The sequence below is a fragment of the Bubalus kerabau genome, chromosome 5, assembly GCF_029407905.1.
Source record: "Bubalus kerabau isolate K-KA32 ecotype Philippines breed swamp buffalo chromosome 5, PCC_UOA_SB_1v2, whole genome shotgun sequence".
NCBI classification, from domain to species: Eukaryota; Metazoa; Chordata; class Mammalia; order Artiodactyla; family Bovidae; genus Bubalus; species Bubalus kerabau.
The window spans coordinates 11,716,890-11,788,978 of NC_073628.1; the positions used below are offsets into that span (position 1 = coordinate 11,716,890).

Here is a 72,089-nt window from a genome sequence, read left to right on the forward strand (position 1 = left end):
TGGCACACAGTTGTGTGAGGCCTTGCCCACTGACACTTTCCATCACTTGGGTTCTGTATGATGAGGTTCTGTGCGGTGAAATCAGGTAGTTATAAATCAGAAGTTACCAACTGGAAGGCTGTAGATTCCTCTGCAGAAACCTGAGTTGGGCTGATGAATGAGCTCTCCTGAAGGAATTCTGGGAACAGGACATGCCAGGACTCTTAGATAAATTAGGAAGTATTTTAAACGCTTTAGATGACCTGCCATTTTGCTGTTCAGCTTGGGATGATGCCCACAGTTAGAGTGGAATCAAAGGGCCCCTGGGGGAGGCTGTCCTTTCCCTATGGCTCATTAGCAGTGAGTACAGCTCTATCCCTTCATGTCCAGAGCAGGAATTCCAGCAGGAAGGAAGTGACCTCCAGTAAGGTTAACCAAAGGACAGTAGGCCTGGTTCCCTGGCAGGCACCATTCTTTTCCCCGTGCTTATTCCTTCCTGGATCCTGAGCAGTCTGCCCACCTTTTGATAACTGGGTTATGAACTCCTCTTCTCTTCCCTTCCAAATGTCCCCACAGCCCCACTAGTGGTTCCCTCCCTATCCAAGCCCTCTCCCTTACTTGAAGATGGCACTAAAGAAGAGAAAATCAGGAAGGGGGCTGCCCAGTTCATTCTTTAAAAAAATGTTCCCATTCCTTCCACCTCCAGGCCCTGACCTGACTCATCAAAGTCTCCAGCTGGATGAACAAGCAAGTTAGCAGGAGGGTGCAGATGGGGGTGAGGGTGGGGTTGTTGGCTGTGGGTGATGGTGATCAGATGACAGAAGAGCTGGATAGAGAGCACATGGGTCTCCAATCACTCAGTCTTTGGGGGGCCTGCCCGAATCTGCTTTTCTTGGGCCCCTCAGGGCACCACTAAGACAGAGACTTCAAAATAGACATTTTGTAAACTTCTTACTACAAAATGATATCAAACATAACAAAAATAATAAAGAATAGTGCCATGAACCCTGTATTTCATCATTCGGCATCAATAACTGCAAAACTACTCTCTTAGTCCCAGAGGTTGTCGTAGACTGGAGACTAGAAGTGCAAAATCAAGGTGGGAACAATTGGGTTCCTGGTGAAGATGCTCTTCTTGACTTGCATCAGTTCTCTTCGGGCTGTGTTCTCATATGTGGTAGGAGAGGGGGACAGAAGAAGAGGGAGAATAAGAGAGAAAAAAATGGAGAGGCCGAGCGATTGAACTGAACTGAACTGAGCTGAATGCCATCACGAAGACCCTACTATCATAACCCCATGTCAACTTAATTACCTTGCAAAGGCCTTACCCCCTAATACCATCACATCAGGATTTAAGGATTCAACATCAGAATTGGGGGATGGACACAATTCAATCCATAGCAGCTATGCAGATCTGTTTTTAAATCAAGACAGATCCTCACTTAGTTATTTTTTACTATTTATTAAATTTCCTGAAATACATTAAGGAAGAGATTACCATTTCACAAAATGTACATAACCACGATGTGTTTTGTTTCAAAACAATTAGCATCTAATATCCAGCCCATGTTCAAATTTCCCTGATTCTCAAAAAACAGATGTCTTTTCACAGTTTATTTAGAGAATGTGTTCATATGTTGCACTTGATTGTTCTCTCTCTCTTTTTTTTTTTTAACTTTACAATATTGTATCGGTTTTGCTATACATCAACATGAATCCGCCATGGGTGTACACGTGTTCCCCATCCTGAACCCCCCTCCCACCTCCCTCCCCATACCATCCCTCTGGGCCATCCCAGTGCACCAGTCCCAAGCATCCTGTATCCTGCATCGAACCTGGACTGGTGGTTCGTTTTTTATATGATATTATACATGTTTCAATGCCATTCTCCCAAATCATCTCTTTTAAAACTAAATTAACTGTCTCTCTCCCAATTTTTATGCCATTTATTTGTTCAAAAAGTGGGAGGAAGTAGGCTGGCTTGTCGAATATCCCAAGTATTGGATTTAGAACAGGGGTCCACAACGCTGGTACCAGGACCAGCACCAGTCCTTGGTCTATTAGGAACCAGGCAGCACAGCAGGAGGTGAGCAGCAGGCCAGTGAGTGAGGCTTCATCTGCATTTACAGCTGCTCCACATCCCTCTGCCATCACCCCCAGATGGAACAGTCTAGTTCCAGGAAAACAAGCTCAGGGCTCCCACTGATTCTGCATTATGGACAGTTGTATAATCATTTCATTGTATATCACAATGTAATAATAATAGGAATAAAGTGCACAATAAATGTAATGCCCTTGAATCATCCCGAAACCATCCCCCAACCCTGGTCTATGGAAAATTGTCTTCAAGAAAAGCAGCCCCTGGTGCTGAAAAGGCTAGAGACCGCTGGTTTAGAGGATTGCCTCTCTCTTCCTTTCTATGTGTTACTTCCCTGAAAACTGGTAGTTAGATCTACACTTGAGTTCAAACTTTTTTATTGGAAAAATTCATATACAGATACGTATTTCTAACGGCACCACTTCAAGAGGCTCATAATTTCTAGTTGCTTCACTCTGATAGATGCTCATATGCACTAGGTCCTGATGTTGCCAACCTCACACATGCATTATGTACTCCCTCTCTAGCTTTCATTCACTGTTTTAGCATCCACTGATACCCTTTGCCTAGATCCGTTTTTTCACAAAGATGTTGCAAAACAGTGGTTTCCTGTTTCCACCACTCTTTTGGATTTAAATCCTGAAAATTTTCAATTAAAAAGAAAATTCCTTTGACTGTTTGTAATTACATGAAATATGCCTCATAGAAAGAAAAAGCATATATATTGATGATTATTTTCCTTTCTCAGGGCTCAGAATGGTGAGTTGGTGCTCTAGCAATTGTCAGAGTGACAAATTAGATGTTGTCTATTAGCATGTAGAACATCTGACTTTTTATGCATTTAATTTGTTCCAATTGATTGGATGTTATGCTAAACTAGCCCCAATTTTGGCCTCTTTATGTGGATTTCTAAACTTTCTGTCTAGTCCCCTCTGGTCTTTGACGTCCCTCAACTTTCTGGTTCTTCAAGATTCCTAAGATTATTTTGTGCATTTCTTTACCCAATTCTGAAATCAGTCATCTCTTTAAGAATCCATGGATCCTCTGGTGGGAAATGCATTTAGTAATCACAAGTTGGACCGCAGGATAGCTACTGTTATCGAGCTATCTTTGCTTCTAGGCTTTTCAGTGGTCGGAGCTAGGAAGTCAGATATTCTTTAAAAAATAAAAAAATGAAAAATTTGATTGGTACAGACTTATTCTTTCAATAGAAGTTTTAAGATAGCAGGGTTTACTTAAGCTTTTTTTATTTTATGTGTGAACCTCTTTTCTCTAACCACTGTAAGCTTTACTTTAGAAGAATTTTAGCATTTATTACTCACTTGCTTTAACCTGTAACATACATACGATACTGTCACAGTAACAGAAGCTATATTAGTAACAATAAGTTGTTGAATATTTTTTGTTTTTGTTTTGAATGAGGGGGTTATATTTGTTTGTCTTTGTCTTTAGAAGACACTCTAGTCTGAATGTTGAGTCATAAAGCTGAAATTTAAAGCCACTTAAGTAATGCTTTGTTATGTGCAGCTAGTAATCAGCTTGATACAATTAGGTATATTAGTCTTTGTTCTCAATTTGACAGATGTGATTATCTATTTTTTGATTCTGTAACACATTTGCATTGCATATCAAGGTATAAAACAAGAAAGATCTCACTTTCCTGCCCCTCACCCATAAATTATATTTTAGTTGTTTTTGTCTGATTCTACTGTTTCTAAATGAAAATAGACATATATGTGTATACAGAAGCAGCAAACTATAAGAATTTTTTGGATCTTCTTTTAAAAAATAAATACACAGTACACCCTGAACATCTCATCCACTCCACTCCTTATTCCATCCACATTTTACCCAGTTGTTGGGATGCTCTGTACCTTATTCCACACACCCCTGTGCATGGTCACTTCTGGTATCTTGCTGATATTTTGCTTTTAAAAACAATGTGCAGTAGACAGCTTGTGCAGGTGGTTTTTTTATATTCTCGGCAGTGTGTATAGTTGGGATTGATCCCTAGAAGTAGAATGGCTGAGTTAAATGGTGTATGTATGTGTGTCATTTGTTAGATATTCCCTCTGTTGGTATTGAACCACTGAAATTGAATTTAAACAATGTGTAAAAATGAAGGTTAAGACACAACGTCCCATCTATCCACACCTGGCGAGCATGCCAGGTTCCCATTGTTGTATCCAAGGGATAGACCGGGATAGACCTCATTTGGAAATAGGCCTTAGGAGACCTGCAAGCAACACTATTGTCTTTACTTTGGCTGAAGTAAGAATTTAACAGGTAGCCCTGTTCATCTCAGGCTTCCCTGATAGCTCATTTGGTAAAGAATCTGCCTGCAATGCAGGAGACCCCTGTTTGATTCCTGGGTCAGGAAGATCCTCTGGAGAAGGGATAGGCTACCCACTCCAGTATTCTTGGGCTTCCCTTGTGACTCAGCTGGTAAAGAATCTGCCTGCAGTGTGGGAGACCTGTGTTCGATGCCTGGTTTGGGAAGATCCCCTGGCAAAGGGGAAGGCTACCCACTCCAGTATTCTGGCCTGGAGAATTCCATGGACTGTATAGTCCATGGGGTTGCAAAGAGTCGGACACGACGGAACGACTTTTGCTGTTCATCTCAGGCTGGGCAGGAGCTCTGAGTGGTTTTCTTTGTCTTCTTTAACTGATAAGACATTCCAAAATTATTTCTTTATATGTTTGATTGGGCAGAGAAAATTTTTCATGGTATGGGCCCTACTGGGAAATTATATCAGAGATATATCCATTTATCTTCAGCAAATGGACAGTATTAAATTCATTGGCTTATATGTGCCTGGTGACTTTCTTTATAAATAGAAAGAAAACTAATATGTTTAATATGGATTCAATCACTTTACATCAACCAACTTGAATTAAATCCCTCTCTGTCCCCACTACACTCTCACCTCTAGGCCAGAAATAAAAACCTACATAGACTGAAGGCTGAATCCAGCACTCTGTTGTGGAGATTTTATTCTCACTATTTTTTTCTGAAAAAAGAAAAAAATGTTGCTAACATTAAAATCAGGAGATTGTACACAAGTATCCAGACTTCTGACTTCTCTTGAAAACTTGGCCTACTGGCCCGCTTTCCAGCATGATTGGAGCGGAGGAGAGGCTGCCCTCAGTGGTAAGGCTTGTGCTGCCCAGTGTTTAGCATAGCCACCTAGTCCTTGTATTCATTTTCTTGCCTCCTGGGCCATGAATTTGTGAGAACTGCACCAGACTGCTAGCTTGCTGAAGATATGGACCACTTGTGTCTTGATCCTCTTTGACTCTTTCCAGCATCTAACCCAGATACCAGCACACAGGGTTTTCTGTATAAGCTTGTTTGATTATATAAAGTATCTTGTGGATGCATGACGTTTATTCCAATATTGAAACCGTGCAATTGAAATACTGCTCTAGTCTAGCTCTTTGATGCAGACTGGCATCACAGGTGCCCCTGATCTGTGCCACCTCTCCCACTACCTAAAGTGACTCGTATGTCCCTGGGCTGCCCCTAAAGTCTTTTTGATGGCTTTTCCTTCTTGCAATCTCCTCTCCAACTGAGGACATCAATGCACATCTCACGAAGTGCATTGGCTAGGAAGACCACATGAGATCACAAATGTCTAGCCTGGCCCCTAGTGTTCTCTTATCACATTAATAGCAGTGTTTTGTCTCTAGGTTGGCAAATTTTTCCACACTCTCAGATAATCCATGTACGTCAGTTTAGTTTTCTAGCCAAGCCTCAAGGAAGAGATTATAGTAGACTCTTTGTATTCTGAGAATCTTCAAAGTCCACTCCCCAAGGGCACTGATTGAGGTAAAGATTTTATCGAGAGGTTTCTATTTTTATCAAATCTAATAATGGCCTAAAGGGAACAATTAAGGTAGTTCTGAACATATATAACTAGAAGGGCCTGATCACCACTGCAGACTAGAACCGGATCTTCTGCGAGCACTTGGCGCCAGGAAAGAAGCATGAAGTGGCTTGTGCTCCTCGGGCTGGTGCTGGTGGCCCTCTCAGAGTGCATAGTCATGTAAGTACAGGGACTGTAAGTGGCATCAACTTCCTTTCTGTTTTTTTTTTTTTTCTTATTTTCCTCATATTCTTCTACCTGTCAAGGTTAGAAGGGAATATAATCATTCCAAGATGGTCTTAAAGTTCAACTCTCACTTATTGGCAAGTACTTTGCCATGGGAAATGTGGGTTCCCAGGGTCTTGAGGTAGACCTGCAGGGTTGTACAGCTCTGGGGGTGCGGTGTGAAAATGGGACACCTTGCAGTTGTTCAGTGCACATCCTATGCAAATGTATGTGTGGTCCTGCTGAGTAGCATTTTCTACATTTTATTCTAGGTGTCCTCTCTGTTCTGTCTCTACTTCTGTGTGTATGTGTTCACGTCTGCATCTCTATATCTCTCTCATTTATCTCTTCATCTATTTATTTCTCCATCTCTTTGATGTCTCTGTTCATGTAGCTCTCTCTGTGTTTTTTTTTTTTCTTTTCTTTTCTCTTTTCAATTTTGACTCTTTCTTGTTTCTCTAGCCTCTTAATTTCTCTAATTTGTTCTCCTTCTCCTGGATTCTTCCCTCACCCCTCTCTTTTGCTTCAACTCTGGAGAATGATTAGGCTACATCTAGACTGTTTTTACCTCGAACAAGCAGTGTGATCACAGTCACTTCACAAACACCTTGCATTTCAAATTTCTTCCCTGTAAAGAGAGAATCAGAATCCCCCTTCTTCCTCCCTCCCTAACCTTCTATGAGAAAGATATAGTGGGGTGGCAACAGCAACGGTAATGGCTGTCTTTGTTGAGACTCCCTATATATCAGGTACATTATATCCATAATGTTATTTAACAGCCAAAGCATTCTATATGGGGGGTGGGTGGGGGTTATCCCTTCCACCTTTTTACTGATAGGGAAACTGAGACTCCAAATGTTCAACTGGCTGACCCAAGATAACACAACAGAATCTGTATTCAAACCTATGTCTTTGCCCTGTGTTTGCACAGCATTCTGATAATAGATGGCAGTCAAAACAAAAAAAGCTTGGAAAATATACAGTGCTATTACAACGCCAGGTATGACTGTTATACTATAACACTGACGGCTGACTGCTGTTCCTTCTTTGTTTCCTTTTCCTCACGCTTGGTGAAAGAATGCCTCTAACTAAAACGAAGACAATGCGAGAAATCCTGAGGGAAAAAAACTTGCTGAACAATTTCCTGGAGGAACAAGCCAATAGAATGTCTGATGATTCTGCTAGTGACCCCAAATTATCTACTCACCCCCTGAGGAACGCACTGGATGTGAGTGGGTTGGGAGGCTGGTGCTCCACAGCGCCCCCTTGTGCTCTGGCCTAGCAGTGGGGCTCATCTAGAGGTTCCAGGTGGGATATTGGATCTGGGGCTCCTGCAGGAGGCAGAAACAGTGGGGAACAGGGGCCCCATTCCCAGAGGAGAAGACATTCTCATCCTTAACTCTTGGTCTGTGGTAACTGGGCCCAGCAATGACCAGGTGGCAGGTAAACATCTATTTCTGTGCCAAAGATGTGGCATTAGTTTGAGGGAGATTGTTCTTTCTGAACTAAGTGAGCCACTCAGTTACAGGTGAAGTGGTAAGCCATCTCTAATAAAAAATAAAGCCAACTGGAAATCAAGTGTGAATTCCCAGGTAGAGGAATTCAGCTTCCAGAGATCCAAGAATCAAAACAGCAAAAATTTACTGAAACCCTATGGCACTTGATGCCATAAGAATCTAACACTATAATTATTATTGATTTGAAAAAGGTCTCATCTCTTATTCAAGAATGGCCAAGCTACCCTGAGAGATGTGCAAAGAGTAAATACATGTTTAGTGAAAGGGCCAATTGTGTAGTGTTGATCAAACATGGTCTGAGTTTAGAAGGAGTGGCTGGGGTTGATTAAGGAGGACTTCCTGGAAAAGGAGGTGCTCAGGCTGGGTTTGAAGAGGAGACTAGAGAGCTTCTCAGATGAGGTCACCGGACTTCCTTGGGGGTTCAGTGACTATGACTCTGGGCTTCAAATACAGAAGGTACTGCTTCAATGCCTGGTCATAGAGTTAAAATCCTGCATACCACATAGCACAGGAAAATATATCAAATGCAGACACTCTGAGCAAAGGTTGTGAGCTGAATGGTGGTTGGAAAGTGATTTCAAGAGACATGTGACACCCAGAGGAAGGCAGCAGTCTGGGAATCGAGGGGAGCCATATCTGCACTAATCCACTTCTTCCTGGTCCCTCTAGATGGCCTATGTGGGTAACATCACCATTGGAACACCCCCTAAGGAGTTCCGGGTTGTCTTTGACACAGGCTCATCTGACTTGTGGGTGCCCTCCATCAAGTGCATCAGTCCTGCCTGTTGTGAGTACCGCATTCCCCATCTTGACTCATCCCCTGCACCCTATGACCTGACTGACATTCATCTCTCGTGTCTGCAGATACACATATTACCTTCGACCATCACAAATCTTCCACCTTCCGGCTTACGCGCAGGCCCTTCCACATCCTCTACGGATCTGGGATGATGAACGGAGTTCTTGCCTATGACACTGTTCGGGTAACATGGAAACAGAAGCTGAATCAGATCTGCACTAATCAACCCCCTCGTGGTCCCCATTTGCCTATGTTAGGTCAGAACTGGCTATGGAGTGACCACTGCTTACACAACAGATGCAGGACCAGCTGGAAGGGCCTGTCCTTCCCTAACTCCCCTTGTGACTAGCCGCCTTACCTGCAGAATCCTGTCCCTGGGGAGACAGGGCCCCTGCTGATACACAAACTCCTGGAGTGGATAACCCATAGAGTGGCTTGGGGTGTGGACTTGCAGCTCCTTTGCCCGTGAGCAGCTCAAGGTTCATTTGGCTGGGAACAGGGACAGGGAAAAAAAGCACCCACTTTTATATTCTCAGACTGTGCTGGGTACTTTCATGGTTATAACTTGTTTAATCCTGCAACAACCCCAAACAGAAATTACTATGATTAGTTCCATGATACACATGAGGGAACTGAGGTATAGAGAGCAAGGGCCTTGCCAAAGTCACACATCTGAGAAGTGGTAGCTGGGCTGGCTTGTCAGGACTCAAGCAGGTTTTGGGTTATTTGAGAGAGAATAAAACTGATCAGGCGACCCTGGGGGCAGCCCAGGGCTTCAGATATCCAGGCAGCAAAAGCAGGGGCCCACACATATGGGACGGACTTGATAAATGGGTTCTCACTCTAGGGGGCCACTGAGAGTCTAGTAAAATCTATGGCCTCCCTCCCCAAAGTGCCTGAGGATTTTCCCTGTCTCTCTATTTCTCTCTCTCTCTCACACACACCCCTAAATGTGTATTTCCCAGGTAGCATATTCATAAGAACCCTACCAGTGACATTGTAAAATGGGCTCCTGCCTTCCTTGCGAACGCAGAATCCATAATACATTGCAATAAATTCAGTCCATTTCTGTCATAAGATCATAGTGATGCCAAAGAGAGGACTACCCTGCTCTCTACTCATTTTGTCCTCAAGAGGGCACCATTGGGTCCAGTCCTGACTCTTGGTTTCCCCACCTGTATAGAAGGCATGAGGCCAATTTGACTCAGATGGTGTTTGCAGAAATAGCTGGTGTTAGTTAAAATTTAAGTCCGCACACCAATGGAACCCGAATTCCTGTCCCAGCTTGTTTTAACCATCTGAAGTCCACCCAGGGCACAGCCAGGACTCAGTTCTTCTCTGAGGTTCTAATGGCATCTGCACCCCCTAGACCAGTCCCACTTCCAATCCTTTATGTGCGAACACTGTTCTCTCCCACAGATCGGGAAACTTGTCAGCACTGACCAGCCGTTTGGCCTAAGCCTGCAGCAATTCGGGTTTGATAACGCACCCTTTGATGGTGTCCTGGGCTTGTCCTACCCCAGCCTCGCTGTCCCAGGAACCATCCCCATCTTTGACAAGCTGAAGCAACAAGGTGCCATTTCTGAGCCTATCTTTGCCTTCTACTTGAGCACGTAAGTCTGAGCTGGACAAGCCCTCTCTCCAAATTAGCTGTGAGATGCTTTCAGTTGGATGAATATTATAGAACACTTGTTACAGAAGTATCCTGAAAGACTGTGTAGCCCAGGAAAACTATGGCCCCAGGGCTTCACCTGGCTTCACCACTGGCTTTTGTAAATGAAGTTTTACTGGAACACAGCCTAGCTCATGGGCTCAAGGGCAGTGGCTTGGTCTCGGGGGTGAGGGGAGTGGGAGAGCAATGGAAGGTGTCAGGATAAAAGTTGGAAGAAAAAGTAACACAGTTTGCTGACGAATTTGAAATGGAATGAAAGTGAGCAATGGTGGAAATCTTTCCTTCCTCACTAACATTTCACCAGGACCAACTACATAATTTTCAGGAGACAGTGCAAAATGGAAGTGTGGGACACCTTATCCAACAAGTCTTAGGAATTTCCAGACAGAGATAACAGAGGTGCGGGGCCCTGCTGAATGTGGGGCCCCATGGACAGCACAGGTCACAGGCAGGTGAAACCAACCCTGGGTGACCTGAAGCCACACCCCTAGCACTCTCAGGCCTTGATTTTTCTGAAAAAATTACAGGCTGGACAAGGGGGAAGCCCAAGCCCTTCAGCACACTGTCCTTTGAGGGTATTCAGGTTGCAGGAGGTATAGGGCCTCTTCAGAAGCCTAGGTGGGTGGAACCTGGCCAAGTGACTCAGCTTCTAACCTGCTCTGTGCCACTCTAGCCAGTGACTAATCTTGGTCTGGATCTCAATCCCTCAATTTCTGCATCTGTAAAATGGGGACCCTATTAGGGCCTTGTTGGGTGGACAAGCACAGCCCTCAGACTGCCCAGCATAACAGTCCTCCAAGGAATCTCCCTCTTTTATTCTCTTGACAGCCACAAGGAGAATGGCAGTGTGTTGATGTTAGGTGGGGTGGACCACTCCTACCACAAGGGAAAGCTCAACTGGATACCAGTGTCCCGAACCAAAAGCTGGCTAATAACTATGGACCGGTAAGCCTCTTCCTCTGAATGCCACCCCAAGTGATGCTCCCACATCTATACCTAGACACATGCAAGCACACAAACGCATGCACAGACACATGGTCACACACAGAGATATGCTCCACCCATAAAGCCACACATATAAGCACACACAGACACATATAAATGCACATATAGGCACACATATAAACACTCTTAGGCAGACAGATACACACAAGCACACAGAGAGACAGACACACAGAACCACATAAACACATACACAAACAAACACACAAACACATAGATATACAAATCACCCATGGGTTCATAATCATCCCAGGCCTTCTGACCAGGGCTCAGACTAGGGTCCTTCACAGGGTCCAGAGAGGTCTGTGCAGCTGGGGGAGGGCTGCACCCACTGCTCTGTGACGTGGGGAGCATGGTTAGAGGACCCTACAGTGTGGTGAACAGAGGATCAGGGAGAATTTCCTCAGCCTGAACAGAGTTGTGATAAGATGACCAATTGTCCAGGTTAAGGAGAGTTATGACCAACCTAGACAGCATACTAAAAAGCAAAGACATTACTTTGCCAACAAAGGTCTGTCTAGTCAAGGGTATGGTTTTCCCAGTAGTCATGTATGGATGTGAGAGTTGGACTATAAAGAAAGCTGAAGGCCAAAGAATTGATGCTTTTGAACTGTAGTGTTGGAGAAGACTCTTGAGAGTCCCTTGGACTGTAAGGAGATCCAACCAGTCCATCCTCTCCAGTCCACCCAGGAGATCAGTCCTAGGTTTTCATTGGAAAATGAATGGAAAATGAAATGACTAATGTTAAAGCTGAAACGGCAATACTTTGGCCACCTGATGCGAAGAGCTGACTCATTTGAAAAGATCCTGATGCAGGGAAAGATTGAGGGAGGAGAATGGGATGATAGAGTATGAGATGGTTGGATGGCACCACCGACTCAATGGACATGAGTTTGGGTAGGCTCTGGGAGTTGGTGATGGACAGGGAGGCCTGGCGTGCTGCAGTTCATGGGGTTGCAAAGAACTGGACACGACTGAGTGACTGAACTGAACTGAACCCAGGACTGAGGAAGTTCTCAGTACATATAAATGTCAGTTTAAAAACAGAGAAAGTCCTGAACAAATGGGAAAATCTAGTCTCCTTAGGGAGAAGCTACCCAGCTATGTAGAGAGGTTGGCTGCGGTCTTGAGACCTGAAAGCAACTCATAAAAAGAGACACTCCACATAACCATAGCTACTCACCCCTGACCCCCATCCTGAGCAAACAGTGGAGGAGGCGCTGTGATTGATAGAATTAGGAAGGTGGGATCCAGGAGTGGCCTGATAACTAGCATAGTAATTGATGGGAATCTCTGTGATACCCTCAGACAAAAGTTGCCCTGTCCTTTGGAGATTCCGTGGGCTATCAGGTATCATCTGGCCAGGGCCTCAGTGTCTGAGCTTGGTGAATGAGCAGTAATGGGAGACACCCTCTCCCAGGGCAGCTTGTCTCCCACTATGAGAATCTGTTGCCCCAGGGAACATCCATCTTCACTGTGTGTTTGACCCGTTATCGTTGAGACACTGGATATAGCTCTTTGGATGTTCCTCATTTATTATTTTCACATTCATTCATTCACTCATTGTGCATCCACTGTGTGTCAGGAACTTTAGCGAGTCAATGAGAATAAAACTTGCCCTCACACCTAAGAAGGCAGATGTACGTGAAATGACTCACACACATAGTGAATTGTCACTTTGGTAAATGCTAGACATGAGGAAGAGTCTACAGAAAATGACCAAGACAGGAGTTTGATATACACTGGGGGAAAGACTTCACTGAAACCATGACAGTTAATCTGGAATTTGAAAGACAAGGAGAAATTAGCTAGTCAAAGGGGAGTGGGGTCTTCTAGGAAGGAAGACCAGCTTGTGTCATGGTCCTGAGGTAGGAAAGAGCCTATTCAAGTACTGCATTTTATTTATTTTTTTTTACATTTTATTTATTTATTTATTTTACTTTACATTATTGTATTGGTTTTGCCATACATCAACATGAATCTGCCATGGGTGTACACGTGTTCCCCATCCTGAGCCCCCTTCCCACCTCCCTCCCCATACCATCCCTCTGGGTCATCCCAGTACACCAGCCCCGAGCATCCTGTATCATGCATCGAACCTGGACTGGCGATTCGTTTCACATATAATATTATACATGTTTCAATGCCATTTTCCCAAATCATTGCACCCTCACTCTCTCCCCGAGTCCAAAAGACTGTTATATACATCTGCATCTCTTTTGCTGTCTTGCATACAGGGTTATCGTTACTATCTTTCTAAATTCTCTATATATGCGTTAGTATACTGTATTGGTATTTTTCTTTCTGGCTTACTTCACTCTGTATAATAGGCTCCAGTTTCATCCACTTCATTAGAACTGATTCAAATGTATTCTTTTTAATGACTGAGTAATACTCATTGTGTGTATGTACCAAGGCTTTCTTATCCATTAGTCTGCTGGTGGACATCTAGGTTGCTTCCATGTCCTGGCTATTATAAACAGTGCTGCGATGAACACTGGGGTACACGTGTCTTTTTCAATTCTGGTTTCCTCGATGTGTATGCCCAACAGTGGGATTGCTGGGACATATGGCAGTTAAATTTCCAGTTTTTAAAAAAATCTCCACACAGTTCTCCATAGTGGCTGTGCTAATATGCATTCCCACCAACAGTGTAAGAGGGTTCCCTTTTCTGTGCACCGTCTTCAACATTTATGGCTTGTAGACTTTAGGATAGCAGCCATTCTGACTGGCGTGAAATGGTACCTCATTGTAGTTTTGATTTGCATTTCTCTGATAATGAGTGATATTGAGCATCTCTTCATGTGTTTGTTAGCCATCTTTGTCTTCTTTGGAGTCTTCTTTGTCTTCTTTGGAGAAATGTCTATTTAGTTCTTTGGCCCATTTTTTGATTGGGTCATTTATTTTTCTGGAGTTGAGCCGAAGGAGTTGCTTGTATATTTTTGAGATTAGTTGTTTGTCAGTTGCTTCATTTGTTATTATCTTCTCCCATTCTGAAGGCTGTTTTTTCACCTTGCTTATAGTTTCCTTTTTGTGCAGAAGATTTCAATTTTAATTAGGTCCCATTTGTTTTCTTTTTGCTTTTATTTCCAATATTCTGGGAGGTGGGTCATAGAGGATCCTGCTGTGATTTATGTCGGAGAGTGTTTTGCCTATGTTCTCCTCTAGGAGTTTTATAGTTTCTGGTTGTACGTTTAGGTCTTTAATCCATTTTGAGTTTATTTTTGTGTATGGTGTTAGAAAGTGTTCTAGTTTCATTGTTTTACAAGTGGTTGACCAGTTTTCCCAGCACCACTTGTTAAAGAGATTGTCTTTTCTCCATTGTATATTCTTGCCTCCTTTGTCAAAGATAAGGTGTCCGTAGGTGCATGGATTTATCTCTGGGCTTTCTATTTTGTTCCATTGATTTATATTTCTGTCTTTGTGCCAGTACCATACTGTTTTGATGACTGTGGCTTTGTAGAAGAGCCTGAAGTCAGGAAGGTTGATTCCTCCAGTTCCATTCTTCTTTCTCATGATTGCTTTGGCTATTTGAGTTTTTTTGTTGTATTTCCATATGAATTGTGAAAATATTTGTTCTAGCTCTGTGAAAAATACTGTTGGTAGCTTGATAGGGATTGCATTGAATCTATAGATTGCTTTGGGTAGTATACTCATTTTCACTATATTGATTCTTCTGATCCATGAACATGGTATATTTCTCCATCTATTAGTGTCCTCTTTGATTTCTTTCACCAGTGTCTTATAGTTTTCTATATGTAGGTATTTAGTTTCTTTGGGTAGATATATTCCTAAGTATTTTATTCTTTTCATTGCAATGGTGAATGGAATTGTTTCCTTAATTTCTCTTTCTATTTTCTCATTGTTAGTGTATAGGAATGCAAGGGATTTTTGTGTGTTGATTTTATATCCTGCAACTTTACTATAGTCATTGATTAGTTCTAGTAATTTTCTGCTGGAGTCTTTAGGGTTTTCTATGTAGAGGATCACGTCATCTGCAAACAGTGAGAGCTTTACTTCTTCTTTTCCAATTTGGATTCCTTTTATTTCTTTTTCTGCTCTGATTGCTGTGGCCAAAACTTCCAAAACTATGTTGACTAGTAGTGGTGAGAGTGGGCACCCTTGTCTTGTTCCTGACTTTAGGGGAAATGCTTTCAATTTTTCACCATTGAGGATAATGTTTGCTGTAGGTTTGTCATATATAGCTTTTATTATGTTGAGGTATGTTCCTACTATTCCTGCTTTATGGAGGGCTCTTTATTTCTTATCAAAAATGGATGTTGAATTTTGTCAAAGGCTTTCTCTGTATCTGAGATAATCATATGGCTTTTATTTTTCAATTTGCTAATGTGGTATATTACATTGATTGATTTGCAGATATTGAAGAATGCTTGCATCCCTGGGATAAAGCCCACTTGGTCATGGTGTATGATCTTTTTAATGTGTTGTTGGATTCTATTGCTAGAATTTTGTTAAGGATTTTTGCATCTATGTTCATCAGTGATATTGGCCTGTAATTTTCTTTTTTTGTGGCATCTTTGTCAGGTTTTGGTATTAGTGTGATGGTGGCCTCATAGAATGAGTTTGTAGCTTTACCTTCCTCTGTAATTTTCTGGGAGAGTTTGGGTATTATAGGTGTTAGCTCTTCTCTAAATTTTTGGTAGAATTCAGCTGTGAAGCCATCTGGACCTGGGCTTTTGTTCGCTGGAAGATTTCTGATTACAGTTTCAATTTCTGTGCTTGTAATGGGTCTGTTAAAATTTTCTATTTCTTCCTGGTTCAGTTTTGGAAAGTTGTACTTTTCTAAGAATTTGTCCATTTCTTCCAAGTTCTCTATTTTATTGGCATATTATTGCTGATAGTCTCTTATGATCCTTTGCATTTCTGTATTGTCTGTTGTGATCTCTCCATTTTCATTTCTAATTTTATTGATTTGACTTTTCTCCCTTTGTTTCTTGATGAGTTTGGCTAATGGTTTGTTAATTTTATTTATCCGTTCAAAGAGCCAGCTTTTGGCTTTGTTGATTTTTGCTATGGTCTCTTTTGTTTCTTTTGTATTTATTTGTGCCCGAATTTTGAAGATTTCTTTCCTTCTACTAACCCTGGGGTTCTTCATTTCTTCCTTTTTTAGTTGCTTTAAGTGTAGAGTTAGGTTATTTATTTGACCGTTCTCTTGTTTCTTGAGGTATGCCTGTATTGCTATGAACCTTCCCCTTAGCACTGCTTTTACAGTGTCCCATAGGTTTTGGTTGTTGTGTTTTCATTTTCATTTGTTTCTATGCATATTTTGATTTCTTTTTTTGATTTCTTCTGTGATTTGTTGGTTATTCAGCAGCGTGTTTTTCAGCCTCCATATGTTGGACTTTTAAATAGTTTTTCTCCTATAATTGAGATCTAATCTTACTGCATTGTGGTCAGAGAAGATGCTTGGAATGATTTCAATTTTTTTGAATTTACCAAGGCTAGATTTATGGCCCAGGATGTGGTCTATCCTGGAGATGGTCCGTGTGCACTTGAGAAAAAAAAAAATTGTTTTGGGATGAAATGTCCTATAGATATCAATTAGGTCTAACTGGTCTATTGTATCATTTAAAGTTTGTGTTTCCTTGTTAATTTTCTGTTTAGTTGATCTATCCATAGGTGCGAGTGGGGTATTAAAGTCTCCCACTATTATTGTGTTATTGTTAATTTCCCCTTTCATACTTGCTAGCATTTGTCTTACATATTGCGGTGCTCTTATGTTCGGTGCATATATATTTATAATTGTTATATCTTCTTCTTGGATTGATCCTTTGATCATTATGTAGTGTCCTTCTTTGTCTCTTTTCACAGCCTTTGTTTTAACGTCTATTTTATCTGATATGAGTATTGCTACTCCTGCTTTCTTTTGGTCTCTATTTTCATGGAATATCTTTTTCCAGCCCTTCACTTTCAGTCTGTATGTGTCCCTTGTTTTGAGGTGGGTCTCTTGTAGACAACATATATAGAGGTCTTGTTTTTGTATCTATTCAGCCAGTCTTTGTCTTTTGATTGGGGCATTCAACCCAGTTATGTTTAAGGTAATTATTGATAAGTATGATCCCATTGCCATTTACTTTATTGTTTTGGGTTCGAGTTTATACACCCTTTTTGTGTTTCCTGTCTAGAAAAGATCCTTTAGCATTTGTTGGAGAGCTGACTTGGTGGTGCTGAATTCTCTCAGCTTTTTCTTGTCTGTAAAGCTTTTGATTTCTCCTTAATATTTGAGTGAGGTCCTTGCTGGGTACAGTAATCTGGGCTGTAGATTATTTTCTTTCAACACTTTAAGTACGCCCTGCCATTCCCTCCTGGCTTGAAGAGTTTCTATTGAAAGATCAGCTGTTATCCTTATGGGAATCCCCCTGTGTGTTATTTTTTTGTTTTTCCCTTGCTGCTTTTAATATTTGTTCTTTGTGTTTGATCTTTGTTAATTTGATTAATACCTGTCTCAGGGTGTTTCACCTTGGATTTATCCTGTTTGGGACTCTCTGGGTTTCTTGGACTTGGGTAATTATTTCCTTCCCCATTTTAGGGAAGTTTTCAACTATTATCTCCTCAAGTATATTCTCATGGTCTTTCTTTTTGTCTTCTTCTGGGACTCCTGTGATTCAAATGTTGGGGTGTTTAACATTTTCCCAGACATCTCTGAGATTGTCCTCATTTCTTTTAATTCGTTTTTCTTTTTTCCCCTCTGTTTCATTTATATCTACCATTCTATCTTCTACCTCACTTATCTTATCTTCTGCATCAATCATTCTACTGTTGGCTCCCTCCAGAGTGTTTTTGATCTCATTTATTGCATTATTCATTATATATTGATTCTTTTTTATTTCTTCTAGGTCCTTGTTAAACCTTTCTTGCATCTTCTCAATCCTTGTCTCCAGGCTATTTATCTGTAACTCCATTTTGTTTTCAAGATTTTGGATCATTTTCACTATCATTATTTGGAATTCTTTATCAGGTAGATTCCCTATCTCTTCCTCTTTTGTTTGGTTTGGTGGGCATTTATCCTGTTCCTATACCTGCTGGGTATTCCTCTGTCTCTTCATCTTGTTTATATTGCTGTGTTTGGGGTGGCCTTTCTGTATTTTGCGTTTGTGGAGTTCTCTTTATTGTGGAGTTTCCTCACTGTGGGTGGGGTTGTACAGGTGGCTTGTCAACGTTTCTTGGTTAGGGAAGCTTGTGTCGATGTTCTGGTGGGTGGAGCTGGATTTCTTCTCTCTGAAGTGCAATGAAGTGTCCAGTAATGAGTTATGAGATGTCAGTGGGTTTGGAGTGACTTTGGGTAGCCTACATATTGAAGCTCAGGGCTGTGTTCCTCTGTTGCTGGAGAATTTGCGTGGTATGTCTTGCTCTGGAACTTGTTGGCCCTTGGGTGGTTCTTGGTTTTAGTGTAGGTATGGAGGCGTTTGATGAGCTCCTGTCGATTAATGTTCCCTGGAGGCAGTTCTCTGGTGTTCTGAGGATTTGGACTTAAGCCTCCTGCTTCTGGTTTTCAGTCTTATTCTTACAGGAGCCTCAAGACTTCTCCATCTATACAGCACCATTGATAAAACATCTAGGTTAATGATGAAAAGTTTCTCCTCAGTGAAGGACACCCAGAGAGGTTCACAGAGTTACATGGAGAAGAGAAGAGGGAGGAGGGAGTTAGAGGTGACCCAAATGAGATGAGGTGGAATCAAAAGAGGCGAGAGCAAGGTAGCCAGTAATCACTTCCCTATGTGTGCTCCACAGTCTGGACCGCTCAGAGATGTTCATGGGGTTACACAGAGAAGAGAGGGGGGAGGAAGGAGATAGAGGTGGCCAGGAGGAAAAAGGGGGGAATCAAAAGAAGAGAGACAGATCCAGCCAGTAATCAGTTCCCTAAGTGTTTTCCACAGCCTGGAACACACAAAGAGATTCACAGAGTTGGGTAGAGAAGACAAGGAGGAGGGAGGAGATAGAGGTGACCTGGTGGAGAAAAAGGAGAGTCCAAAGGGGGAGAGAGCAGACAAGCAAGTAATCTTGCTCCCAAGTAAAAATGGGTAATGAAGATTGGGTTCTTAAAGGTACAAAATTGACAACAAATACCAAAAAACAAAGATTAAAAATCTAGAGTAGAGGTTGGATTTTCAAAAATACAATATTAAAGAAAAAAATAAAGTCACAAAAATTATAAAATATATATAATGAAGTTTGTTTTAAAAAATAGGGTCTCTCTCTTTTTATTTTTGCAAAGTAATAGGTTATAAAAATGAAAATTAAAGGAGTAATAGAGGACTTAAAAATTAAAAAAATTAAAAAATAAAGAATGATAGTAAATATAGTAAAAACATATCTAGGACTTTCTCTGGTGTTGTTGTGGGCAGTGTGGGGTCAGTTCATTTTCGGATAGTTCCTTGTTCTGGCTTATATTTCTGTAGATCTATAGGTCCCTTCCTATGTAGTCAGTACTAACTACAGGGTTTTAATCTATTACACCTGTCACTTTCAAGGAGGTTCCCTCTGTTTTAGCTTCTTCTGTTTGCTGGTCTCTCCAGTGTCTAATTTCTGCCCTGACACAAGGGGGAGGTGGTGGACACTTTTTTAGGCTCACTTGTTCAGTTGTGCTGTGGGGAGGGAGGGACGCTGCCAACAGATAACACTGGTGTGTGCTCGCAGTGACTCAGCCACACTGGGTTTGCTCCCGCTCATGGTGTGTGTGCTTTCCCTGTCTACACTGCTTAGGCTCTAGGTTGCTCTGCCGGGAACTGTCTGAGGCTGGCCCTGGGTTGTATGCACTTCCCAGGTCTAAGCCGCTCAGGTTCAGGTACTTGGGTATTCCTCAGAGGCACAGACTCGGTTGGGCCTGCATTTTGTGCCCTTCCCAGGTCCAAGCAGCTCAGGTGACCAGGTGTTTGGCAAGCATGGTCACTGTGACTTATCGCCTCCCCCATCCCTGCCTCTCGGTTTTCTGGGTGTACAACCGGTGCACCTTCTTAGGTGGATGTTGACCATCCAGAATCCCAAGAGGTCTTAGTTAACAACAAAGCTGGCTTGCAGTTTGGTAGATAATGCCTCTCTGGGGCTGCGATTGCCCCCTTCCGGCTCTGGCTGCCTGTCACCGGAGGGGGATGGTCTGCAGCCAGAAAGCTCTGCTCAGTCCTTTGTTCTGTGAGTGGGCCTGATGGTGTCTTCAGATCAGATCAGATCAGTCGCTCAGTTGTGTCCGACTCTTTGCAACTCCATGAACCGCAGCACGCCAGGCCTCCCTGTCCATCACCAACTGTGTCTTAGCTTAGGGCTTTTCGCATAGCTCTAGTGAGTCCTTTGTTCTGTGAGTGAGCCTGGCGGTGTCTTAGGTTAGGGCTTTTCGCATGGTAGCTATCCCACAGTCTGGTTTGCTACCCCAAGTTAGTTCCTTCAGATTACCCTTGGGGCATTGAGGCCCGGTCCTTACTCTAAGCAATGCAGCCTGTGCCTCCCTGCCCAGACCCTGGTTGCTAGTCGTGGATGCAGACATCTGTGCTGCTTCTCTGCTGGGGGAGTTACCATTGGGCACGTAACTGTGGGTTTGAATTATTTATTTATTTTTCCTCCCGGTTATGTTGACCTCTGTGGTTCCAAGGCTCGCCACAGACTCGGCAGTGAGAATGTTTCCTGGTGTTTGGAAACTTCTCTCTTTTTTAAGACTCCCTTCCTGGGATGGAGCTCCGTCCCTACCTCTTTTGTGTCTTTTTGTCTTTTATATTTTTTCCTACCTCCTTTCGAAGACAATGGGCTGCTTTTCTGGGTGCCTGATGCCCTCTGCTGGCATTCAGAAGTTGTTTTGTGGAATTTGCTCAGCATTCAAATGTTCTTTTGGTGAATTTGTGAGGGAGAAGGTGATCTCCCTGTCCTATTCCTCACCTTAGGACTGCCTCTCAAGTACTGCATTTAAGGATATCAAAGAAGGTGACATGATGAGAGCAAAGAAAAACAGAGTCAGGGCAAGAGCTGAAGGACTGTTTGGGAGTCAGTCGTGGAGGGGGCAGCTGTGAGGGAGACTTCTGAGTAATCTTGATGCCCACTTTGTCCCACTGTTTCTTAGCATCTCCATGAATGGGAGAGTGATTGGCTGTGAACACGGCTGTGAGGCTCTTGTGGACACCGGGACATCACTGATCCATGGCCCAGCAGGACCAGTCACCAACATCCAAAAGTTCATCCACGCCATGCCCTATGGTTCCGAGGTGAAGGGTCATGACCCAGGTCTCTCCTGGTTCCCCCACACAAGGATCTCCTGGGCCAACCTCTTTCCCTCTTTCCCCAACAGTATATGGTTTCATGTCCTGTCATCAGTATCCTGCCTCCTGTCATCTTCACCATCAATGGCATTGATTACTCAGTGCCTGCTGAAGCCTACATCCAAAAGGTGAGGGGCCAATCCAGAGAGCTGCTTCTCAATTCTGGGACTCCCAGATGGAGCTAGTGGTAAAGAACCTGCCTGCCAATGCAGGAGATGTAAGAGACACGGGTTTGATCCCTGGATCAGGAGATCCCCTAGAGAAGGGCATGGCAATCGACTCCAGTAGTCATGCCTGGAGAATCTCATGGATAGAGGAGACTGGCAGGCTGCAATCTATAGGGCTGCACAGAGTCAGACATGACTAAAGTGACTTAACACGCACACAGGCAAGAACTCTTGGGTTGCTGCTGGGAGGAGGGGTCCCTCTGCAGGCCAAGTCACACCATTGCAGATGCTGCTGAGCCCCTGTGGCTGGGCCAGTGCCTCCTACAAAACCAACCACTTGAGAGTAAAGGGCAGTCTAGGACATCCATCATCCAGAAATAAATGTTGAGACACTACTCTGTGCTGGCATGGTGGGAGTCACAAGGAGAGGGGAACACTAAGGGCCTCAGTCCTCACAGAGCTTCAGTTCAACCAGAGCCCTCAGGTGCATGAACACGGAAAGTCAGCTCTAGCAATCCCTGAAATAGACCATGTGACAAGCGGGGTTGGCAGTGTGCTGTCCCACCATAGTGATTAGCAGTCTCCCATCCCATCTCAGAAATGTCCAGATTGGGGTGATAAATAACACGATTACCTTAATACTTGGCTGAAACTTCCCCTTGCTAAACCTCAGTGCTCTCTCTCTGAGTTGGGGTACTAGTCCCCTCTGTGGGGAGGTTGGATGCTAAGGTGAATAAAGGGTGCACAGTGACTGCAAAGCCCCGGTATAGGGTGGAGGCTTCCTATCAGCTCCTTGTGGGAGTTCAGAGCAGGCTGATGGGCTCAAAGAAGGCTTTGAGGAAGAGAGGGAATTTCAGTAATTCTAAAATGCAGCCTCATGGGGAAAAGAGGAGATGCTTGGGTTGAGGCAAATCTATACTGGATTCCATGCAAATGGTACCTCGGTAGCTGTGCAAAGGTGTGCTGGGAACAGATTAGGAGTGATGAGGGCCACAGACTATGGCAGAACCAGGGTAAGTCATTGACCCAGTCTGAAGTCTTCAGGGATTGTAACTGTGGGTCCAGGAAGGCTGCCTAGAGGGCCTGAGAGCAGTCGTAAAGAATGCATTGTGGGCACTGCTATTAATCTATTTAGAATGGATAACTAACAAGGACATACTGTGTAGCACAGGGAACTCTGCTCAATGCTATGTGGCAGTCTGGATGGGAAGAGAGTTTGGGGGAGAATGGATATGCGTGTATATGACTGAGTCCCTTAACTGTCCACCTAAAACTCACAATATTGTTAATCAGCTATACTTCAATACAAAATTAACAGTTTTTTTTTTTTTTTTTTTTTTTTTTTTTTTTTTTTTTTATTTTTATTTTTATTTTTATTTTTTTTTTTTTTTTAAATTTTATTTTATTTTTAAACTTTACATAACTGTATTAGATTTGCCAAATATCAAAATGAATCCGCCACAGGTATACATGTGTTCCCCATCCTGAACCCTCCTCCCTCCTCCCTCCCCATTCCATCCCTCTGGGTCGTCCCAGTGCACCAGCCCCAAGCATCCAGTATCGTGCATCGAACCTGGACTGGCAACTCATTTCATACATGATATTTACATGTTTCAATGCCATTCTCCCAAATCTTCCCACCCTCTCCCTCTCCCACAGAGTCCATAAGACTGTTCTATACATCAGTGTCTCTTTTGCTGTCTCGTACACAGGGTTATTGTTACCATCTTTCTAAATTCCATATATATGTGTTAGTATACTGTATTGGTGTTTTTCTTTCTGGCTTACTTCACTCTGTATAATAGGCTCCAGTTTCATCCACCTCATTAGAACTGATTCAAATGTATTCTTTTTAATGGCTGAATAATACTCCATTGTGTATATGTACCACAGCTTTCTTATCCATTCATCTGCTGATGGACATCTAGGTTGCTTCCATGTCCTGGCTATTATAAACAGTGCTGCGATGAACATTGGGGTACTCGTGTCTCTTTCCCTTCTGGTTTTCTCAGTGTGTATGCCCAGCAGTGGGATTGCTGGATCATAAGGCATGTCTATTTCCAGTTTTTTAAGGAATCTCCACACTGTTCTCCATAGTGGCTGCACTAGTTTGCATTCCCACCAACAGTGTAAGAGGGTTCCCTTTTCTCCACACCCTCTCCAGCATTTATTACTTGTAGACTTTTGGATTGCAGCCATTCTGACTGGCGTGAAATGGTACCTCATAGTGGTTTTGATTTGCATTTCTCTGATAATGAGTGATGTTGAGCATCTTTTCATGTGTTTGTTAGCCATCTTTATGTCTTCTTTGGAGAAATGTCTATTTAGTTCTTTGGCCCATTTTTTGATTGGGTCATTTATTTTTCTGGAGTTGAGCTGTAGGAGTTGCTTGTATATTCTCGAGATTAGTTGTTTGTCAGTTGCTTCATTTGCTATTATCTTCTCCCATTCTGAAGGCTGTCTTTTCACCTTGCTAATAGTTTCCTTTGATGTGCAGAAGCTTTTAAGGTTAATTAGGTCCCATTTGTTTATTTTTGCTTTTATTTCCAATATTCTGGGAGGTGGGTCATAGAGGATCCTGCTGTGATGTATGTCAGAGAGTGTTTTGCCTATGTTCTCCTCTAGGAGTTTTATAGTTTCTGGTCTTACGTTTAGATCTTTAATCCATTTTGAGTTTATTTTTGTGTATGGTGTTAGAAAGTGTTCTAGTTTCATTCTTTTACAAGTGGTTGACCAGAGTTCCCAGCACCACTTGTTAAAGAGATTGTCTTTAATCCATTGTATATTCTTGCCTCCTTTGTCGAAGATAAGGTGTCCATATGTGCGTGGATTTATCTCTGGGCTTTCTATTTTGTTCCATTGATCTATATTTCTGTCTTTGTGCCAGTACCATACTGTCTTGATAACTGTGGCTTTGTAGTAGAGCCTGAAGTCAGGTAGGTTGATTCCTCCAGTTCCATTCTTCTTTCTCAATATCGCTTTGGCTATTCGAGGTTTTTTGTTTTTCCATACAAATTGTGAAATTATTTGTTCTAGCTCTGTGAAGAATGCTGTTGGTAGCTTGATAGGGATTGCATTGAATCTATAGATTGCTTTGGGTAGTATACTCATTTTCACTACATTGATTCTTCCAATCCATGAACATGGTATATTTCTCCATCTGTTAGTGTCCTCTTTGATTTCTTTCACCAGTGTTTTATAGTTTTCTATATATAGGTCTTTAGATTCTTTAGGTAGATATATTCCTAAGTATTTTATTCTTTCCGTTGCAATGGTGAATGGAATTGTTTCCTTAATTTCTCTTTCTGTTTTCTCATTATTAGTGTATAGGAATGCAAGGGATTTCTGTGTGTTGATTTTATATCCTGCAACTTTACTATAGTCATTGATTAGTTCTAGTAATTTTCTGGTGGAGTCTTTAGGGTTTTCTATGTAGAGGATCATGTCATCTGCAAACAGTGAGAGCTTTACTTCTTCTTTTCCAATTTGGATTCCTTTTATTTCTTTTTCTGCTCTGATTGCTGTGGCCAAAACTTCCAAAACTATGTTGAATAGTAATGGTGAAAGTGGGCACCCTTGTCTTGTTCCTGACTTTAGAGGAAATGCTTTCAATTTTTCACCATTGAGGATAATGTTTGCTGTGGGTTTGTCATATATAGCTTTGATTATGTTGAGGTAGGTTCCTTCTATTCCTGCTTTCTGGAGAGTTTTGATCATAAATGGATGTTGAATTTTGTCAAAGGCTTTCTCTGCATCTATTGAGATAATCATATGGTTTTTATTTTTCAATTTGTTAATGTGGTGTATTACATTGATTGATTTGCGGATATTGAAGAATCCTTGCATCCCTGGGATAAAGCCCACTTGGTCATGGTGTATGATCTTTTTAATGTGTTGTTGGATTCTGATTGCTAGAATTTTGTTAAGGATTTTTGCATCTATGTTCATCAGTGATATTGGCCTGTAGTTTTCTTTTTTTGTGGGATCTTTGTCAGGTTTTGGTATTAGGGTGATGGTGGCCTCATAGAATGAGTTTGGAAGTTTACCATCCTCTGCAATTTTCTGGAAGAGTTTGAGCAGGATAGGTGTTAGCTCTTCTCTAAATTTTTGGTAGAATTCAGCTGTGAAGCCGTCTGGACCTGGGCTTTTGTTTGCTGGAAGATTTTTGATTACAGTTTCAATTTCCGTGCTTGTGATGGGTCTGTTAAGATTTTCTATTTCTTCCTGATCGAGTTTTGGAAAGTTGTACTTTTCTAAGAATTTGTCCATTTCTTCCACGTTGTCCATTTTATTGGCATATAATTGTTGATAGTAGTCTCTTATGATCCTTTGTATTTCTGTGTTGTCTGTTGTGATCTCTCCATTTTCATTTCTAATTTTATTGATTTGATTTTTCTCCCTTTGTTTCTTGATGAGTCTGGCTAATGGTTTGTCAATTTTATTTATCCTTTCAAAGAACCAGCTTTTGGTTTTGTTGATTTTTGCTATGGTCTCTGTTGTTTCTTTTGCATTTATTTCTGCTCTAATTTTTAAGATTTCTTTCCTTCTACTAACCCTGGGGTTCTTCATTTCTTCCTTTTCTAGTTGCTTTAGGTGTAGAGTTAGGTTGTTTATTTGACTTTTTTCTTGTTTCTTGAGGTGTGCCTGTATTGCTATGAACTTTCCCCTTAGGACTGCTTTTACCGTGTCCCACAGGTTTTGGGTTGTTGTGTTTTCATTTTCATTCGTTTCTATGCAAATTTTGATTTCTTTTTTGATTTCTTCTGTGATTTGTTGGTTATTCAGCAGCGTGTTGTTCAGCCTCCATATGTTGGATTTTTTAATAGTTTTTCTCCTGTAATTGAGATCTAATCTTACTGCATTGTGGTCAGAAAAGATGCTTGGAATGATTTCTATTTTTTTGAATTTACCAAGGCTAGCTTTATGGCCCAGGATGTGATCTATCCTGGAGAAGGTTCCATGTGCACTTGAGAAGAAGGTGAAATTCATTGTTTTGGGATGAAATGTCCTATAGATATCAATTAGGTCTAACTGGTCTATTGTATCGTTTAAAGTTTGTGTTTCCTTGTTAATTTTCTGTTTAGTTGATCTATCCATAGGTGTGAGTGGGGTATTAAAGTCTCCCACTATTATTGTGTTATTGTTAATTTCTTCTTTCATACTTGTTAGCATTTGTCTTACATACTGCGGTGCTCCCGTGTTGGGTGCATATATATTTATAATTGTTATATCTTCTTCTTGGATTGATCCTTTGATCATTATGTAGTGACCATCTTTGTCTCTTTTCACAGTCTTTGTTTTAAAGTCTATTTTATCTGATATGAGTATTGCTACTCCTGCTTTCTTTTGGTCCCTATTCGCATGGAAAATCTTTTTCCAGCCCTTCACTTTCAGTCTGTATGTGTCCCCTGTTTTGAGGTGGGTCTCTTGTAGACAACATATGCAGGGGTCTTGTTTTTGTATCCATTCAGCCAGTCTTTGTCTTTTGGTTGGGGCATTCAACCCATTTACGTTTAAGGTAATTACTGATAAGTATGACCCCGTTGCCATTTACTTTATTGTTTTGGGTTCGAATTTATACACAATTTTTGTGTTTCCTGTCTAGAGAATATCCTTTAGTATTTGTTGGAGAGCTGGTTTGGTGGTGCAGAATTCTCTCAGCTTTTGCTTGTCTGAAAAGCTTTTGATTTCTCCTTCATACTTGAATGAGATCCTTGCTGGGTACAATAATCTTGGCTGTAGATTATTTTCTTTCATCATTTTAAGTATGTCTTGCCATTCCCTCCTGGCTTGAAGAGTTTCTATTGAAAGATCAGCTGTTATCCTTATGGGAATTCCCTTGTGTGTTATTTGTTGTTTTTCCCTTGCTGCTTTTAATATTTGTTCTTTGTGTTTGATCTTTGTTAATTTGATTACTATGTGTCTTGGGGTGTTTCGCCTTGGGTTTATCCTATTTGGGACTCTCTGGGTTTCTTGGACTTGGGTGATTATTTCCTTCCCCATTTTAGGGAAGTTTTCAACTATTATCTCCTCAAGTATTTTCTCATGGTCTTTCTTTTTGTCTTCTTCTTCTGGGACCCCTATGATTCGAATGTTGTAGCGTTTAATATTGTCCTGGAGGTCTCTGAGATTGTCCTCATTTCTTTTAATTCGTTTTTCTTTTATCCTCTCTGATTCATTTATTTCTACCATTCTATCTTCTAATTCACTAATCCTATCTTCTGCCTCTGTTATTCTACTATTTGTTGCCTCCAGAGTGTTTTTAATTTCACTTATTGCATTATTCATTATATATTGACTCTTTTTTATTTCTTCTAAGTCCTTGTTAAACCTTTCTTGCATCTTCTCAATCCTTGCCTCCAGGCTATTTATCTGTGATTCCATTTTAATTTCAAGATTTTGGATCAATTTCACTATCATTATTCGGAATTCTTTATCAGGTAGATTCCCTATCTCTTCCTCTTTGGTTTGGTTTGGTGGGCATTTATCCTGTTCCTTTATCTGCTGGCTATTCCTCTGTCTCTTCATCTTGTTTAAATTGCTGAATTTGGGGTGTCCTTTCTGTATTCTGGCAGTTTGTGGAGTTCTCTTTATTGTGGCGTTTCCTCGCTGTGTGTGGGTTTGTACAGGTGGCTTGTCAAGGTTTCCTGGTTAGGGAAGCTTTTGTCGATGTTCTGGTGGATGGAGCTGTATTTCTTCTCTCTGGAGTGTAATGAAATGTCCAGTAATGAGTTATGAGATGTCTATGGTTTTGGGGTGACTTTGGGCAGCCTGTATCTTGAAGCTCAGGGCTGTGTTCCTTTGTTGCTGGAGAATTTGCTTGTTATGTCTTTCCCTGGAACTTGTTGGCCCTTGTGTGGTGCTTGGTTTCAGTGTCGGTATGGAGGCGTTTGATGAGCTCCTGTCAATTAATGTTCCTTGGAGTCAGGAGTTCCCTGGAGTCAGGGATTGGACTTAAGCCTCCTACTTCCAGTTATCGGTCTTAATTTTACAGTAGTTTCAAAACTTCTCCTTCTATACAGCACCACTGATAAAACATCTACGTTAAAGATGAAAAGTTTCTCTACTGTGAGGGTCACTCAGAGAGGTTCACAGCGTTACATGGAGAAGAGAAGAGGGAGGAGGGAGTTAGAGGTGACCCAAATGAGATGAGGTGGAATCAATAGTGGAGAGAGTGGGCTAGCCAGTAGTCACTTCCTTATGTGCACTCCACAACTGGACCACTCAGAGATGTTCACGGAGTTATACAGGGAAGAGAAGAAGGAGGCAGGAGACAGAGGTGGCCAGAAGGATAAAAGGGGGAAATGAGAAGGCGGGAGACAGATCCAGCCAGTAATCAGTTCCTTAAGTGTTCTCCACCGTCTGGAACACACAGAAATTCACAGAGTTGGGTAGAGTAGAGAGGGGTTAGGGAGGAGATACAGGTGACCTGGTGGAGAAAATGGAGAGTCCAAAGGGAGAGAGAGCAGTCAAGCCAGTAATCTCGTTCCCTAGTGAAAAATGGGTCCTGAAGATTGGGTTCTTAAAGGTACAAAATTGGTAACAAATACATAAAAACAAAAATTAGAAATTAGAGTAGAGTTTGGAATTTCAAAAATGCGATGTTAATGAAAAGGAGAAGAAAAAGAAAGAGAGAAAAAACGAACAAAGAAAAACAAACAAGGTCGTGAAAGTAATAAAGAAACTACAGGTACAAAATTGATAACTAATACCAAACAGCAAAAATTAAAAATCCAGAGTAGAGTTTGGAATTTCAAAAATACAACGTTAAAAAAAAAAAAAAAAAAAAAAAAAAAAAGAAGAAGAAGAAAAATAAAGAGAGAAAACAAACAAACCAACAAAAACAATGTCGCAAAAATTATAAAGAAAATACAGGTACAAAATTGATATCAAATACCAAAAAGCATAAATTAAAAATCTTGAGTAGAGTTTGGAATTGCAGATATACGATGTTATATAAAAGAAGAAGAGAAAGAAACAGAGAAAAAAAAAAAGTCACAGCAATTATGAAAAAAACTATAGGTACAAAATTGATAACATATATCAAACGGCTAAAATTAAAAATCTAGAGTAGAGTTTGGAATTTCAAAAATGCAATGTTAAAGAAAAGAAGAAAAAGAAAAAAGAAAAAAAAAAAAAAAAAAAAACCACGGTCAAAAAATTATAAAATATATATATGAAGTTTGCTGAAGAAGAAAAAAAAAAAAAATAGGGTCTTTTTTTTTTTTTTTTGCAAAGTAATAGTTATAAAAGTGAAAATTAAAGGACAATAGAGGACTTAAAAAAAATTTTTTTTTAATTAAAAAAAAAAAGAAAGAAAGATTGATCGTAAAAATAGTAAAAATATATCTAGGTCTTTCTCTGGTTTTGTTGTGAGTATTGTGGGTTCAGTTCATTTTTGGCAGTTCCTTAGTCCGACTTATATTTCTCAAGATCTATAGGCCCCTTCCTATGTAATCCGTAGTAACCACAGGGTTTTAATCTATGGCCTGTAGCTTCCAAGGCGTTTCCCTCTGTTAGAGCTTCTTCTGTTTGCTGGTCTCTTCAGTGTCTGGTTCCCGCCCTGACACAAAGGGGACGGTGGAGGACCCTATTTTTTTTTTTTTTTTTTTTTAATTTAGGCTCACTTGTTCAGCCGCGCTGTGGGGAGGGAGGGAGGGATGCTGCAAACAGATAACACTGGCGTGCGCTCGAAGTGCCTCGGCCACACTGGGTCTGCCCCCGCTCACGGCGCGTGTAACCTCCCTGCCCACACTGCTTGGGCTCTAGGTTGTTCCGCCGGGAACAATCAGAGGCCGGCCCTGGACTGAGCTCCCAGGTCCAAGCCGCTCAGGTTCAGGCACTCGGGTAGTCCTCAGAGGCGCAGACTCGGTTGGGCCTGCGTTTTGTGTTCTTCCCAGGTCGAGCAGCTCAGGCGATGAGGTGCTTGGCGGGCGCCAATGCTGCGACTTATCGCCTCCCCGCCACTCGGTTATCTGGGTGTAAAACCGGCGCACCTTCTCAGGCAGATGTTGACCGTGCAGACCCCCAAGAAGTTTTAGTTAGCAAAGAAGCCTGCTTACAGTTTTATAGATAGTGTCTCTCTGGGGCTGCGATTGCCCCCTTCCGGCTCTGGTTGCCTGTCACCGGAGGGGGAGGTCTGCAGCCGGCTATCTCTGTTCAGTCCTTTGTTCTGTGCGCGGGCCTGGCGGTGTCTTAGGTTAGGGCTGGCTTTTCGCGTGGTAGATATCCCACAGTCTGGTTTGCTAGCCCAAATTATTTCGCTCAGATAGCGCTCAGGACATTCAGCCCGATTCTTACTCTAAGGGACACAGCCCGTGCCGCACTTCCCTGCCCAGCCCCCGCTTGCTAATGCCGTGTGCAGGCGTCTGCGCTGCTTCTCCGCTGGGGGAGTTCCCGTAGGGCTCACAATCCGCGATTTTTAATTGTTTATTTTTTTTTTTTTCCCCTCCCTTTTATGTTGCCCTCTGTGCTTCCAAAGCTCGGCACAGATTCGGCAGTGAGAGGGTTTCCTGGTGTTTGGAAACTTCTCTCTTTTTAAGACTCCCTTCCCGGGACGGAACTCCGTCCCTCCCTCTTTTGTCTCTTTTTTTGTCTTTTATATTTTTTCCTACCTCCTTTCGAAGAGTTGGGCTGCTTTTCTGGGTGCCTGATGTCCTCTGCCGGCATTCGGAAGTTGTTTTGTGGAATTTACTTGATGTTTAAATGCTCTTTTGATGAATTTGTGGGGGAGAAAGTGTTCTCCCCGTCCTACTCCTCCGCCATCTTGGCTCCTCCCCAACAGTTTTTTTTTTTAAACAAAAAATAGGTCATGGAAAAGCGGGAAAAAGAAAAGGCATTCTCTGTAGAGAAAGCAGTGAACAGTGGACTGAAAGAAACAGAGACTGAGAGGAACTATGACCACTCTTGTTCATTTTTTAAAAAGATTTGTTTTAGTGTAGCTGATCTTCAGTGTTGCATTAAGTTGTCCTATACAGCACAGTGACTCAGTTACACAAAAACAAGTATATATATTCTTTTTCTTACTCTTTTCCCTTACAGTATATTGCTGGATATTGAATATAGTTCCCTGTGCTATATAGTAGGACTATGCTATTTATTCATCCTGTATATATTAGTTTCACTTGATAATCCCAAACTCCCAATCCTTGCCTCCCCCACACCCTTCCTCATGGCACCCATATGTCTTGGCCCTTTAACTTTTTGCATGAACTCTCACATTCCCCAGCTTCTAAGGAAACCACTTGATACTTATCAAAAGAAGGAAATAAAACCAAGAAGTGTGGCAGGTCTGGATATTGAGGAGGGTTGCAGACAAGGGCTCAGGCTAACTGGTGTATATTTCTGTCTCCCTCAGATTTCCAATAGCTTATGCCTTAGCACCTTTCATGGGGACGACACAGACAAATGGATCCTGGGTGACGTCTTCCTGAGGCTGTATTTCTCAGTTTATGACCGAGGAAATAACAGGATTGGCCTGGCTCCTGCTGTGTAAATGCTTGGACTTGTTCAGGAATCAGTCAGGCCAGTCCTAACACACACTTGCTCACACTTAGGGCACTCCTGCCCAGGATGCTGGTGAACTTCGTTTGGTGCTCTGAAAGTCATATTCTCACTGAAAAATAAAAGGTTTCACTCTTAATGGTTCTAAAACAAATGGATGCCTCTGTTTGTATCTGGGAGGTACATAATGATCGGGGAGAATCTAGGACCAATTCTGAATCACAAGTGAGAGAAGCCCAACTCCAAATGGCTTTCAGGAAAGGGAGAACTTATTGGAAGAATTCTGGGGATCCAGGACACAGGAACTAGAGCAGATTCAAAGATCTCAGTGGCTGGACCCAAGAAATCAGAAGTCATCAGTTCTCTCTCATCCTCGCTCTTTCCCCTCTCTCTTCTTTGACTGTCTTAGTCTGACAGCTTTCTTTCTTAAGGCTTCTACACCTAGTGAGAGAATCCAAAGCTACCTGCCCCAGGGTTTTATATCCTGAAGACATATAACCAGGAAGGAAAAAGCTTAGAGCTATCAAGGTTCAAGGAAGTGCTCTGAATGGCTCATCTCAGATCACAAGTCCAGCCCTGGACCAACTATCCTGGCAGAGCCATGGGGTCCTATGACTGGCTTTACAAGGTCACATGACCCTGTTCCTGTAGCAAACATGATTGTCAGTTTCTTAAAAAAACCACATGACTGGAGCTGGAGAGAGGGAACCCCAAAGATAGTGACTGGTGGATGGTTTAGTCCATGAAAGAGTTTATGATGGCACCACCAACTCCACAGCCTCCTCATTCAGAGGGATTATAAGGGGTAATGAAACTAGACTCTATTTGTCCCATTTCAGATGAACTTTGTCAGTGGATTTATGCTCCAAGGTGTTCTGGGTGAGGTCCTTTATACTGGACTGGTTCCCTTATGTCCATTTCCCACCCCAATCCAGTCACCAGCTCTCTGCCACACATGCCTGCTGGGTCCTTTCCTGTCCCACTTGGCAAGTGACAGCCCCTGTGGATGCCTGATCCATCCCCATCCTCCAGGGCCCAGCACACCCCTTTCTTGGCCTCCAGTGCTTCTGGGGAGGTTGACATTCATGTAATGGGGTACCCAGGATACATAAAGTCTTTAGCATTTCTGAGCTTCCTCCAGGGGAAGAACCGCAAAACATTTGGTTGGAGCTGCCATGATTAGGCACTTTTGGAGTGGAAGCATCAGTTCTTTCCACCTGGATACCCTTGGTAGAGGCCAAAGCTGGGACAGCAGGGGTCAGAGGTTGATTTCCTTTCAGATCGACTGGTTTGATCTCCTTGCTGTATAAGGGGACTCTCAAGAATCTTCTCAAGCACTGCAATTTGAAAGCATCAATTCTTTGGCACTCACCCTTCTTTATGGTCCAAATCTCACATCTGTACATGACTACTGGAAAAACCATAGTTTTGATACTACAAACCTCTGTCAGCAGAGTGATTCTCTGCTTTTTCATACAGTGTCCAGGTATGTCATAGTTTTTCTTCCATCCAGGGAGCAAGTGTCTTTTAATTTCGTGGCTGCAGTTAAGGTCCATATTGACTTTGGAGCCCAAGAAAATAAAATCTGCCACTGTTTCCACTTGCCTCCCATCTATCTGCCATGAAGTGATGGGACTGGATGTCATGATCTTAGTTTTTTGAATGTTGAGTTTTAAGCCAGCCTTTTCACTCTCCTCTTTCACCCTCATCAAGAGGCTCTTTAGTTACTTTTCCTTTCCTACCACAAGGGTGGTAAAACCTTCATATCTGTGCTTGTTTATATTTCTCCCAGCAGTCTTGATTCCAGCTTGAGATTTATGCAGCCCAGAATTTCGAATGATGTATCCTACACATAAGTTAAATAGCCAGAGTGCTTGTCATGCTCCTTTCCAAATTTGAATCATTCAACTGTCCCATGTCTGGTTCTAACTATCACTTTCTGGCCTGCATACAGATTTATCAGGAGACAGGTACAGTGATCTGGTACTTGCATTTATTTAAGAATATCCCATAGTTTGTTTTGGTCCACACAGTGAAAGGCTTTAGCATAGTCAGTGAAGCAGATGCAGATGTTTTTCTGGAAATCCCTTGCTCTCTGTATGATCCAATGAACGTTGGCAATTTGATCTCTGGTTCCTCTGCCTTTTCTAAATCCAGCTTGTACATCTGGAATTTCTCAGTTCATGTACTGTTGAAGCTTAGCTTGAAGGATTTTGAGCATTACCTTGCTAGCATGTGAGATGAACACAATTGCATGGTAGTTTGAACATTCTTTGGAATTGCCTTTCTTTTGGATTGGAATGAAAACTGACCTTTTCCAGTCCTGTGACCACTGCTGAGTTTTCCAAATTTGCTGACATATCGAAAACAGCACTTTCACAGCATCATCTCTTAGGATTTTTAACAGCTCAGCTGGAATTCTACCACCTCCACTAGCTTTGTTTGGAGTGCTGCTTCCTAAGACCCACTTGACTTCATACTCCACAATCTGGCTTTACATGAGTGACCCCACCATCATGCCTATCTGGGTCATTCAGACTTTTTGTATAGTTCTGTGTATTTTTACCACCTCCTTTTAATCTCTTCTACTTCTGTTAGGCCTGGCCTTTTCTGTTCTTTATTGTGCCTATCTTTGTATGAAATGTTCCTATGGTATCTCCAATTTTCTTGAAGAGATATCCAGTCTTCGCAATCCTATTGTTTTCCTATGTTTCTTGCACTGTTCACTTAAGAAGACTTTCTTATCTCTCTTTGCTATTCTCTGGAAGTCTGCATTCCATTTGGTATATCTTTACCTTTCTCATTTGCCTTTGGCTTCTATTCTTTTCTCAGCTCTTTGTAAGGCCTCCTCACACAACCACTTTACCTTTTCACATTTCTGTTTCTTAGGGATGTTTTAGGTGTCTGCCTCCTAACATTTGTACAATGTTACAGATGAGCCATCTCATCCCCCTCAGAAGGGAGACTGGGGCTGTCACAGGGCTGAGTAAACTCTGGGCTCAGGATTGTGTACACAAACAGTTATTACCAATGGAATCAGGTGCCAGGGGCACCACCAGTGACTCTGACAATCTCTGTCAGAGAGATTGTCCTCAGGGGTGGAACTTCCAGGGAACTGATAGAGCAAAGAAACAAGCAATCGCCCTTGTCTCATCTTTCCCTGTGTGATCCCGTGGTCCCCTGACCACACTGCTCTCTGGGCAAAAACTCTTTCCTCTCTATTCCTTCTCCAAAGGTGATTTGTAACTAACATCAGCACCTGACTCTGAAGCCTGGTGGCTGGAACTCAAGTTGCAACCATCTGGGACCCAGAGATATCCAGCCTTGTCCTGTTGTCTGTTCTTTATCTCCAACCAGGTCCATAAAGCAAAGTCCTGAAAGAACATGACTATTTCACCCCATCTCAAGGCCTTAAAAGTTCCAAGGTCTTTTTTGAGCATCAAAGAGGGAACACAACCCTTGAATCCAGGCTAGTCTCAGCACCCCCTACCTTTCTCAGCCAGGGGTTCCCTGATGAAACAATAAGACACTGCATCGAAGTTGTCAGAAGGCTGAGCAGAAAACACTCCTTACTGTGAATGCAGGCCCATGTGACCCAGCCTCCCAATGGTCTGTGTTGTGTGGATGAGGAGAGGGAGCACTGGGGCTGCTGAGCTGGGGGTGAGTCAGGCGCCACTTGCACCAATGTCTCCTGGGGCCACTCCAGGAGGGGGCTGCCTTCACTGTGCCTGGAACCCAGAAGACCCAGCTCCCAGTATTGCTTTCCTGCTGCTACAAGAAGGCAGGTCTGCTGATAGAATCAGAGCCAGATTAAGGATCAAGGGAAACGTACTTCAACTCTGTCACCAGCAGACTTCTGAGAGCTGCTCAGCAGTGGATGCAATTGAGCTTTCTATGATATTTCCCTTTCTGGAGCTCTCCCAACCTGAGAACCAGGAACCCTGGGACTCAGCACTTACCCACCCCACCTGCAGCCTTAGAGTGAGTCATACACCCCAGGGTTCAGTTTCCCATCTCTTGGATGAAGGAAACTGGATTTGCTCCAGAGCATTTGCTCCAGACTGAAGCTTAATGTAAATCAATGGACAAGTGGCTCAGAGGTACATGTTGCTGAGAATGCTGAGACTGCATCTGATAGGCAGGGAGCTGTGGCTGCCTGGTAATGTCCATGGATTCTGGGCTCAGAATGGGGTGGAGAGGGCAGACCAGTTGGCAAACAGCTGCTGTGAGATGGAGGACCTTAGATGCCTTGCCCACTGGAATTTTCCACCACTTGGTTTCTGAGGGATGAGATCGGGTAATAATAAGTCAGAAGTTACTAACTGGGAGGTTGTAGGTTTCTCAGCAGAAACCCAAGGTGGGCTGATGAACCAGTTCTACCAAAAGAATTCTAGATAGCATATTCAAAAGCAGAGACATTACTTTGCCAACATAGGTCCGTCTAGTCAATGCTGTGGTTTTTCCAGTGGTCATGTATGGATATGAGAGTTGGACTGTGAAGAAAGCTGAACGCCAAAGAATTGATGCTTTTGAACTGTGGTGTTGGAGAAGACTCTTGAGAGTCCCTTGGACTGCAAGGAGATCCAATCAGTCCATCCTAAAGGAGATCAGTCCTGGGTGTATTTTGGAAGGACTGATGCTAAAGCTGAAACTCCAATACTTTGGCCACCTCATGCGAAGAGTTGACTCATTGGAAAAGACTCTGATGCTGGGAGGGATTGGGGGCAGGAGGAGAAGGGGATGACAGAGGATGAGATGGCTGGATGGCATCACCGACTCGAAGGACCTGAGTATGAGTGAACTCTGGGAGCTGGTGGTGGACAGGGAGGCCTGGCGTGCTGCAATTAATGGCGTCTCAAAGAGTCGGACACGATTGAGTGACTGAACTGAACTGAACTGAAAAGAACTTTGGGCACAAGACATGCGAAGACTCTTGGTTAAATTTTGTAGTATTTTGAATAGGCCATCTCTCTGATGACCTGCCATACTGTTGTCAAGCTTGGGATGATGCCAACAGTTATAGTGGACTCAAAAGGCCCCTGGATGAGACTGTCCCTCTCTCCGTGGATCATTAGCAGCGAGTTCCACTCTAGACGTTCCATGTCTGGAGGAGGAAGTCCAGCCAGAAGAACATGATCTCCAGCAAGGTTAACTGGAAACCCCTGCTGTGTCTGGCCCTCTGGTAGGCATCATTCTTTTCCTAGTGCTTCTTCCTTCCCTCCTGGGTCCTGACCAAGCTGCCCACCTCTTGGTTACTGGGATATGAACTTCACCCTTCCCTTGGAAATATCCTCGCAGCCCCACTTGTGGCTCCCTCCCTACCCAGGCCCTGCCTTTCACCTGCAGATGGCACTAAAGAAGAGAAAACCAGGGAGAGAGTGGCCCAAATCATTCTTTCTAATAATGTCCACATTCCTTCTACTTCCAGGCTCTGATCTGGCTCATCAAAGTCTCCAGCTGGATGAACAAGCAGATTAGCAATGGAATGGAGATGCAGATAGGTTTGGGGGTGGGGTTGTTGGGTGTTGAGAATGGTGATCAGATGACAGAAGAGGGGGATAGAGAGCAGGTGGGTTTCCAACCAGTCACTCCCTTTCTGAATCTGCTTTCCTGGGCTCTGCAGGGTATTACTAAAGACAGAAACTTAAAAATGGACATTTTGTAAACTTCTTATAATGAAGTGGTTTCAAACATAACAAAAGTAAGAGAATAGTATCGTGAATGCTGTATTTCACCATTTGGCATCAATAACTACAAAACTACTCTCTTAGTCTCACAGGTTGTCATAGACCAGAGACTGGAAGCCAAGATCAAGGTGGTGAACAATTGGATCTCTGGTGAAGACACTTTTTGACTTTCTTCAGTTCTCTTCTTGCTGTGTTCTCATATGTGGTAGGGATAGGAAGGGAGGAAGAGGGAGAATAAAAGAGAAAAAGAGGGAGAGGCTAATCCCATCATATGGGCCTTACCATTGAAACCCCATATCAACTTAATTACTGCCCAAAGGCCCTACCACCTAATACCATCACATCGGGAGTCAAGGATTCAACATCGGAATTGGGGGGTGGACACAAACAATTCAATCCATAGCAGCTATGCAGATCTGTTTTTAAATCAAGACAGGCCCTCATTTAATTTCCCTTTTTACTCTTTATTCATTTTTCTGAAGTATTTTAGGGAAGAGATGACCATTTCACAAGTTACATATAATGAATATTTGGGAGAAAATGATATTATGTGCAAAAAATACTATTTTGTTCCAAGGAAAATAAACATCTTCTATCTGGTCCATGTCCAAATTTCCCTGATTCTCTAAAGACAGATGTCTTTTCACAGTTTATTGAAAGAATGTACTCATATGTTGTACTTGGTTATTCTCTTTTAAGATGAAACAATTTTTCTCTTGAAATTTTAATGCCATTTATTTGTTTAAAAACTGATAGGAACCGGGGTGGTTTGTCTTATAGAATGTCCCAATATTGGGTTTAGAGCAGGGGTCCACAATACTGGTACCAGGACCAGGACCCATCCTTGGTCTTTTAGGAACCAGGCAGCATAGCAGGAGATGAGCAGCAGGCCAGTGAATGAGGCTTCATCTGTATTTACAGCTCCTCCCCATCACTCTCCCATCACCCCTAGATGGGACAGTCTAGTTGCAGGAAATCCAGCTCTGGGCTCTCACTGATTCTGCATTATGGACAATTGTATAATCATTTCTTTTTATATCACAATGTAATAGTGATAAAAATAAAGTGCACAATAAATTACATAACCATCCAGAAAACATCCCCCAACCCAGGTTTGTGGAAAAAATTTCTTCCAAGAAACCAGCCCTGGGTGCCAAAAATTTGTGGGACTACCTGTTTAGAGGATTTTTTCTCCATTCCTTTATTTGTGTTTTTTTTCCTGGAAACTGGTAGTTAGATCTATACTTGAGTTTAAAATTTTGTATTGGAATATTTCATATGCAGATATATATTTCTTATGGTTCCACTTCAAGAGGATCATAATTTCCTTCTGCCTCACTTTAAGAGATGCTGAAATGCAGTGGATTCTGGTGTTGTCATCCTCATGCATCCATTATATACCTCCCCTTCTATTTTTCACTTACAGGTTCAGCATTCATTGATGACACTTGCCTAGAATCATTTTATGAGGATATTCCAAAATAGAGGTTCTTGTTTCTACCATTCCTTCTAATTTAATTCTTGAAATTCTTCAATAAAAATAAGATTCCTTTCACTGTTTATAGTACATTAACTATGCCTCATACAAACAAAAATAGCATAAATATAGCTGATTATTTTCCTTTTTCAGTGCTCAGAATGGTGAGAATTGATGCCTTAGCAATCTGTCACAGTGACAAATTAGATATTGCCTATTAACATTTGGACACCTTCGGTGGGCTTATAACTAGATATTAAAACACTAAGATCATGGGATCCACCCCCATTACTTCATGGCAAATAGAAGGGGAAAAGGTGGAAGTAGTGACAGATTTCCTCATCTTGGCCTCTAAAATCACTGTGGATGGGGACTGCAGCCATGAAATCAGAAGACGTTTGCTCCTTGACAGGAGAGTTATGACAAACGTAGAAAGAATGTTGAAAAGCAGAGACATCACTCTGCCAACAAAGGTCTGTAGAGTCAAGGTTATGGCCTTCCCAGTGGTCATGTACCGTTGTGATGGCTGGACCGTAAAGAGGGTGGAGCACAAAAGAATTGATGCCTTTGAACTGCGGTGCTGGAGAAAGCTCCTTAGAGTCCCTTGGTCAGCAAGGAGATCAAACCAGTCAATCTGAAAGGAAATTAACCCTGAATACTCATTGAAAGGACTGATGCTGAAGCTGAAGCTCCAGTATTTTGGTCACCTGAGGCAAACAATTGACTCATAGGAAAAGTCCCTGATGTTGGGAAAGATTGAGGGCAGAAGGAGAAGAGGGTGTCAGAGGACAAGATGACTGGATGACATCACCAATGCAATGGATATGAACTTGAGCAAACTCCGGGAGATGGTGAGGGACAGGGAGGCCTTGCATGCTGCATTCCATGGGGATTGCAAAGAGTTAGACATGACTACGTGACTGGACAACAGCGTAGTATTTGGAATTTCTGACATTTATACATTTAATTTGTTTCAATGGATTTGATGCAATGCTAAAATTGTCCCAATTTTGGCCTCTTCAAATGGATTCCTAAACTTTCTGTCCAGTCCTCACTGGTCTTTGAAGTTCCTCAACTTTCTGTTCTTTGAAGATTCCCAAGATTATTTGCTGCATTTCTTTACCAGTCCTAAAATCAGTCATCTCTTTAAGAATCCATGGATCGTCTGGTGTGAAATATATTTAGAGGCCATGTGTTAGGCTTCAGGATAGTCACTGTAAAATCAAGTTGCCATTGCTTCTAGGCTTTTCAGTGGTCAGAGTCAGGAAACAGATTTTCCTTAAAAAAAAAAAAGGAATATAACTGGCTGTACAAACTTATGCTTTCAGTTCAAGATTTAAGACAGCAGGGTTTTACTTAAGCTTCTTTATTTTATGTGTGAATCTCTCTTCTCTAACCATTGAAAATTTTACTTCAGAACAATATTAGCTTTAGTTACTGACTTGCTTTTACCTGTAAAATACATACGATACTGTCACAGTAACAGAAGCAATATCAGCAACAACAAGTTGTTGAATATAGTTTCGGATTTCTTTCCTTTTCTGCTTTTGGGTTTCTTTCACTTTTGTTTTGGATGGGCAGTATTTTTGTTTGCCTTTGTGCTTAGAAGATATTCCACTCTGAATGTAGAGTCATAATTCTGAATTTTAAAACAATTTAAGTAACGTTTTGTTATGTGCAACTGGTCACCAACTTTATACAATTAAGACTTATTAGTCTTTGCTCTCAATTTTGACACATGTAATTACCTATTTTTTGATTCTGCAACACATTTGCATGGTTGAAAATCAAAGTATAAAACAAGAAAAATCTCACTTCCCTGCCCCTCATCTGTAAATTATATTTCAGTAGTTTATGGCTTATCCTTGTGTTTTTAAAAAATGAAAACAAACATAGATATGCATGTAGAAGCAACAAACTATAAGAAATTTTTTGGACCTTCTTCTTTTTAAAAGTAAATACACAGTGCACCTTGAAGTCACCCATTCCACTCCTCCCTCCATCCACATTATACCCAGGTGTTGGGATGCCCTGTGCCTTATTCCACATACCCCTGTGGATGATCATTTCTGGTATCTTGCTGATATTTTGCTCTTTTTTTTTTGATTATTTTATTTATTTTAATTTGAGGATAATTTCTTTACAATATTGTGATGGTTTATGCCCTACATCAACACGAATCTGCCACAGGAACACATGTGTACCCCCACCCTGAAACCCCCTCCCTCCTTCCTCTCCACTCTATCCCTCTGGGTTGTCGCAGGGCACTGCTTTGGGTGCCCTGCTTCATGCACTGGACTTGTACTGGTCATCTGTTTTACATATGGTAATACACATGCTTCAGTGCTATTCTCTCAAATCATCCCACCTTCACCTTCTCTCACAGAATCCAAAAGTCTGTTCTTTACATCTGTGTCTCTTTTGCTGATCTGCATATAGGATGGTTGTTACCATCATTCTAAATTCCATATATATGCATTAATAAATAGTATTTGTGTTTCTCTTTCTGACTTACTTCACTCTGTATAATAGGCTCCAGTTTCATCCACCTCATTAGAACTGGCTCAAATGCATTCCATTTTTTTAAGTTGAGTCATATTCCATTGTGTATATATACTACAACTTCCTTATCCATTCATCTGCTAATGAAAGTCTAGGTGGCTTCTGTATCCTAGCTATTGTAAATAATGCCACAGTGAACATTGAGGTTCATGTGTCTCTTTCAATTCTGGTTTCCTTGGGGTCTCTGCCTAGCAATGGGATTGCTGGGTTGTATGGCAGTTCTATTTTCACTTTTTAAAGGAATCTCCACCCTGTTCTCCATAGTGGCAGTACCAGCTTTTCTCCACACCCTCTCCCCATTTATTGCTTGTAGACTTTTTGATGACAGCCATTCTGAATGGAGTGAGATGATACCTCATTGTGGTTTTGATTTGCATTTCTCTAATAATGAGTGATGTTGAGCAACTTTTCATGTGTTTATTAGCCATCTGTATGAGTTCGTTGAAGAAGTGTCTGTTTAGTTCTTTTGCCCACTTTTTGATTGGGTTGTTCATTTTTCTGATATTGAGCTGCATGAGCTGCTTGTATATTTTGGAGATTAATTCTTTGTTAGTTGTTTAAGTTGCTATTATTTTCTCCCATTCTGAAGGCTGTCTTTTCATCTTGCTTATAGTTTCCTTCATTGTGCAAAAGCTTTTAAGTTTAATTAGGTCCCATTTGTTTATCTTTGTGTTTATTTCCATTACTCTGGGAAGTGGATTATAGAGGATCTTCCTGTGATTTATGTCAGAGAGTGTTCTGCCTATATTTTCCTCTAAGAGTTTTATTGTTCCGGTCTTACATTTAGATCTTTAATCCATTTTGAGTTTATTTTTGTGTATGGTGTTAGAAAGTGTTCTAGTTTCATTCTTTTACTCGTGGTTGACCAGTTTCCCAAGCACCACTTGTTGAAGAGATTGTCTTTTCTCCATTGTATATTCTTGCCTCCTTTGTCAAAGATAAGTTGTCTGTGGGTGCATGGATTTATCTCTGGGCTTTCTATTTTGTTCCTTTGGTCTATATTTCTGTCTTTGTGGCAGTACCATACTGTCTTGATGACTGTAGCTTTGTAGAAGAGCCTGAAGTCAGGCAGGTTGATTCCTCCAGTTCCATTCTTCTTTCTAAAGATTGCTTTGGCTACTTGGGTTTTTTTTTTTTTTTTTTTTTTTTTTTTTTTTTTTTGCATTTCCATACAAATTGTGAAATTGTTTTTTCTAGTTCTGTGGGAAATACCACTGGTAGTTTGATAGGGATTGTGTTGAATCTATAGATTGCTTGGGGTAGTATACTCATTTTTACTATACTGATTCTTCCAGTCCATGAACATGGTATGTTTCTCCATTTATTTGTGTCATCTTTGATTTCTTTCATCAGTGTTTCATGGTTTTCTATATATGTCTTTTGTTTCTTTAGGTAAATTTATTGCTAAATGTTTGGGTGCTCACATCATCACTACTGTTCAGTGTAGTTTTGGAAGTCATAGCCACAGCAATAAGAGAATAAAAAGAAAGAAGAGGAATCCAGATTTGAAAAGAAGTAAAACTCTGACTGTTTGCAGATGACATGATCCTCTCCATAGAAAACCCTAAAGACACCACCAGAAAATTACTAGAGCTAATCAATGAATATGGTAAAGTTGCAGGATGTAAAATGAATAAACAGAAATCCCTTGCATTCCTATACACCAACAATGAAAAATCAGAAACAGAAATTAAAGAAACAAACCTGTTCACCATTGCAACAAAAAGAGTAAAATACTTAGGAATAAATTGGCCTAAAGATATTCTACTTTTAAAAACAATGTGCAGTAGATAGCTTGTGCAGTTGGCTTTTTATATTTTCATCAATGTATCATTTTATAGATCCATAGAAGTAAAACTGCTGAGTTAAAGGGTATAAGTGTGTGTCATTTATTAAATGCTGTTATATTTCCCCTGTTGTAATTTAACACCAAAACTTAAACAATATGAAAAAATGAGGATTAAGACACAGTGTCCCACCTATACACACCTGGCAATCAGGCCAGGCTCCTTTTGTTGGACCCAAGGGACAGGCCTGGATAGATCTCATGCAGGAATGGACCCTGGGAGTCCTGGAAGGAGTCATAAAACACTGTCATCTTTACTTTGGCTGCACAGTTTGCAGGTAGCCCTATTAATCTCAGGCTGAGCAGGAGATTTGAGTGGTTTTGTCTTTTTGATTGAAAAAATACGTCAAAATTTTTTTTTTTTGTATGTTTGGTTTGGCAGACAAAAATTTTTAAGGCATGGACACTACTGGGGAATTACATAAGAAATATATCCATTTATCTTCAGCAAATGGACATTATTAAATTAGTTGGTTTATATGTCCCTGGTGATCTTCCTTTATAAACAGAAAGAAAAATAACATGTTTAGTATGCATTAAGTCACTTTACATCAATCAACTTGAATTAAATCCCTCTCCATCACCACTCACTCCCAACTCTAGGCCAGAAATAAAAACAGGCATAGACTGAAGGCTGAGTTCCAGGGGTTGTGACTCTGGGCTTCCAATGCGGGAGGTACCACTTCAATGCCTGGTAAGACTAAATATCCTGCATACCATGTAGCACAGAAAAAAAAAAATCAAATGCAGGCACCTCTGTGACAAAAGGCCATGAGGTGCATGGTGGTTAGAAAGTGATCTCAAGAGATATGTGACACCCAAAGGGAGGCATCAGTGTGGGAATAGAGGGTAGCCCGTTCTGCACTAACCCACTCCCTCCTTCTCCCTATAGATGCTCTATGTGGGTGACATCACCATTGGCACAACCCCTCAGGAATTCCAGGTTATCTTTGACATAGCCTCATCTGACTTGTGGGTGCCCTCTATCTTTTGCCTCAGTCCAGCCTGTTGTGAGTACAGACACCTTGTACCCGGACCATCCTTCACATGCCCTGCTGCCTTGGTTTCCACCCTTGAGACCTGATGACACTTATCTCTTGTGTCTGCAGCTACACACATTATGTTCAGACATCTTGAGTCTTCCACCTTCTGGCCTACCCAAAAGACCTTCAGCATCGCCTACGGTTCTGGAAGGATGAAGGGATTTCTTGCTTAATGCACCGTTCGGGTAATGTGTAAACAGAAGCTGAGTCAGGACTCTCTAAGGAGTGACCACTGCTTGCAAAACAGATGCAGGACCATCTGGCAGGACCCTTCCTAGCCTAACTCCCATATATATATTGACCATCTTACACACAGAATCCTGTCCCTGGGGAGGCACTACCCATGGTGACACATGAGCAAACAGATTAGCTAACCCAGAGAGTAGCTTGAGGTGTGGACTTGTAGCTCCTCTGCCCATGAGCAGTTCTAGGTTCATTTTGCTGGGAGCAAGAAGAGGGGAAAAAACACCCACTTTTATATTCTCAGACTGTTCCAGGCACTTTCAGGTAATAACTGGTTTAATCCTGCAACAACACCACACAGCAGGTGATCTGATTAGCTCATGAGACATATGAGGAAACTGAGGTGTAGACAGCAAGGGCCTTGCTGATGTCACGCCTGTGGTAAGTGGTGGAACTAGGCTGGCTTTTCAGGACTGAAGTTGCTGTGGGGTGTTTGGGGACAGGATAAAACTTATCTGGGGACCCTGGGGGCAGTCAAGGGCTTCAGGTATCCAGAGTGGGAAACTGGAGGTGAGAATTGTCAGGGGGCCTGATAAATGAGTTCTCACTCTAGAGGACCCTTGAGAGTCTAATAAACCTATGGCCTGCCACCCCAAAGTACTTGAGTAGTTTCCGTCTCTCTCTTTCTCTCTCATACACACACAGAAACACACACATCCCCAAAAGTGAATTCCCCAGGCAGTAATTTCATAGATCCCTGCAAGCAAGATTGTGTTTTCGGTTTCTGTCTTCCCAGACAGATGCAGAATCCACAGTACCTTACGGAGAATGCAGTCCATTCCTGTCATTAGGTGATAGGGATGCCAAAGAGAAGGCTATCTTGCTCTCGATCCTTTTGTCCACAAGGTGGCACCAGTGGGTCCTGGCCTGACTCTTGGTTGCTCCACCTGGACAGAAGCCACAAGGCCAATTTGACTTACTCAGGTGGTGTTTTTCAGAGGGGCAGATGTTCTAAAATTCACAGCCTCTCAAAAATGGAACCCAAATTCCCCTCCCAGCTTGGTCTAACCGTCTGAGGTCCACCAAAGACGCAGCCCAGCCTCAATTCTTCTCTGAGGATCTAATGGCAACGCACCCCAGCCCAGTCCTAGCCCCACTTCTCGTATCTGTAAGTGAACACTTTTCTCTCCCACAGATTGGGGACCTTGTAAGCACTGACCAGCCATTCGGTCTAAGCATGGCGGAATCTGAGTTTGAGGGTATACCTTTTGATGGCATCTTGGGCTTGAACTACCCCAACATATCCTTCAGTGGAGCCATCCCCATCTTTGACAACCTGAAGAATCAAAGTGCCATTTCTGAGCCTGTTTTTGCCTTCTATTTGAGCAAGTAAGTCTGAGATGGACAATCCCTTTCTCCAAATTAGCTGTAAGATGCTTTCAGTTGCATGAAAATTATAGAACACTTGATAAAGAAGTATCCTGAGAGATAATCTAACCCAGGATAACTATGGCCCCCAGGCCCTACCTGGCATCACCACTGGTGTTTATAAATAATGTTTTATTGGAACACATTCCTGCTCCTGGGCTCAAGAGCAGTAACTTGGTCTAGGGGTATGAGTAAGGAGGAAGGCTAATGGAAGGCAACAGGAAACAAGTTGAAGGAAAGGCATTAGGATTTGCTTATGAATTTGATAAGGAAGGAAGGAGAAGGATGCTGGATCTTTCCTTCCTCATTAGCATTTCACTGGGAGCCCAAGACCAGCTACCCAATTTGTGGAGCCAGTGAGAAATGAAAGTGTGGGACACAAAAGTGTGGGACCCCTTGTTAAAGAAATATTAGGCATTTCGAGACAGGGAGAAGAGAGGTGGGGTCCCTTCTGAGTGTGGGGCCCTTTGGACAGTAGAGGTCACAGGCCAGTGGAGCCAACTCTGGGTGACCTGAACCCACATCCTTAGCACTCCCAGACTTTGATTTTCCTGAAAAATGACAAGGTGGACAAGGGGAAAGCAAAAACTCTTCAGCACCGTGTCATCTGAGGGTTTCTGAGCACACAGGTAGCAGTAGGTTCTGGGCTTCTTCAGAAGACATAGTGGGTGGAGCCCAGCCATGTTACTCAGCTTCTAACCTCCTCTGTGCCACTCATTAGCCAGTTACTGACCTCATTCTGGTTCTCAATTGCTCCTAGCCTCGATTTCTGCATCTGTAAATGGAGACCTTATTAGGGCCTTGATGGGTAGACAAGCACAAACACAAGCTCTCCAACAATGCTGTTGTTACTGTCCTCCAAAGATCTCCCCTTCTTTTCTCTCTACAGATGCAGGGGAAGGGCAGTGTGGTGATGTTTGGTGCGGTGGACAAAGCCTACTACTAGGGAGCGCTCAACTGGGTACCACTGATCCAAGTGGGAGACTGGCGTGTACGCATGGACCGGTAAGCCTCTCCCTCTGAGGGTCAGCCTGAGTGATGCTCCACATCTGTACATGGACACAGGCAGACACACACAAATGGATTCTCAGATATATAGTGACACAGACATATACACCACCCACAAGGACACAGACAGACACACAGACACATGGAAACACACTAGCAGACACATTTAAACAGAGACACATATAAACATGCATAGCTAGTCAGAGACAGGAAAGCACAATTAGAGACACATACAAACACATATACAAACAAACACATAAACACATAGATACGCAAAAAACTCGTGGGTTCATAATCCCCAGGCCTTCTGACCAGGGCTCTGACCATGATCCTAAAAGGGTCTGGAGAGGTCTGTGCAGCTGGAAGAGGGCTGCACCCACTGCCCTGTGAGGCGTGGAGCATGGTTAGAGGACTCTACAGTGTACTGAACAGAGGATCAGGGAGGATTACACCAGCCTGAACAGAGTTATAACATGACCAACTGTCCAGGGCTAGCTGGCACCAAGGAAGTTCTCAGTACAGATAAATGTCAGTTTAAAAACAGGGAAAGTCCTCAGCAAATGGGGAAATCTGGTCTCCTTAGGGAGCAGCTACCCAGCAGTAGAGAGAGGTTGGCTGCAGTCTTAAGACTTAAAAGCAACTAATAAAAGTCACCCCACATACCTGGGCACACAGTGGGTCAGGGGCTAGAACAAAGAATCAAGAAGGTGGTATCCAGGAGTGACCTGAGGATAAGAGGCATAATTGATAGGATTCTGTGTGATACCCTCAGACAAAATCTGACCTGTCCTTTGGAGTTTCTGTGGGCTAGTCATGTATTTCCTGGCCAGGGTCTCAGGGTCTGAGCTGGTTGTAGGAGCAGTGCTGGGAGACACCCTCTCCCAGAGGAGCCCCTCTCTCCCACCGCTATGAGAATCTGCTGCCCCTGAGAATCTCCATCTTCACTCTGCGATTGACCCATTATTAGTTCCCCACCAGATACAGCTCTCTGGATGTTTCTCATTAATTATTCTCACAGTCTTCATTCACTCACTGAACAGACAAGCATCGGGCATCCACGGTGTGCCAGGCATTTTAAGGAGGCAATCAGAATAAAACTCGCCCTCACATCTAAGAAGGCAGATGCACAAGAAAGGACACACACACATAGTGAATTGTGACTTTAGTACATGCTAGACATGAGAGGCACCCCACTCCAGTACTCTTGCCTGGAAAATCCCATGGATGGAGGAGCTTGGTAGGCTGCAGTCCATGGGGTCACAAAGAGTTGGACACGATTGAGTGACTTCATTTTATGCATTGGAGAAAGAAATGGCAACCCACTTCAGTGTTCTTGCCTGGAGTCCCAGGAATGGGGGAGCCTGGTGGGCTGCCATCTATGGGGTCGCACAGAGTCAGACACGACTGAAGTGACTTAGCAGCAGCAGTAGCAGACATGAGATAGGGTCTACAGAAAGTGACCAATACAGGAGACTGATAAACACCGAGGGAAAGACTCCCTGAATCAATGACAATTAAGCTGGAATCTGGAAGATGAGAAGAAATTTGCTAGTCAAAGGGGAGGGGACTCTTCTAGGAAGGAATACCAGCTTGTGTCAAGATACCAAAGATCCTGGTGTATTCAAGTACTGTGTTCAAGGATGTCAAGGAAGGTGCCGTGTCAAGAGCAAAGGAAAAGAGTCAGCACAAAAGATGGAGGGCTGTTTAGGAGACAGTCGGGAAGGGGGCAGCTCTGGGGAGACTCAGAGTGGCCTTGATGCCCGCTTTGTCACACTGTCTCTCAGCATCTCCATGAAAAGAAAGGCTATTGCTTGTTCTGGCAGCTGCGAGGCCCTTGTGGATACCGGGTCATCACTGATCCTTGGCCCAAGAAGACTGGTCAATAACATCCAGAGGCTCATCAGCGCCACGCCAAGGGGTTCCAAGGTGAAGGGTCATGCTCCAGGGTCACTCCTAGTCTCCATACACGAGAAGGATCTCTAGGGCCAACCTCTCTCCCTCTCTCTCTAACAGCACTACGTTTCATGTTTTGCGGTCAATACCCTGCCGTCTATTAGCTTCACTATCAATGGCATCAAATACCCAGTGTCAGCTCGAGCCTACATCCTCAAGGTGAGGGGAGAACCCTGAAGGGTGGTTCTCAAATAGAACTTGCAGGAACCCTTGGGCTGCTGCTGGGAGGAAGGCGCCCTCTGCAGGCCATCTCGCACTATTGCAGATGCTGCTGAGCCTTGTTGCTGGGCCAGAGCCTCCCACAAGGCGAACCACTTGAGATCTCGTAAAGTGCCGTCTGGGACACTGATCATCCTGAAATAAATGTGGAGACGCCACACCGTGCTGGCATGGTGGGAGTCACAAGGAGAGGGGAACACTATGGTCCTCAGTCCTCAAAGAGCTTCAGTTCAATCTGAAACCTCACATGTATGAACATGAAAGTCAGCGCTAGTGGTCACTGAATAGGCCGTGTAACAAGGAGAATGACTGGGGACAGTCCCAGTGTGCTGTCCCACCATAGGGATTAACAGTCTCCCTTCCCTTCTCGCAATTTTCCTGGTTTGGAATGTAAATTACATGGTCAGCCTAGTTCTCAGGTGCATCTTCCCATAGCTCTGGCCGGGTGCCCCCTTTGTGAGTCAGGCTACCCCACCCCTCTGTGGGGAGGCTGGATGCTAATGTGAATAAAGTGTGCACAGTGACTGCTCAGCCCCGGCACAGGGTGGAGGCTTCATGTCAACTCCCTAGGGGAGTTCAGAACTGGCTGATGGGCTCAAAGAAGACTTTGAGGAAGGGAGGGAATTTCAGGAATTCTAAAACTGTAAACTCATGGAGCCATGTGAAGGGTTGCTTGTTTTAGGCAAAACTGCACTGGATTCCATGCAAACAGCATCCCAGGGTGCTCTGCATTGGGGGCATTAGGGACTTACTTGGGGTGATGAGGGCTACGGACTGACTAGTGGGGATGGAGAACCAGAGTACTTACCCACCCAAGCCTGGAGTGGCCAAAGAGGGTGAGTGTGGGCCGAAGGAAGCTTCCCAGAGTTCCTGAGTTAAGTCTTCAAGAACGTGTTGTGGGCACTGCTCTATTTAAGATAGATAACCAACAACTAGTTACTGTGTAGCATGGGGAACTCCACTTAATTATGTGACAACCTGGATGTGAGGGGTATTTTTGTGACCAGGATACATGGATATATATGGTTGAGTCCGTTTACTGTCTACCTGAATCTCAGAATATTGTTAATCAGCTATACTCCAATACAATATAAAGTTTCTTAATAAACTATGGATTGTGGGGACGCAGGAGGAGAACCAGCATTCTCTGCAGAGAAAACAAGGATCAGAAGTCAGAAGGAAAGAAACACGGAGAGAGGAGAACTATGGACACTCTTTTTCTTTTATAAAATTTTTATTGAAGTGTGGCTAATCTTCAGTATTGCATTAAGTTCTGCTGCACAGCAATGTGACTCAGTTATATACATACAGAAATATATATTCTTTTTCTTATTCTTTTTCATGTGGTTTATGACTTGATATTTAATGTATTTCCTTATGCTCTGCAGTAGGACTTTGTTGTTAATCATTCCTCTGTGTCCCCAACTCCCAGTCCTCCCCTCCCCCACAACCTTCCTCATGGCAACCTCATGTCTTGTCCCTTTTTAGTTGTGGATGAACTCTCATATCCCTTGCTAATGAGAAAATCCCTTGATACTTACCAAAAGAGGGAAATAAAACCAAGAATTTTGCTGGGTCTGGATGTTTGTGGGAGTCGCATATAAGGGCTCAGGCTGACTGGTGTGTGTCTCTGACTCCCCCAGGATTCTAGAGGCCACTGCTATACCACCTTTAAAGAGTACACAGTGAGGACATCTAGAGAGACCTGGATCCTGGGTGATGTCTTCCTGAGGCTGTATTTCTCGGTCATTGATCGAGGAAATGACAGGATTGGCCTGGCACAGGCAGTATAAATGCTTGGAGTGGTTCAGGAATCAGTAAGGCTGCTCCGAGCAAACACTAAATCACACTTAGGGTACTCCTGCCCAGGATGCTGGTGAACTGTATTTGGTGGTCTGCACACCCTATTCTCATTAAAGAATAAAGGATTTCATTCGTAATGGTGCTGAAACAAACAGGTGCCTCTGTTTGTGTCTGGGAGGTGTACAATGATTGGGAAGGATCTAGAACAAAGTCTGAATAACAGTTGAGAGGAGCCCACCTCCACCTGGCTTCAAGGAAAGGGGAGACTCATTGAAATGATTCTGGGAATCCAGGACACAAGACTCAGAGCAAATACAAAGATCTCAGTGACTGGACACAAGAAATCAGAAGTCATCATTCTCTATTTCACACCCTCACTCTTTCATTCCCTCTTCTTTGATGGTCTTATCCTGACAACCTTCTTCCTTAAGGCTTCTACACCTAGTGAGGGAGTCCAAGCTACCTGCCCTAGGGTTATATATCCTGAAGGCATGTCCAATAAGGAAAGAAAAGATTGAAGACATCAGAGTTCAAGGGTGTTCTCTGAATGACCCAACTCAGATCACAAGTATAGTCCTAGATCAGCCGTCCTGGCAGGGCCATGGGATCCTATGATTGGCTTTACATGGTCTTGTGGCCCTGACCCAACAGCACACATGATTGTCAATTTCCTCCAGAACTACATGACTGAAGCTGGGGAGAGGCAGCCCCAAAGAAAGGGACTGGGAGATAGTCTAGGCCATGGAAGAGTTTGTGAAGACCCACTAACTCCACCACCTCCTCATTCAGAGGAATTATAAGGGGTAATGAAATAGACTCTCTTCATCCCATCTCAGATGAACTTATCACTGGGCTTCTCCTCCAGGGGAGTTTAGGTGAGGTACTTCATGGAGAGCTGATTCTCTTTTGTCCCACACCCAGTCACCAGGTCTCTGCCACATATGCCTGCTCTGTCCTTTCTGGTCCTACTTGGTAAGTGATGACCCCAGTGGATCCCTGAGCCATCCCCCTCCTCTAGGGCCCAGAATGCCCCTTCCTTGGCCTCCAATGCTGCTGGGGAGAATGCAATGCAAGTATCGGGAGACTCAGGGTACACAGAGCCTTCAGCCTTTCTGAACTTCTCCATGAGTGGGGCTACAAACTGTCTGCTTGGAGCTGCTATGGTTAGGCACTTTTAAAGGGGAAGCATCCGTTCTTTCCACCTGGAGGCCCTCTGTCGATGCCTCATCTGAGACAGCAGGAGTCAGAGGTTGATTTCCTTTCAGATTGACTGGTTTGATCTCCTTGTTGTATAAGGGACTCTCAAGAATCTTCTCAAGCACCACAGTTCAAAAGCTCAATTTTTTGGCATTCACCATTTCTTATGGTCCAGATATCACATCTGCACCTGATGACTGGAAAAACCATAGCTGTGACACTACAGACCTCTGTAGCAAAGTGAGTCTCTGCTTTTTAATACACTGTGCAGGTTTTCCATAGCCTTTCTTCCTTCCAAGGAGCAAGTGTCTTTTAATTATGTGGCTGCAGTCAAGGTCCATAGTGATTTTGAGGCCCAAGAAAATAAAATCAGCCACTATTTCCACATTTCCCTCATCTATATGACTTGAAGTGATGGGACTGGATGCCATGAGTATCTTTTTGTTGAGTATCTTTTTGTGAATAGTTTTTTTGAATGTTGAGTTTAGGCTAGTTTTTCATCTCCTCTCCTCATCTAGAGGCTCTTTAGTTCTTCTTTGCTTTCTATTACTATGGTGGTGTCATCTTCATATTTGTGGATGTTGATACTTCTCCCAGCAATCTTGATTGCAGCTTGGGATTTATCCAGACCAGCATATTGGATGATGTATCCTACATATAAGTTAAATAACCAAAGTGACTCTGTATACCTTGTCATTCTCTTTTCCCAATTTTAAATCTTTCAGTTGTTCCGTGTCTGATTCTAACTGCTGCTTTTTGACCTACATATAGACGTGTTAGGAGAAAGGTAAGGTGATCTGGTACTCCCATTTCCTTAAGAATTTTCCACAGCTTATTGTGGTCCACACAGTGGAAGGCTTTGGCACAGTCAGTGAAGCAGATGGAAATGTTTTTCTGGGATTCCCTTGCTTTCTCTATGATCCAATGGATGTTGGCAAGTTGATCTCTGTTTCCTCAAAGTAGTTTGTATAGCTGGAAGTTCTCAGTTCATGTACTGTTGAAACTTAGCTTGAAAGATATTGAGCATTACCTTGCTAGAAAGTGAGATGAGCACAATGGCACGATAGGTTTAACATTCTATGGAATTGCCTTTCTTTTGGATTGGAATGAAAACTGACATTTTCCAGCACTGTGGCCATTGATGAGTTTTCCAAATTTGCTGACATATTGAATGCATCACTTTTACTGCCTCATTCTTTAGGAATTTTAAACAGCTCAGCTGGAATTTCATCACCTTCCCTAGCTTTTCTTGTAGTGATGCTTCCTAAAGCCCACTTGACTTCATACTCCAGTATATCTGGCTTTATGTGAGTGACCCCACCATCATCCCTATCCGGTCATTATGACCATTTTTGTATAGTTCTTCTGTGCATTCTTCCCACCTCTTCTTAATCTCGTCTGCTTCTGTTAGGTCTTTGACTTTTATGTTCTTTATTGTGCCCATCTTTGCATGAAGTCTTCCTCTGGTATCTCCACTTTTCTTGAAGAGATCTATACTGTTTACAATTCTATTATTTTCCTCTAATTCTTGCACTATTCACTTATGAAGACTTTCTTATCATGCCTTGCTATTCTCTGGAAGTCTGCATTCCATTGGGTGTACCTTTCCCTTTCTCCTTTGCCTTTCACTTCTCTTATTTTCTCAGCTATTTTTAAGGCCACCTCAGGCAACCACTTTGCCTTCTCACATTTGTTTTTCTTGAGGATGGTTTTGATGACCACCTCCCATACAATGTTACAAGACTCCATCCATAGTTCTTTAGGCTAACAGACCTAACCCCTTGAATCTATTTTTCATCTCCACTATATAATCATAAGGGATTTGATTTAGGTCATAGCTGAATGTTCTAGTGGTTTTCCTGACTTTCTTCAATTTAAACGTGAATATTGTTTGCTTTTGCCTAAGCATTGCTTCCAGGTCTCCACCCACCACTCCCAGTGGGTGTGGAGCAAAAACACAGAATTTGAGGACTGTTACCCTGGGTTTGTGCTTGGCTTTTCACATACTTAGCTGTGTGTGTTTGATCAAGTCTCTTAACCTCAGTTTTCTCCTCTTGAAAATGGGCACCATGATGATAATTCCACCTTCTAGATTGCATGTGTGCCTGCTAAATACAAGTGGTCCTGAGAGGGCTTTCTGGGTTCCTGAGTCTGGAACAAATATGAATTATTCTGCCACCTGGGAGAAGGAAATTTATTTAGGGGTTATGGCTGCCATCCCCAAGGCTAAATACTGATTCAAGCCAAATGGCATCTATTTCTGAACTCTGACCCAGAACTCTGACTGAGTCGATGCTTCTGTTTTCTGGGCTTACACAAGAGCTAATGATTACTGGCTCAGATTACTCCCTTCCTCAGCCTTACCAGTCAGCCTTTCCTTTTCAACTACTCCCCTGAAATCACACTGCAAGGAAAGTCATAAAGGCTCTTGCTGTCTTGTCAGTGCCCCACATCTCCAGCGTAGCAACAAGTAGCTGTTATGGCTACTTGTCATAGCAACAACTATGGCAACCTGTACAGTCCAATCTCAGCCTGTTAAATGAATCTTTCCCCATTTGGCCCCTCATGGTTAAATTACCTACAGTTGCCTTAGTAACCTTCCTATGCTTGCTGTTTAATGTCGAAATATGTATGGACTTCATCTAGTTCTTTTTTCCCAAGCATAATTCCAACCATGCAAATAAGTAACCAAGCATCTAGTCATCTAACTACCCACAGGAACTGACAAAAGCAAACCACTCATCATGCATTTATTGCTTGCCCCAAAACACCATTGAAGTGATCTGCTGAAACAAAGTGAATACATTGGCATGTACACTCCAGAAGGGACACTTTTTCTCTGGATTTGTTTTCCATCTAGTGAAGAATGTCTACCATAAGCCTGACCCTCCAGCAGTTGGTCACCTAATTTTTGCAGACTCAGCCCAATCCAGATCCCTTCCACATGCCTCAGAAAAATCTAGAGAACAGACTCAGTCAAAGTTCTCACTCCTGCAGAAAACAGTTTTTTGTTTTTTTAGAAAATAATATTTAGTTACACATTCAAAATCTTGTGCTCCTTGCCTTGGATTCAAGGGCCTACACCAGAGGTTGGGAAGCCTCTCCTTCCACCTAAACCTTTCACCACTACCACCAGGGCCACAGGCTTGACTGGACCCCAAAGACTTCTGCCTGCTCCCTGATGTCCTCTGTATATCAGTTCAGTTCAGTCTCTCATTCATGTCCAACTCTTTGCTATATCATGGGGTACAGCATGGCAGGTTCCCCTGTCCATCACCAACTCCCGGAAATTGCTCAAACTCAGGTTCAACAGGTCGGTGATGCCACCCAACAATTTCATCTTCTGTCTTCCGCTTTGCCTTCTGCCTTTAATCTTTCCCTGCATCAGGGTCTTTTCTAATGAGTCAGTTCTTCCCATCAGGTGGCCAAAGTATTGGAGGTTCAGCTTCAACATCGGTCCTTCCAATGAGTATTCAGGACTTATTTCCTTTAGCCTGGACTGGTTGAATCTCCTTGCAGTCCAATGGACTCTAAAGAGTCTTGTCCAACACCACAGTTTAAAAGCATCAATTCTTTGATACTCAGCTTTCACATCCAGTCTCTCATCCAGTCACGACTTCTGGTAAAACCATAGCTTTGACTATACAGACCTTTCCTGGTAAAGTAATGTCTGCTTTTTAGTATGCTGTCAGGTTTTTCATAGCTTTTCTTTCAAGGAGCTAGCGTCTTTTTTTTTTTTTTCCCCCCACAACTGCAGTCACTATCTACAGTGATTTTGGAGCCCAGGAAAATAAAGTCTGTCACTGTTTTCGTTGTTTTTCCAGGTATCTGCCATGAAGTGATGGAACTGAATGCCATGATCTTCATTTTTTGATCTGTATATACCATATCTCGACCATCCCAAAGAAAAAGAAATGCAAAAAGGCAAAATGGGTGCCTGAGGAGGCCTTACAAATAACTTAGAAAAGAAGAGAAGCAAAAGGCAAAGGAGAAAAGAAAGACATACCCATCTGAATGCAGAGTTCCAAAGAATAGCAAGAAGACATAAAAAAAAACCTTCCTAAGTGAACAGTGCAAAGAAATAGAGGAAAACTTTAGAATGGTAAAGACCAGAGACATCTTCAAGAAAATTATAGATAAGGAGGGAAAGTTTCAGGCAAAGATGGGCACAATAAAAGAGAGAGATGGGATGGGCCTAACAGAAGCAGAATATGTTAAGAAGAGGGTGAAAGAATACATAGAAGAACTGCACAAAAAAGATATTAATGACCCAAATAACCACGATGGTGTGATCACTCACCTAGAGCTAGACAATCCTGAAATGTGAAGTCAAATGGGTCTACAGAAGCAGTGGAGGTGCTGGCATTGCAGTAGAACTATATCAGATCCTAAAAGATGATGCTGTTGAAGTGCTGCACTCAATATGCTAGCAAATGTGGAAAACTCAGCAGGGGCCACACGACTGGAAAGGTCGTTTTCCTTGCAATCCCGCAAAAAGGTGATTTCAAAGAATGTTCAACTACCACACAGTTGCACTCATCTCACATGCTACCAAAGTAATTCCCCCAAGCAAGTCTTCAACAGTACATGAACTTTGAAATTCCATATGTTCAAGCTGGACTTAGAAAAGGGAGAGGAACCAGAGATGAAATTGTCAAAATTCGTTGGGTCATAGAAAAAGCAGGAGATTTCTAGAAAAACAGCTACTTCTGCTTTATTGACCATGCAAAAGCCTTTGACTGTGTGGATCACAACCAACTGTGGAAAACTTACAGAGATGGGAATACCAGACCATCTTACCTGCCTTCTGAGAAATCTGTATGCGGGTCAAAAAGCAACAGTTAGAACTGAACATGGAACAGCAGACTGGTTCCAAATTGGGAAAGGAGTACATAAAGGCTGTATATTGTCACCTTGCTTATTTAACTTATATGCAGAGTACATCGTGTGACATGCCCAGCTGGATGAAGCACAAGCTGGAATCAAGATTGCTGGGAGAAATATCAATAGCCTCAGATATGCAGAAGACACCACCCTCATGGCAGAAGTTGAAGAGGAACTACAGAGCCTCTTGATAATAGTGAAATAAGAGAGTGAAACGTCTGGTATAAACTTCACATTCAGAAAATGAAGATCATGGCATTTGGTCCCATCACTTCATTGCAAATAGATGGGGAAACAATGGAAACAGTGAGAGACTTTATTTTTTGGGGCTCCAAAACCACTGCAGATGATGACTACAGCCATGAAATTAAAAGATGCTTGCTCTTTTGAAGAAAAACTATGACAAACCTAAACAAATTTTTTTTAAAAGTTAAAAAAATTTTTTTTAACCTTTACAATTAAAAGTAGAGAGATAACTTTGCTGAAAAAGTTCAGTATAATCCAAGCTATGATTTTTCCAGTTGTCATGTATGGATGTGAGAGTTGCACCATAAAGAATGGTGAGAGATGAAGAATTAATGGTTTTAAACTGTGGTGTTGGACAAGACTCTTGAGAGTCCCTTGGACTGCAAGGAGATTAACCCAGTCATCATAAAGGAAATCAAACCTGAATATTCATTGGAAGGGCCGATGCTGAAATTGAGCCTCCAATACTTTGGCCAACTGATGTGAAGAACTGATTCATTAGAAAAAACCCTGTTACTGGGAAAGATTGAAGGCAGGAGGAGAAGAAGTTGACAGAGGATGAGATGGTTGGATGGAATCACCAACTCGATGGACATGAGTTTGCCCAAGCTCCAGGAGTTGGTGAAGAACAGCGAGCCCTGGCATGCTGCAGTCCATGGGGTTGCAGAGTCGGACATGACTGAGCAAGTGAACTGAACTGAATATACCACATAGCAAATACTATTTGTAATGGGCATGTTCCTTCAGCAAGTCTGGGGCTCCCTAAGGCCCCAACACATATCCCCAATCAAGTATGCACCCATGCACAGGAGTCACTGCCTAGCATTCACAAGGCATTCAGTGAGTTCTGATTGCAGGGGGACCTCCATTTTAGTCGACATAAAGGAGCAAAGGACACATTTATCCTCCTGGATCAAATAACTCCAAAGTAGAAAAGACAAACGAAAGAGCATTGCTTTACATCAAACATCTGGCAGCAGAGAATGAATTCCTGAGGCAGTGAGCAATCAAGCAGAGTTCTACAATTGCCCCAACTCTAGAAATAGTTTCCAACACACACGGAAGGTGTACCTAGGCAGAGGCAAAAAGTCTCCCCAAGAAGACAGATTTATGACTCTATATAGTTAGAGTTCACAGGAGAGAGCTACATACAGAGAACTGTGGGAAGGTACAGGTGATACCCTTCCAGGTTTCAGCAGAGTTGATAGTACTGGTCTGAATTATAGGGAACAATCCTTGAGTCTCAAATTGCACCAAGTCTAATTGTGTCCCCAACCACCAGCATGGAAATTACTGATTTTAAAAATATAAATTTATTTTTTTTAATTGGAGGCTAATAACTTGACAATATTGCATTGGTTATGACATACATTGACATGATCCACCACACATTTACATGTGTTCCTCATCCTGTACCCCCCTCCCACCTTCATCCCCATACCATCCCTCTGGGTCATCCCAGTGCACCAGCCTCGAGCATCCTGTATCATGCATCGAACCTGAACTGGTGATTTGTTTCACATATGATATACATGTTTCAATGCCATCCTCCCAAATCATCCCACCCTCGCCCTCTCCCACAGAGTCCAAAGACTGTTCTATACGTCTGTGTCTCTTTTGCTGTCTCACATACAGGGTTATTACCATCTTTCTAAATTCCATATATATGCATTCAGTTCAGTTCAGTCGCTCAGTCGTGTCTGGCTCTTTGCGACCTCATAAATTGCAGCACACCAGGCCTCCCTGTCCATCACCAACTCCCAGAGTTCACTCAAACTCACATCCATCTTGTCGGTGATGCGATCCAGCTATCTCATTCTCTGTCGTCCACTTTTCCTCCTGCCCCCAATCCCTCCCAGCATCAGAGTCCTTTCCAATGAGTCAAATCTTCGCATGAGGTGGCCAAAGTACTGGAGTTTCAGCCTCAGCATCATTCCTTTCAAAGAACAGCCAAGGCTGATCTCCTTTAGAATGGACTGGTTGGATGTCCTTGAAGTCCAAGGGACTGTCAAGAGTCTTTTCCAACACCACAGTTCAAAAGCATCAGTCTTCAGTGCTCAGCTTTCTACACAGTCCAACTCTCACATCCATACATGACCACTGGAAAAACCATAGCCTTGACTAAACAGATCTTTGTTGGAAAAGCAATATCTCTGCTTTTCGATATGCTATCTAGGTTGGTCATAACTTTCCTTCCAAGGAGTAAGCGTCTTTTAATTTCATGGCTGCAATCACCATCTGCAGTGATTTTGGAGCCAAAAAAATAAAGTCTGACACTGTTTCCACTGTTTCCCCATCTATTTCCCATGAAGTGATGGGACCAGATGCCATGATCTTCGTTTTCTGAATGTTGAGCTTTAAGCCAACTTTTTCACTCTTCTCTTTCACTTTCATCAAGAGGCTTTTTTGTTCCTCTTCACTTTCTGCCATAAGGGTGGTGTCATCTGCATATCTGAGGTTATTGATATTTCTCCCAGCAATCTTGATTCCAGCTTGTGCTTCTTCCAGCCCAGCGTTTCTCATGATGCACTCTGCATGTAAGTTAAATAAGCAGGGTGACAATATACAGCCTTGACGTACTCCTTTTCCTATTTAGAACCAGTCTGTTGTTCCATGTCCAGTTCTAACTGTTGCTTCCTGACCTGCATACAGATTTCTCAAGAGGCAGATCAGGTGGTCTGGTATTCCCGTCTCTTTCAGAATTTTCCACAGTTTATTGTGATCCACACAGTCAAAGGCTTTGGCATAGTTGATAAAACAGAAATAGATGTTTTTCTGGAACTCTCTTGCTTTTTCGATGATCCAGCAGATGTTGGCAATTTGATTTCTGGTTCCTCTGCCTTTTCTAAAACCAGCTTGAACATCAGGAAGTTCATGGTTCACATATTATTGAAGCCTGGCTTGGAGAATTTTGAACATTACTCTACTAGCGTGTGAGATGAGTGCAATTGTGCGGTAGTTTGAGCATTCTTTGGCATTGCCTTTCTTTGGGATTGGAATGAAAACTGACCTTTTCCAGTCATGTGGCCACTGCTGAGTTTTCCAAATTGGCATATTGAGTGCAGCACTTTCACAGTATCATCTTTCAGGATTTGAAAGAGCTCAACTGGAATTCCATCACCTCCACTAGCTTTGTTCGTAGTGATGCTTTCTAAGGCCCACTTGACTTTATATTCCAGGATATCTGGCTCTAGGTGAGTGATCATACTATCATGATTATCTGGGTCATGAAGATCGTTTTTGTACAGTTCTTCTGTGTATTCTTGCCATCTCTTCTTAATATCTTCTGCTTCTGTTAGGTCCATACCATTTCTGTCCTTTCTTGAGCCCATCTTTGTATGAAATCTTCCCTTGGTATCTCTAGTTTTCTTGAAGAGATCTATAGCCTTTCCCATTCTGTTGTTTTCTCTATTTCTTTGCGTTGATCACTGAGGATGGCTTTCTTATCTGTTCTTGCTGTTAGTATACTGTATTGGTGTTTTTCTTTCTGGCTTATTTCACTCTGTATAATAGGCTCCAGTTTCATCCACCTCATTAGAATTGATTCAAAGGTATTCTTTTTAATGGGTGAGTAATACTCCATTGTGTATATATACCAAAGCTTTCTTATCCATTCGTCTGCTGATGGACATCTGCGTTGTTTCCATGTCCTGGCTATTATAAATAGTGCTGCGATGAACATTGGGGTACACGTGTCTCTTTAAATTCTGGTTTCCTTGGTGTGTATGCCCAGCAGTGGGATTCCTGGGTCGTATGGCAGTTCAATTTCCAGTTTTTAAGGAATCTCCACACTGTTTGCCAGAGAGGCTCTACTCGTTTGCATTCCCACCAACAGTGTAAGAGGGTTCCCTTTTCTCCACACCCTCTGCAGCATTTACTGTTTTAGACTTTTGGATAGCAGCCATTCTGTCTTGCATGAAATGGTACCTCATTGTGGTTTTGATTTGCATTTCTCTGATAATGAGTGATGTTGATAATGAGTGATGATTTTTTCATATGTTTGTTAGCCATCTGTATGTCTTCTTTGGAGAAATGTCTATTTAGTTCTTTGGCCCATTTTTTAGGTCGTTTATTTTTCTGGAATCGAGCTGCAGCAGTTGCTTGTATATTTTTGAGATTAGTTGTTTGTCAGTTGCTTCATTGCTATTATTTTCTCCCATTCTGAAGGCTGTCTTTTCATCTTGCTTATAGTTTCCTTTTTGTGCAGAAGCTTTTAATTTTAATTAGGTTGCATTTGTTTTCTTTTTGCTTTTATTTCCAATATTCTGGGAGGTGGGTCATAGAGGATCCTGCTGTGATTTATGTTGGAGAGTGTTTTGCCTATGTTCTCCTCTAGGAGTTTTATAGTTTCTGGTTGTACATTTAGATCTTTAATCCATTTTGAGTTTATTTTTGTGTATGGTGTTATATAGTGTTCTAGTTTCATTCTTTTACAAGTGGTTGACCAGTTTTCCCAGCACCACTTGTTAAAGAAATTGTCTTTTCTCCATTGTATGTTCTTGCCTCCTTTGTCAAAGATTAGGTGTCCATAGGTGTGTGGATTTATCTCTGGGCTTTCCACTTTGTTCCGTTGACCTATATTTCTGTCTTTGTGCCAGTACCATACTGTCGTGATGACTGTGGCTTTGCAGTAGAGCCTGAAGTCAGGCAGGTTGATTCCTCCAGTTCCATTCTTCTTTCTCAAGATTGTTTTGGCTATTCGAGGTTTTTTGTATCTCCATACAAATTCTGAAATGATTTGTTCTAGCTCTGTGAAAAATATCATTGGTAGCTTGATAGGGATTGCACTGAATCTATAGATTGTTTTGGGTAATATACTCATTTTCACTATATTGATTCTTCCAATCCATGAACACAGTATACTTCTTTCTTTTTATAGTTTTCTATGTATAGGACTTTAGTTTCTTTAGGTAGATATATTCCTAAGTATTTTATTATTTTCGTTGCAATGGTGAATGGAACTCTTTCCTTAATTTCTCTATTTTCTCATTATTAGTGTATAGGAATGAAAGGGATTTCTCTGTGTTGGTTTTAAATCCTTCAACTTTACTATATTCATTGATTAGCTCTAGTAATGTTCTGGTGGAGTCTTTAGGGTTTTCTATGTAGAGCATCATGTCATCTGCAAATGGTGAGAGTTTTACTTCTTCTTTTCCAATTTGGGTTCCTTTTATTTCTTTTTCTGTTCTGATTGCTGTGGTCAATACTTCCAAAACTATGTTGAATAGTAGTGGTGAGAGTGGGCACCTTTGTCTTGTTCCTGACTTTAGGGGAAATGCTTTCAATTTTTCACCATTGAGGATAATGTTTGCTGTGGGTTTGTCATATATAGCTTTTCTTATGTTGAGGTATGTTCCTTCTATCCCTGCATTATGGTGGGTTTTATCATAAATGGATGCTGAATTTTGTCAAAGGCTTTCTCTGCATCTATTGAGATAATCATATGGCTTTTATTTTTCAATTTGTTAATGTGGTGTATTACATTGATTGATTTGTGGATATTGAAGAATCCTTGCATCCTTGGGATAAAGCCCACTTGGTCATGATTTATGAACTTTTTAATGTGTTGTTGGATTCTGATTGCTGGAATTTTGTTAAGGATTTTTGCATCTATGTCATCAGTGATATTGGTCTATAGTTTTCTTTTTTTGTGGCATCTTTTTCAGGTGTTGGTATTAGGGTGATGGTGGCCTCATAGAATGAGTTTGTAGCTTTACCTTCCTATGCAATTTTCTGCAAGAGTTTTAGTAGGATAGGTGTTAGCTCTTCTCTAAATTTTTGGTACAATTCAGCTATGAAGCCGTCTGGTCCTGAGGCTTTGTTTGCTGGAAAATTTCTGATTACAGTTTCAATTTCCATGCTTGTGATGTGTCTGTTAAGAGTTTCTATTTCTTCCTGGTTCAGTTTTGGAAAGTTGTAGTTTTCTAAGAATTTGTCCATTTCTTCCAAGTTGTCTATTTTATTGGCATATAATTGCTGATAGTAGTCTCTTATGATCCTTTGTATTTGTGTGTTGTCTGTTGTGATCTCTCCATTTTCATTTCTAATTTTATTGATTTGATTCTTCTCCCTTTGTTTTTTGATGAGTCTGGCTAATGGTTTGTCAATTTTATTTATCCTCAAAAAGTACCATCTTTTGGCTTTGTTGATTTTTGCTATGGTCTCTTTTGTTTCTTTTGCATTTATTTGTGCCTTAATTTTGAAGATTTCTTTCCTTCTAGTAACACAGGGGTTCTTCATTTCTTCCTTTTCTAGTTGCTTTAGGTGTAGAGTTAGGTTATTTATTTGCCTTTTTTGTTGTTTCTTAAGGTAAGCCTGTATTGCTATGAACCTTCCCATTAGCACTGCTTTTACAGTGTCCCACAGGTTTGGGTTGTTTTGTTTTTATTTTCCTTCGTTTGTATGCATATTTTGATTTCTTTTTTGATTTCTTCTGTGATTTGTTGGTTATTCATCAGTGTGTTTTTCAGCCTCCATATGTTGGAATTTACAATGGTTTTTCTCCTGTAATTGAGATTTAATCTTACTGCATTGTGGCCAGAAAAGATGCTTGGAATGATTTCAGTTTTTTTGAATTTTCCAAGGCTAGATTTATGGCCCAGGATGTGATCTATCCTGGAGAAGTTTCCATGTGCACTTGAGAAAAAGGTGAAATTCATTGTTTTGGGGTAAAATGTCCTATAGATGTCAATAAGGTTTAACAGGTCTATTGTATCATTTAAGTTTGTGTTTCCTTGTTAATTTTCTGTTTAGTTTATCTAGCCATAGATGTGAGTCGGGTATTAAAGTCTCCCACTATTATTGTGTTATTATTAATTTCCCCTTTCATACTTGTTAGCATTTGTCTTACATATTGTGGTGTTCCTATGTTGTGTGGATTTATATTTATAATAGTTACATCTTCTTGGATTGATTGTTTTGTCATTATGTAGTGTCCTTATTTGTCTCTTTTCACAGTCCTTTTTTTAAAGTCTATTTTGTCTGATATGAGTATTGCTACTCCTTCTTTCTTTAGGAATCTATTTGCATGGAATGTCCTTTTGCAGACCTTCACTTTCAGTCTGTATGTGTCCCTTGTTTCAAGGTGGGTCTCTTGTAGACAACACATATAGGGGTCTTGTTTTTGAATCCATTCAGCCAGTCTTTGTGTTTTGTTTGGGACATTCAACCCATTTACATTTAAGGTAATTATTGTTAAGTATGATCCCGTTGCCATTTACTTTATTGTTTTGGGTTAGAGTTTATACACCGTTTCTGTGTTTCCTGTCTAGAGAAGATCCTTTAGCATTTGTTGGAGAGCTGGTTTGGTGATGCTGAATTCTCTCAGCTTTTGCTTGTCTGTAACGCTTTTGATTTCTCCTTCATATTTGAATGAGATCCTTGCTGGGTACAGTAATCTGGGCTGTCGGTTTTTTTCTTTCATCACTTTAAGTATGCCCTGCCATTCCCTCCTGGCCTGAAGAGTTTCTAGTGAAAGATCAACTGTTATCCTTATGGGAATCCCCTTGTGTTCTATTTGTTGTTTTTCCCTTGCTGCTTTTAATATTTGTTCTTTGTTTTTGATCTTTGTTAATTTGGTTAATTTCACCTTGGGTTTATCCTTTTGGGGACTCTCTGGGTTTCTTGGACTTGCATGATTATTTCCTTCCCCATTTTAGGGAAGTTTTCAACTATTATCTCAAGTATTTTCTCATGGTCTTTCTTTTTGTCTTCTTCTTCTGGGACTCCTATGATTCGAATGTTGGGGCTTTTAACATTGTCCCAGAGGTCTCTGAAATTGTTCTCATTTCTTTCAATTAGTTTTCCCTTTTTCCTCTCTGTTACCTTGATTTTTACCATTCTAACTTCTACCTCACTTATCCCATATTCTTCCTCTGTTAGTCTACTCTTGGTTCCCTCCAGAGTGTTTTTGATCTCATTTATTGCATTATTCATTATATATTGACTCTTTTTTATTTCTTCTAGGTCCTTGTTAAACCTTTATTGCATCTTCTCAATCCTTGTCCCCACGCTATTTATCTGTAATTCCTTTTTGTATTCAAGATTTTGGAGGAAAAAAAAAAAGATTTTCGATCATTTTCACTATCATTATTCAGAATTCTTTATCAGGTAGATTCCCTATTTCTTCCCCATTTGTTTGGTTCAGTGGACATTTATTCTGTTCCTTTACCTGCTGGGTATTTCTCTGCCTCTGCATCTTGTTTATATTGCGGTGTTTGGTGTCACTTTCCGTATTCTGGCAGTTTGTGCAATTCTCTTTATTGTGGAGTTTCCTCGCTGTGGGTGGGGTTCTACATGTGGCATGTCAAGGTTTCTTGGTTAGGGAAGCTTGTGTTGGTGTTCCAGGGGGTGGAGCTGAATTTCTTCTCTCTGAAGTGCAATTAAGTGTCCAGTAATGAGTTATGAGATGTTAATGGGTTTGGAGTGACTTTGGGCAGCCTGCATATTGAAGCTCAGGGCTATGTTCCTGTTTTGCTGGAGAATTTGCATGGTATGTCTTGCTCTGGAACTTGTTGGCCCTTGGGTGGTTCTTGATTTCAGTGTAGACATGGAGGCGTTTGATGAGCTCCTATCTATTAATGTTTGCTGGAGTCAGGAATTCTCTGGTGTTCTCAGGATTTGGACTTAAGCCTCCTGCTTCTGGTTTTCAGTCTTACTCTTATAGTAGCCTCAAGACTTCTCCATCTATACAGCACCAAATATAAAACATCTAGGTTAAAGTTTCTCCACAGTGAGGGACATGCAGAGAGGTTCACAGAGTTACATGGAGAAGAGAATAGGGAAGAGGGAGATAGAGGTGACCAGGAGTAGAAGAGGGAGAATCAAAAGAGGCGAGAGCAAACTAGCCAGTAATCACTTCCTTATGTGCTCTCCACAGTCTGGATCCCTCAGAGTTGTTCACAGAGTTACACAGAGAAGAGAGGAGGGAGGATGGAGATAGAAGTTACTAGGAGGAGGAGAAGAGGAGGAATCAAAAGGGGAGAGAGCCAGCTAGCCAGGAATCACTTCCCTATGTGCTCTCCACAGTCTGGATCCCTCAGAGATCTTCACAGAATTACATAGAGAAGAGAAGAGGGAGGAAGGAGACAGAGGTGGCCAGGGGTATAAAGGGTGGAATCAAAAGGAGAGAGACAGTTTCAGCCAGTAATCAGTTCCCTAAGTGTTCTCCACAGTCTGGAACACACAAAGAGATTCACAGAGTTGGGTAGATAAGAGAAGGGGGAGGGAGGAGATAGAGGCAACCTGGTGGAGAAAAAAAGAGATCCAAAGGGGGAGAGAAGCCAGTGATCTCGCTCCCAAGTAAAAATGGTTGCTGAAGATTGGGTTTTTAAAGGTATAAAATTGCTAACAAATACCAAAAAGCAAAGATTAAAAATCTAGAGTAGAGTTTGGATTCTCAAAAATACAATTATTAAAGGAAAAAAACAAAGTCACAAAAATTATAAAATATATATATATATATATATGAATTTTGCTTTAAGAAATCGGGTCTTATTTTCAAACTAATAGTATGTTATAAAAATGAAAATTAAAGCCTTAGTAGAGGACTTAAAAATAAAAAAAATTAAATTTAAATAATGAAAATAGTAAAAATATATCTAGGACTTTCTGTGGTGTTGTTGTGGACAGTGTGGGTCAGTTCACTTTCAGATAGTTCCTTCATCCAGCTTATACTTCTAAAGATCTATAGGCCCCTTCCTATGTAGTTGGTGCTAACTGCAGGGTTTTAATCTATTGCACCTGTCACTTCCAGGGTGGTTCCCTCTTTTTAAGCTTCTTCTGTTTGCTGGTCTCTTCAGTGTCTAATTTCTGCCCCTACCCAAAGGGGTGGTGGTGGACAATTTTTTAGGCTCACTTGTTCAGTCGTGTTGTGGGGAAGGAGGGTCGCTGCCAACAGATAACACTGGCTGTGTGCTCGCAGTTATTCGCCCACACGGGGTTTGCCCCATCTCATGGCGTGCATGCTTTCCCTGTCTGTACTGCTCAGGCTCTAGGTTACTTTGCTGGGATCTTTTGGAGGTGGGCCCTGGGTTGCATGCACTTCCCAGGCTTAAGCCGCTTAGGTTCAGATACTCGGGTACTCCTCAAAGGTGCAGACTCGGCTGGGCCTGCGTTTTGTGCTCTTCCCAGGTCCGAGCCGCTCAGGAGATCAGGTGTTTGGTGAATGCGGTGGCTGTGACTTATTGCCTCTCCCGTCCCTGCCGCTCGGTTTTCTGGGTGTACAACCGGTGCACCTTCTCAGGTGGATGTTGACCGTCCAGAATCCCAAGAAATCTTGGTTGGCAATGAAGCCTGCTTGCAGTTTGGTAGATGATGCCTCTCTGAGGCTGAGCTCTCCCCCTTCTGGCTCTGGCTGCCCTTGCTCCCCTGTCTCTGGCAGGGGATGGCCTGGCCCACAGCCGGCTAGCTCTGCTCAGTCCTTTGTTCTGTGGGCAGGCCTGGCAGTGTCTTAGTTTAGGGCTTTTCGCTGGGGTAGTTATCCCAGGGTCTGGTTTGCTATCTCAAGTTAGTTCCCTCAAATTGCCCTCGGGGCATTCAGGCCTGGTCCTTACTCTAAGCAATGCAGCCCGCACTTCCCTGCCCAGCCACCTCTTGCTAGTGGCGGATGCAGGTGTCTGTGCTGCTTCTCCACTGGGAGTTGCTGTTGGACATGTAATCTGTGGGTTTAAACTATTTATTTATTTTTCTCTCACTTATGTTGCCGTCTGAGGTTCCAAGACTCACCACAGACTCACCAGTGAGAGTGTTTCCTGGTGTTTGGAAACTTCTCTCTTTTTAAAGACTCCCTTTCCAGGATGGATCTCTGTCCCTACCTCTTTTGCCTCTCTTTTTATCTGTTACATTTTTTTCCTACCTCCTTTTGAAGACAACGGGCTGCTTTTCTGGGTGCCTGATGTACTCTGCCGGCATTCAGAAGTTGTTTTGTGGAATTTACTCAGTGTTCAAATGTTCTTTTGATGAATTTGTTGGGGAGAAAGTAGTTTCACTGTCCTATTCCTCTGCCATCTTAGGACTGCCCCCGAAATTACTCATAATTCCCATGAGATCAATAGGGTCCTAAAGACAATATTGCCTTGCTAGTGGGGAAGAGTAAACCTGGTCTAAAGGCTGGTTTCATCTCAGATTAAAAAACTTTACCACAAGCTTTCAAAAAGTGCAATTGTTTCCAAGAAATTAACAGTGTTTGCAAACAGTGAAAGGAATAATTTATAAAAATTAAAAAAAATCCAGCATCCAAAGGTAAAGTGACCACATTCACAATCCAATTTAAAATTTCCATATAAATTGTGAAAGTATTTGTCCTAGTTTCATCTCAATATTGTAAGGTAATTATCCTCTGATTAAGATAAATAAGGAATTTAAAAAGAAAAAAAATCCAGATGTGTAAAGAAGCAAGAAAATATTCATAACGAGGGAAAAATCAATTAGTAAAAACACAAGTAAAATGTATATTACATAATTAGCAGGGAAGGACAGTAAAATGCATCAGTTCAGTTCAGTTCAGTTGAGTCGCTCAGTTGTGTCTGACTCTTTGAGACCCCATGAATTGCAGCATGCCAGGCCTCCCTGTCCATCACCAACTCCTGGAGTTCACTCAAACTCATGTCCATTGAGTCGGGGATGCCATCCGGCCATCTCATTCTCTGTTGTCCCCTTCTCCTCCTGCCTCCAATCCCTCACAGCTCAGAGTCTTTTCCAATGAGTCAACTCTTCACATGAGGTGGCCAAAGTACTGGAGTTTCAGATTTAGCATCATTCCTTCCAAAGAACACCCAGGGATAATCTCCTTTAGAATGGACTGGTTGGATCTCCTTGCAGTCCAAGGGACTCTCAAGAGTCTTCTCCAACACCACAGTTCAAAAGCATCAATCTTTGGTGCTCAGCTTTCTTCACAGTCCAAATCTCACATCCATACATGAGCACTGGAAAAACCATAGCCTTGACTAGACGGACCTTTGTTGGCGAAGTCATGTCTCTGCTTTTGAATATGCTATCTAGATTGGTCATAACTTTCCTTCCAAGGAGTAAGCGTCTTTTAATTTCATGGCTGCAGTCACCATCTGCAGTGATTTTGGAGCCAAAAAAATAAATAAATAAATAAATAAATAAATAAAGTCGGACACTGTTTCCACTGTTTCCCCATCTATTTCCCATGAAGTGATGGGACCAGATGCCATGATCTTCGTTTTCTGAATGTTGAGCTTTAAGCCAACTTTTTCACTCTCCTCTTTCACTTTCATCAAGAGGCTTTTTTGTTCCTCTTCACTTTCTGCCATAAGGGTGGTGTCATCTGCATACCTGAGGTTATTATTTCTCTCACCAATCTTGATTCCAGCTTGGGCTTCTTCCAGCCTAGTGTTTTTCATGATGCACTCCGCATGTAAATTAAATAAGCAGGGTGACAATATACAGCCTTGATGTACTCCTTTTCCTATTTGGAACCAGTCTGTTTTTTCATGTCCAATTCTAACTGTTGCTTCCTGACCTCGATATAGGTTTCTCAAGAGGCAGGTCAGGTGGTCTGGTATTCCCATCTCTTTCAGAATTTTTCACAGTTTATTGTGATCTGCACAGTCAAAGGCTTTGGCATAGTCAATAATGCAGAGATAGATGTTTTTTCGAACTCTCTTGCTTTTTGATGATCCAGCAGATGTTGGCAATTTGATCTCTGGTTCCTCTGCCTTTTCTAAAACCAGCTTGAACATCTGGAAGTTCACGGTTCACATATTGCTGAAGCCTGGCTTGGAGAATTTTGAGCATTACTTTACTAGCGTGTGAGATGAGTGCAATTGTGTGGTAGTTTGAGCAGTCTTTGGCATTGCCTTTCTTTGGGATTGGAATGAAAACTGACCGTTTCCAGTCCTTCGGCCACTGCTGAGTTTTCCAAATTTGCTGGCATATTGAGTGCAGCACTTACACAGCATCATCTTTCAGGATTTGAAATAGCTCAACTGGAATTCCATCACCTCCACTAGCTTTGTTTGTAATGATGCTTTCTAAGGTCCACTTGACTTCACATTCCAGGATGTTTAGCTCTAGGTGAGTGATCATCAATAATCCTTTTATGAATGAAGCTGAAGAATATTGAGCATGTTAATTAGAGACATGTAAAATAGGCATCCAAAGACTGTGGGAAAAAAATTAATTGTGCATCAGAAGCTTTGAAGTAACTTTAAGAGTGTTAAAATATATGTAAATGGTATCCCACAGGACGTGAAAGACAGGAGAATAGAGCAAAGAACTGCATAATTACTGGCTGAAAAATTTCCAGGAATGATGAATGGTTTAAACCCATTAACACAGAAATTCCAGAGAACTAAGATCCCACATGCCACTCAGCAACTAAGACTGCATGTCTCAAATAGAGTTTACATGCTGCAAGTACTGAGCTTTCCTTCCTCAAATAGAGAGTCCCTACAACAAGGAAGATTCTGCATGCCACACTAAGACCAGTACAGACAAAGAAATCATAAATGAATAAATAATTTTAATAATTGTGATAATTAATAATGATAGACTAGCAAGTTAAAGATGTATACCATGGATCTTAAAACCACTTAAAAAACAGTTGCAGTTAGTTAATAAAGTGAGAAAGGATACTAAAGGGAATCAGAAAAACTATGCAGTCACAGAAAAGTCAGGGATAAAAAGAGACATGGAAAAAAAAATGGGACAAACTGAAGATAAAGAGCAAGATGATCTAATTAAACCCAACTAGAGTTAATCCCTCAGATGTGAACTCAGACTGAAGATATAACCCAGGGCCCAGATGTCAGCAGATCCCCATACACTGCACTGTGGGGCTGAAACAGAGCCTGCCAGGCCCAAGGGCCCCATGTGCCTGGGCACAGAACAGCATCAAAAGTTTATATGGAACAGTAAATTAGAAGAGTTCAATCATACAAAGTACATCCTCTGTTTATAAAGAAATGGCATTAGAAATCAATGTTCACTGGACAGAAGAAGAATAAGGTGCTAGCATAGTGTGGACCTTCCCTCTTTTACAACTCTAATTCTTCTCAGGAGGGAGCAGATAAATTGACAGGACTTACATCTCTTCAATACTAGACATACTTGACATACATAGACAATACTAGACATACATGTTTGATTTTCACGTTTCAGTCTCCTCTCTCTTCTCCTCTCTTCTCTTGCTCATCCTGGGCAACAGAGACTGCTCCTCTAACCCACAGCTTAATTACTACACACAAATCCGGATGATATTTGCCGAGTCTTTCACATAAATCAGTGAAAACTTGTTTCCTCCTATTTCGCACTCTTGGATCTTTTCAACCAACCACAGCTCTTGTCCTACCTCCTGGGATCCTGGTCCTCTGTCACTTGCAGCCATGTTCCCATACACGGGGCCTCAATTACACCCAATAAAATTCCTATTAAGAGTGGCCATAATACATGCAAAAAGGGAAAGAACAGGCAGCTCCTTACTCTCCTCTCTTGTTC

At 42.1% G+C, this 72,089-nt stretch overlaps 1 protein-coding gene and 1 pseudogene across 1 annotated transcript; both read left to right on the forward strand.

The window, feature by feature from the left end:
- The first annotated feature begins 6,025 nt into the window (after positions 1 to 6,025).
- LOC129652465 (pregnancy-associated glycoprotein 2-like) lies at positions 6,026 to 32,226 on the forward strand. Its single transcript, XM_055581129.1, has 9 exons — positions 6,026 to 6,123; positions 7,246 to 7,396; positions 8,355 to 8,472; positions 8,550 to 8,668; positions 9,904 to 10,097; positions 10,985 to 11,101; positions 21,225 to 21,366; positions 21,450 to 21,548; positions 31,945 to 32,226. The coding sequence occupies exons 1-9, from the start codon at positions 6,065 to 6,067 to the stop codon at positions 32,080 to 32,082; spliced, it is 1,137 nt and encodes a 378-aa protein (XP_055437104.1). The 5' UTR covers positions 6,026 to 6,064; the 3' UTR covers positions 32,083 to 32,226.
- Positions 32,227 to 39,745: 7,519 nt separating this feature from the next.
- Positions 39,746 to 51,289, forward strand: LOC129654149 (pregnancy-associated glycoprotein 1-like; annotated as a pseudogene).
- The last annotated feature ends 20,800 nt before the right edge of the window (positions 51,290 to 72,089 follow it).

Excerpts from the sequence above, each read along its gene's own strand:
- LOC129652465 (XM_055581129.1), top strand. The coding sequence starts at position 6,065 with ATGAAGTGGCTTGTGCTCCTCGGGCTGGTGCTGGTGGCCCTCTCAGAG. Across the intron at positions 6,124-7,245 it reads CTCTCAGAGTGCATAGTCAT|AATGCCTCTAACTAAAACGA; the intron begins GTAAGTACAGGG and ends GCTTGGTGAAAG. Across the intron at positions 21,367-21,449 it reads CCATGCCCTATGGTTCCGAG|TATATGGTTTCATGTCCTGT; the intron begins GTGAAGGGTCAT and ends TTTCCCCAACAG.